This window comes from Hyperolius riggenbachi, chromosome 12 (assembly GCF_040937935.1).
Source record: "Hyperolius riggenbachi isolate aHypRig1 chromosome 12, aHypRig1.pri, whole genome shotgun sequence".
Lineage (NCBI taxonomy): Eukaryota > Metazoa > Chordata > Amphibia > Anura > Hyperoliidae > Hyperolius > Hyperolius riggenbachi.
Window position 1 is genome coordinate 32,949,877 of NC_090657.1, and position 72,089 is coordinate 33,021,965.

Here is a 72,089-nt window from a genome sequence, read left to right on the forward strand (position 1 = left end):
TACATTAAAACGGTAAATAGCGTTTTATGATAAATTTATCGGCAGAACGGCGCGCCATTTTTCTCCCTGCACCATTTTTAGATGGACGCAGTAGTGGTAGTAGTAGATAGTAGTAGTAGTAGTAGTAGTAGTAGTAGTAGTAGAACTTCAACTAACGGAGTGACAGGAGCACACACTAACTGTCTGTCTGTCACACTGTAACAGCACTGCAATTAAAGTAAGCTAACTCAGTACAAGTTTACTGTATATAACTGGTAGTAGTACGCAGTAGTAGTAGAAGTAGCAGTAGATAGTAGTAGTAGTAGTAGAACTTCAAGTCTTCAACTAATGGAGTGACAGCAGAGTAGCACTCACTGACACACTAACTGTCTGTCTATCTGTCACACACTGTAACAGCACTGCAATTAAAGTAAGCTAACTCAATACAAATGTACTGTATATAACTGGTAGTAGTACACACTAGTAGTAGTAGAGTAGTAATGCTAGTAGAACTTCAACTGACGGTGTGAGAGGAGCACACACTAACTGTCTATCTGTCACACACTGTCTGACTCTAACAGCAGCACTGCACTAACTATCTGTAGTAAATGAAGCTAACACAGTAGTAATACTCTCTCTAACAACTAACTACACAATAAGACTAGTAGTATTACAGTAATCTAATCCCTAATAACTTACAATACAAGCTATACTGTAGCTAAGGCTGGCAGCAGGCCTAGCCTGTGCACACAGCAGGCCCTAACCTAGTCTAGCAGCTGCAGCACTGAGTCTGACTGTCACACTAACAGTGTTGCTCGGACACCACTTTTCACTATCTGTAACTAATTCGGATCCAAATACCCAGTGTCAGTAATCCTGCGCTTACCATGTCAGGTTCTGCTGCCTCCACTGGCAGCGCATCTGGGACTTCTGGTGCGGCTGGCCGCAATGACAGGGATGGTGTCAGCGGCGTTCATGCGGAGATCCGGCCACATGATACTCCGACTGTAAATGAGGGTGGACGCATGCACTGTCAGCGTCGCTCCTCTTATGCTCTAAGGAAGCGTGTCAGCTGATCACCTGTCAGCTGACACGCATGGCTCCACCTCCGGTTCCTGATTGGCCAAGCGGCTTGAGGGTGTGTTTTCCTGCTTACCCGGGCTTCTTAAGCGCTGTTCTGACACTTGCTCACTGTCTGCTCTAGCTAACACTTCGTAATGAAGGCTTCAGACCTTAGTCAGTCCGTGTGTGGCTTGAACCGGCAGGAACCCGGGTATTCCATACTAGCTCAGATTATTATATATTGATTACTGTGTTTGACTTCTGCCTGTTTCTCTGACTACTATTTTGCCTGCCGACTCTGCACCTCTGCCAATCTGATCTGTTGCTGACCTCGGCCTGATTAACCACTTAAGGACCAGGGGATTTGTGGATGATCGGTGCTGCGCGGGCTCTCCAGCCCACAGCACCGATCGGGTAAAAGGCAGGGCGATCAGCCCCCCCCCCCCTGCTGGGGGAGTCTGATCACCGCCACTCCGTGTGGCCTTGCGGGGGACTCCTCAAAGCCCCCCTCCGCAGCGACATTCCTACCTCTCTGCCCTCTTCTCATGCCCCTCCTTGCTGTGGGCTGCACAGGACGGAAATCTGGCCTGCGCCGCCTAGGATAGGCTTCAACCTATCAGATGCCGGTGATCCCCGGCCAATCAGAGGCCGGGGATCGCCGATCTCCTTTACGGCGCTGCTGCGCAGCAGCGCCGTATTGATGTAAACAGCAGGGATTTCTTCCCCGCGTGCTTACATTTAGCATGCGAGCCGTGATCGGCGGCTCGCAGACTGTTCACGGAGACACCCTCCGTGAACTGACATGGAACGGCCTTTCCATGGAAACACCACTTCGACCTGCCGACGTCTATCGGTGTTAGGCGGTCGTTAAGTGGCCAGAGAAGCTTCCCCATATTGGAGCATTGGATTTGGTAAAGTCTTAAGCCAATGTGTTGACTCACCACAAAGCCCTGCACCCGGCATGTGTCTCGTATGACTGTCTATAAGTAAGCTTTAGGTTAGCAGGAATGGTTGCATGGACACCTAGCTTTTCATCCTTCCCACCCTTGCCCTGGAATCTACCAGACTTCAAAGTGCTGTCCTTTGCTGTGTGTGTGGTTGGTGGTCTAGTGGTGAGCATAGCTGCCCTCCAAGCAGTTGACCTGGGTTCGATTCCTGGCCAATGTATGTGAGCTTTCTTTTGACATACTACAAATCCCTGGAAGACGAGAGAGGGGGGTAAACAGCCGGCTGCAATACGCTGTGTGTCGCTAGCATGGCGTTTGGTTTATGGGGGCACAGCAGAGCATAGGGGGGAACTGGGAGAGAACTTTATAGCAACAGAGGCTGGGTATTATATGCAGACCCAGCCTCTGTGTGCTGATAGCATTCTTAGAACCCACCTCGGGTTATCTTTAAGTTTCATTCGTGACTGGCCTGTAACATTGTGTGATGTTGTTCATACCCGCTGGCAGGAAGAGGCGTCACTGAATGACCGTCATCAAGGGAACATCACTGGACTCTTCGGCAGTGGTGTAGCTAAGGAGCTACGGGCCCCAGAGCAAGTTTTACATTGCCCCCCTCCCCCAGTACTCTATACATAACAATTGATAGAGCGCAGCAAAACCAATCAAGGTCAGCCACAGTAGCAGAGGAGCAAAAAGGGGATGGGGAACAGTTTAATGATTGATTACTGCTATTCAAAACATCTATAGAAGTGATTATTACCAGCACAGGATTAATAAAGAGCTAATACTGAGATTGAGGGAGGTCCCCTCTGGCCCAAGGCCCCCGGGTCGGTCGCAACCGCTGCACCCCCTATTGCTACACCACTGCCCTTTGGATGGTGAGTAGGAAGCTTTAACTGAAGAGCCAAAGGTGGATTATAGCTGCTGAGCATTCTAAACACAATGCATGAGATAAGACGTGAGACCAACTATAGCATTCATACGTTGGCAAGAGAATACCTGTGTTTGCTGGTGGTGATATTACACATTTCTGCACTACTTTCACTTTTTCAATCTGTCGTTCAAACACCATCTCGCCTAGAATAAAAACATACATCAGATTATCACCGTAAAATCTTGTACATTCAAAAGCAATGTCATGAATGACCAAAGAGTATTGAATAGTAGTGATGTGACAAATAAGGCAAGATCTGCCCGACTGATGACCCACTGAATCAGCTCCTGTGAGCCATTTCACAGTAGGACCAGCTCGCCTTGTTGGGTCACTTGTAAAATATACAGTTTAAAGGATTTAAGCGTTCAAGATATTAACATGGCAATGGTCCATAGGCTCCCCCAGGTCTCCTACATCCCTCCTGCATGGTGCTGTGACCCTGACATTTAAGTCGAAGATTGCGCAGGTCCACGCTCCACTTCATATATAAGCACAGCTGTACTGCGCAATCTACTGCCTGTGCCTAGGCAGTAGCATGGGGGCACTCGTGCATGACTTTTTTCCTCCGTGCACAAGCGGCACTGTGCTACTGCGTAGGCGTGAACCGATTGGCACTTGCCCCGTGTGGCCATACTCTTACCCAGAGTGGAGTGCGGCCACGAAAATATGGAGGGTCCCAGCCAGCATCAGAGGGGTTGTGGGGAACCAAAACAAAAGATCCACTGGTATCTGCATCAAACACTTCCATTTGATTAAATGCTCATACATAGACCACTGTACCTCCCATTAACATGAGCAGCAATATGTATAGGTCACAATTTGGCATTACTCACAGCCACATACTTCTTGCATAGACACATGGGGGTGTATTCACTATAACAAATAGCGAGTGTTACCTCCTGTAACGCTCGCTACCTCCTTTTGCTCCCCTTACTGCATGCTTAGCGGGCCTTATCAGAGTTGATGTGCCTTATCAGAGTTAGCGTGCCTTATCAGAGTAGCATAGCGAGCGCTACAAACTTATGCCTGCTAATTGGCAATGATAAAAGCTCAACTCATCCTGCCTTGAGCCCCTGCAGGTCCAATTACTTTAAAGGACATTATCCTCGCACTTTGATTGGCCCAATAGCCTGCCTGTCACTTGACAGGAAACTTGACAGGCAGCCTATTGGGCCAATCAAAGACCGGGGATAATGTCCTTTAAAGTGATTGGACCTGCAGGGGCTCAAGGCAGGACAAGTGGAGCTCTCGTCATTGCCAATTAGCAGGCATACGTTTGTAGGGCTTGCTATGCTACTCTGAAAAGTAACGTTAACTCTGATAAGGCTTATTAACTCTGATAAGGCACGCAAAGCATGCAGTAAGGGGAGCAAAAGGAGATAGCGAGTGTTACAGGAGGTAATGCTCGCTATTTGTTATCGTGAATCAACCCCAATGATGCAAATATGGCAGTTCAAATTACTCCTGGGAGTTCAGGATGATTAGTCAAACCAGAGCTCCGGTGATTGGGCTCCAAGATGCAACTAGTGGTATATGCAAGAATTGCATGTATGTGGCTTTCACAGCAGCAGAACAGTGTCAGGTGGCAGAAAGTGAGGCTCGGCAAAAGTATGCCCTAGTGGGCTCTAACCACTCCTTTTGGACAAGTGTCATCTGCAGTCTCACAAGGGGAGGGTGGATTCTTATTACATCCATGGATATACTGGCTCACTCCATTCACAACCCACTTGACTGCTGGCCAGCCACGCTGCCCCTGCTGACACCCGGCTCACAGCTGTTTAGCATTGGACCTCCCAGCTTGCATGCACAGTTCCTTCCTTAAAAAAGGGAAACCGAGATGACGCACCCTCATGTATATTACCATATATATTAGTAGGAACATTAGAGAAAACACCTACCCTGCTCTCTGTTTCATTCTTCACTGCTCAGCCTGCTTGTTATCAGCCCTGATAAAATCCCAGACTGAGCCTTCAGTATGGCTTTGCTCAGGAATCATTATAGCTGAGTCTGTCTTCCCTGATGTCTTTTCAAGCCCAAGCCTCCCCCCTTCTGGCTCTGCTATAATGACTCAGCTATAAAGATTCCTGAGCAAAGCCAGACTGAATGCTCAGTTAGGGATTTTATCATGATAACAATGATAACAAGCAAGCTTTGGTTGGTACATTCTGCTAAGAATTGTTTTTTTCTAAATGCATTTTAATGGGAATAGTAAGAAAAAATGGAAAATGGAAAAAAAAATCATTATATCTCAGTTTTCGACCATTATAGCTTTAAAGTGACTCTGTAACAAAAATTACAACATTTTTTCTACCATCCTACAAGTTCCTAAACCTATTCTAATGTGTTCTGGCTCACTGCAGCACTTTGTACTATCAAGGTCTCTGTAATAAATCAATGTATCTTTCCCCTGTCAGACTTGTCGGCCTGTGTCTGGAAGGCTGCCAACTCTTCCGTGCTGGTCTGTTCCTCTATGCACACTCCAGTGTGTGTTTTATTTACATAAGCCAGCAGCTTCTCTGCTATCTTATCAGTGATAGAAGAGAGCTGGATAAAAATCCTCCTCTGTTAGGCTGTGAAAGTAGCTGGCTGACACATACTGAGGGATTACAAACACAGGCACAAGCAGAGCTGTCTGCAGGAAGCCTGTAATGTTCAGTGCATGAGAGAAGAAGGGGACAGAAGGTAAACACACAAATGATCTTTTGAGATTCAAAAGGAAAGCTGTATACAGCCTGCTTGTGTATGGATGTATTTTCTATGTGTGGACATATTGTACATCAATCTACTTCCTGTTTTGGTGGCCATTTTGTTTGTTTATAAACAAACTTTTTAAAACTGTTTTTGACTACTTTTAATGCGGCGGGGAGCGGCGAAATTGTGACAGAGGGGAATAGGAGATGTCCCCTAACACACTGGTATGTTTACTTTTGTGCGATTTTAACAATACAGATTCTCTTTAAAAAAATACATGCTACCATAATTAAAACCCAAATATTTTATTTGCCCATTTCTCCCAGGTATTACACCATTTAAATTATGTCGCTATCACAATGTCTGGCTCCAATATTTTATTTGGAAATAAAGGTGCATTTTTTTCAGTTTTACGTCCACTATTTACAAGCTAATAATTTAAAAAATAATAGTAATATACCCTCTTGACATGCATAGTAATAAAAAAAAAGTTCAGACCCTCAGGTGACTATTTCTTTTTCTTTTTTTTTCTTTTTTTTTGATTGTAATTTGTTTTTTTTTTTTCTATAAAAATATATTTGGGTATTTTTTGGAGTGTGGGAGGTAAACAGTTAATTTTAAATATAATTGATTGTGTTGATTAGAAAAAAATGTATGTAGATGTAGTTTTACTATTTGGCCACAAGATGGCATCAGTCATGTTTTTCCATCCTGTAAGCATGCGATCACGCTTACAGGAAGTGAAGGGAGGATGTGAATTTTTTTTTTGTTCAGAAAGATTGCGACTTCTCATAGAAGGGGTCGGTCTTTCTAACGGGGACTTATATCAATGAATGGGATCTCTGGGCTAATGGACTGTAGCACGGGAGCGCTCAGGCATGCGCGCTCCCGTCACCCGCGGTAGCACGCAGCAGCGCGGCAGCAGTCTTTTGGACGTAGCAGCTACATCCAAAAGGCTGAATTGATTAATCTGTGCTGTGCCTTGCTCTGTCTTTCTCTCTTTTTCTGCTGTTTCTCTCGCTGTCCCTCTCTTTTAATGGCTCCTGCCGCAGTGAGTTACCTGACTCTCTGCATTCTACTGATGAGATCTCCCTTCAGTGAGGGGCACCTCTACTTACTTAATATTGAGGTTCCTCTAGCTAACTTATATTTGGGGCACCTAATACTAGTAGGTGCCTGTGACCACCTAATCTAGGCGTGGGAGGTATGGGAGAAGTGACAGCTGGGCCAGCCAGAACACTTGCGGTGCAGTTTGGTGGGGGTTGTCTGTTCATGGAGGGTGGAGTCTAGGGTGCCAGGACATCTGCGCCTATAGGCTCCTGTGAGGTATATCAGGGCCTGCCTGTGGAACTTTTATTTTGGTCTGCGATTGCTTGGTTACCACAGTGTAGCTCCCCTACATGTAGGGTTAACACTAACACTATTATCATTGCCTGAGTGCTTGATTTTGGAATCTATTTGGGAGGTTTGGAGAAGCTTCTGGAGAATCTAGAGCCTGCCCCCTACTGACATAAGTATATAACTTTATTTATTTTTTTATTTGCAGGTTGCAGCAGGTTGAAATGCTGAGAAATAGGACTTTGTACCAGCAAAAGAAGAGCCAGAAGACCCTACAAGTGTTTATACAGGTACTTCTGCTATTTAATAATTGTCCATTCCTGTAGATGACTGTTGCAGAGATGTGTGGTTAGCATTCTGCCATCTGTGTACCATCATAAGCCTAAACTGAAGAGCCAAGGGTGGATTATAGCTGCTGAACATCCTAAACTCAATGCATGGAATCTGACCTGAGGCCAACTGTGGCACTAATACATTGGAAAAAGTTACCTTTGCCAAAAAAGGAGTTATCATGTATTGGCCCCTCTAGAGTCTTAAAATGTGGCTCCTGTGGAATCCCAATAGGTGGCTTTGGAATCCCAATAGGTGGCTTTGATGCAGGGTCAATTTCAGGCCTGAAAACAAGATGGTTATGTTTTAGAGCAGTTCTAAATACATTACTAGCTGTTCATGGGAACATTTCTGAGAGATCAGAATGCCACACTGATTGTGATGACGTCTCTGAATACATTGGCCACTTGGGTACATTTACTTCACAGAAAGGCCATCTGCAGATACGTCTTTGTCAGTAGATGACCATATTTAGGCAGATCTCTTAGAATCATGGGCAACAATTTGAGAAAGTTCCATCAAGTTTTATACCGCAGTGCCAACTGTCGATCCGCAATACTTTGTCAGCACTTCAACTACTTACAACCTCTTGGAAGTCGGCTGATGAGATATCTTTAAAGGGACACTTAAGTCAAACAAAAAAAAATAAGTTTTACTCACCTGGGGCTTCCAATAGCCCGCTGCAGCTGTATGGTGCCCTCGCCATCTCCCTCCGATCCTCCTGGCCCCGCCGGCAGCCACTTCCTGTTTCGGTGACAGGAGCTGACAGGCTGGGGACGCGAGTGATTCTTCGCGTTCCTGGTTACAATAGCGCCATCTATACTGCTATAGCATATATCATATACCATATAGCAGCATAGAGGGTGCTAATGTGTCTGGGAACGCGAAGAATCACTCGCGTCCCCAGCCTGTCAGCTCCTGTCACCGAAACAGGAAGTGGCTGCTGGCGGGGCCAAGAGGATCGAAGGGAGACAGCGAGGGCACCGGACAGCTGCAGGGGGCTATTGGAAGCCATAGGTGAGTAAAACTCATTTTTTTTGTTTGACTTAAGTGTCCCTTTAAATCAATTATTCTCAAATTTATGTGATAATTTCAAGATGTACAATATAAGAAAACAAAACAGAAAGGACTACATTTGGTACTCTACACCTAACAATTGGCTAGATCGTCTTTTCTAAATATAGTACTTTCCCCTGGTGTACAGAAAATGATACATTAAGGTAGAGATAGCAACCTTCTCGGGTGCTATAATGGCACATAATATCCGTTTGCATTGGTCTTGAATGCTATCGACCAAAGAGACAATTTTCTTTCTGTTACTTATGTCTTCTTTGGCTATCTCACATTGCTCCCACCACCTCCCCCCTGAGGGAGCGCTGTAAAAACGGCGCTGGAGATTTCGGCACAGCCGGTGCCACCGCAGGCCGTAATAGGAATTACAGCTATAGTGGCGCTCAGACATTAATTTGCGCACCATCAAAAGACGGAGCCCAAATTGCTTTAAAAACACTGTAATTAGGCCGCCAGCAATAGCTGGAAGCTGAATTGCATCTATCCACAATATCCACAGCAATTGTGCAGGAGCAGGGTAAACCATCTTTTGGCTCTACCCTGCGCCCCCAAATCTCCCGGCGGCTGAATTATAGGTATGCTCCTTGTGTGGCTTAGTCAATGTAGTGGAAGTATTTAGGTTTTTCTTGTTATTTGTTCTTGGTTTTAAGGTGCTGATACATCTAGCAATTTTGGCGGTCGATCGACTAAGAGAAAGATCTCTCTCTGATTGAATCTGATTGGAGAGAGAGCTCTGCTGGCTGCCATAAACCACAGGCCAATACCTGATCAATTTCAGCAGTAAATCTTTCAGGAATAAGCCTAGTGACACCACTTCATTTCCATGCTACCCCGGGCCTCACTCCCCATATGAATATGTACCTGCCTGTTGCCTATGCAGGAAAACTTTACCTATCAGTGTCTGCAGCTCTCTCTGTCTCTGTACAAGATCCTCACAAGTTCACGCCCCACATGGTTACCAGCGTATTGCACGTGGTTGCGTGTCTTAGAGAGACACTCAGTGCAGCATTGTGACCTATAGGTCTTGAAAGTCAAAGTGGGCCATGGTGGCTCCTGGGAGCAGCGGTTTTTGCAGCTACCTGATCTGCTCAGCCCCATGGATCAGGTAGCCTACTCTTTAAATACTTTCATCTTTTGGATGTTGCTATTACGTCCAAAAGGCTGCATCTGCACTTTTTAAATATGCATGTGAAGAGGGAATATTACTATTATTTTTTAAATTATAAGCTTGTAAATGATGCAAAACTGTAAAAATGCACCTTTATTTCCAAATAAAATATTGGCGCCAAACATTGTGATAGGGACATAATTTAAATTGTGTAATAACCGGGACAAATGGGCAAATAAAATACGTGTGTTTTAATTATGGTAACATGTTTTATTTTAAATCTATAATGGCTGAAACCTGAGAAATAATGATTTTTTCCATTTTTTTTCTTAATATTCCTGTTAAAAAACAAGATATAGATCAATTTATTGTGATAAGTAGTGATAAAGTTATTGGCAAATGAATTGTAGGTAAAAATTGCTCGGATGCATAAGGTGAAAAACGACTGAAGGCTGAAGTGGTTAATTCTCTTCTTAGATGCCCTTTAAGGTGAGGTAAATAATAAGTTAAAGGTACTTGCACATGTCCAACAAAGTGCACGACCAACTCCACGACATGAAGTACCCCATGGCAAGCCCTTTACATGGCTTGTATTTTCAGTGCACCAACCAACGGAACGGCCAAGTCATTAACATACTGTGCACGTAAGCGAAATGATGGACTGCACAACATGGCCACATTTAAAACAAGTATGTTGTTCAAACGACATTGTGCACGCACGTGGCCAACTGCATGATATCAGCTCGACAGTTATGTGAGTTGGTACGCCGGATGGATCGGGCAAACCGCCTGTTATCAGTCACTCATCTAAACATTTGCCACGCGCACACACACCTGATTGCCGTCCAACAGACCAATCAGGTGAGATTTTTTTTTCTACTGAAAAATGTGTTTAATGGGCTCCAAACTTTATTTCCATTCTTTAAATTGCTACATTTCTTAATTTCAAATGTCGATGTCAAGAAAAACTAGCCATGATAGAAAAGGCCAGTGTGGCTTAAATTCTAAAATTTCATCTTTTGCTTATGAATTTGGTGTGCATGGCTAGGGGTGTGGTGAGGGCCTGATTAGAGGTGCGGCAAGTCCATGTCTTAAAGTGAAATGAAATATAAGATGCTTAACACAGGCTTTACCACTCCACCACTAAGGGGGTTTGGACCTTTAGCAATTTTCACATTTCAGTGCTTCGCCCATTCATTCATCAATAACTTTATCGCTCCTTATCACAACAAGATGATCTATACATTGGTTGTGGGTTTTTTTGGGGGGGGGGGGGGGTTGCCATCACAAAGGCTTTCTTTGGGTGGTATTGGTATATTTGGCTAACAATTACTTTATGTTCACTTTATCTGAAATAAGAAAATTCATGGGAGTGGCCTGCGGCGAATGGAGTAAGTCGCAAGGTAAATGAGCTCCGCGCACCAGCCTATAATTCGTGGCACTAAGCAGCGTTTTACCCAGCCCGATCATCCAGAATAGAAGAGGAACAGCCCATGGACCTAGAGGCCAACCGCAAGAGGAAGAAGGGGAGCGGTAAGCCTCAGAAACTGACGTACTACTTCACCGAGCAGCCCGCGCACTCGGGAAGCAGGCAAAATGGCGCCGCCGCCCTGACACAGTCTCTGCCCAGCTCCGCACAGGATCCGAACCGAGATCCCTCTCTTCAGCCCGCTGAATCATTGCTGTCACCGGAGGACTCCTCTCTCTTTGATGACACCTCTCCTCACTGGGGCTCGCCAACATCAAGGAGCCCAGTCAAATCCAAACTAAATCTGTCTGACACCCTGCAGAGAGAACACGCAGCATGCTTTGAGGTGAGTGATGAACTCACAGCTGCAGACAATCCAATCTCCCTAGAAAACATGCCAGCCTCTGAACAGGCTAGAACACAAAGCAGCATGAGAGACATGTTACTGATGCTTAAACAATCTACTGTAAAAGATTTTGCAGCACTTTCTATATCAGTTAAAACAAATATAGCAGGCATGTGTGGCAGGATCTCTGACATAGAAGATAGAATCAGTGCCATCCCACAAGAGCATAACAAAATGGTGGATTCACTAGAAGACACTACTGATGATGTCAGCCAGATTAAGCTTAAGCTAATCGATATGGAAGACCGCAATAGGAGAGAACATTTGAAAATAAGGGGGGTGCCAGAACAGATCATGGGAGAATCAAATCAAGCAGTACCTGTTGAAATTGTTTAAATCTTTCCTACCAAACACCCCAGATCGTGAGATCATTATTGAGAGAGCAGATAGAGTGCCTAAGCCTAAACATCCACAAGCCACCTCTCCCAGAGACGTTATAGCGCGTCTGGCTCTTTATCAAACTAAAGAAGCTATTATCTTTGCAATGCAAAAACCCAATGCACTTACAGAGCAATTCAAGTACAAATTTACCCAGACTTCTCGCAGGCACCTCTCAAATTTAGGCACTCACTACAACAAGTGAAGGACACAAGTAGCACCTCCAACTACCGACCAATCTCTCTCCTTAAAGAGACTCCGAGCTCATCTAAAAAATAAAAGTTGTACTCACCCGGGGCTTTTTCCAGCCCAGTGCTGGTCGGGAGGTCCCACGACGGCGTCCTGGCTCCTCTCCTACTCCCCGCTCCGGAATGGCTGATCGGCCGCAGCCCGGGCGACACTCGCCCGAGTGTCGGGCTGCTCCTTCCGCGTATGACGCGGCTGACATCACATGCCGGCCGCCTCGCGTCATCACGGCGGCCGGCGTGGCAGTACCGCGCATGCGCGCTTAAATCGCGCATGCGCAGTACTGCCACGCCGGCCGCCGTGATGATGCGAGGCGGCCGGCGTGTGACGTCAGCCGCGTCATACGCGGAAGGAGCAGCCCGACACTCGGGCGAGTGTCGCCCGGGCTGCGGCCAGTCAGCCATTCCGGAGCGGGGAGTAGGAGAGGAGCCAGGACGCCGTCGTGAGACCTCCCGACCAGCACTGGGCTGGAAAAAGCCCCGGGTGAGTACAACTTTTATTTTTTAGATGAGCTCGCAGTCCCTTTAAAGGCGACACAAAACTTTATGCAAAGATCTTTAGAGATGGCCCGAACCAGTACTGCTTCGCGTGAACTTTCGCGAACCGCAATAGACTTCAATGGAGAGGCAAACTTGGAAAATTAGAAAAAATTATCCTGGCCACAAAAGTGATGGAAAAGATGTTTCAAGGGGACGAATACCTGGAGGGAGACATGGTTAAGTGGAATAGACATCAAAAGTCCCGGAAAAAAATCTAGATTTGACACAAAGCAGTGTTTTAAGGTCAGAAATCTCATTGAATGTTCAATTGCAGGCCTACACTGCTTTACAACATCAGGAAGTGTAATCCTCCCCCTCTCCCTTCCTCCCTGTTTCCCGGAGGGAGGAGGAGGGTCTTGTCTTCCAGGGAATTGTAGGATTTCAAAAGTCAGCTTACATACATTGGCCGGGAATCGAACCCAGGTCTAGTGCTTGGTAGGCAGCTCTCCTCACCACTATACCACCACCAACACTACATGCTAAAGCCAGCCTAGCATGTACCATTATGATATATCCAAGAGAAAAATGAGCTTGCTTAGGGATTTGTAGGATGTCAAAAGCCAACTCACATACATTGGCCAGGAATCGAACCCAGGCCTACCACATGGTAGGCTGCTATCCTAACCATTATACCACCAACACAACACACTACAATGCTACATGCTGAAGCCAGCCTAGCATGCAGGGTTGCTCTCCAAATTCGGGAATGTATTATGTAACCGAAAATTCAGGTCATTTTTCATGGTTGCCGAATTCGAACCCGAATCCGAATTCTGATGATTCGAATGTACCCGAATACTGGTTCTCAAATTCGGCTAAAAATTCATGTTTGAAAATTCAGCTATATTTTCAAAAAAAAATCTCTCTCTCTTTCTCTCTCTCTCTCTCTCTCTCTCTGTGTAGTAGGTATCTGACTTACCCCCTAGACCAGTGATGGATAACCTTGGCACTCCAGCTGTGGTGGAACTACAAGTCCCATGAGGCATTGTAATACTCTGACAGCTCTAAGCATAACTCGGGGAGGCAGAGGCATGATGGGATTTGTAGTTTTGTCACAGCTGGAGTGCCAAGGTTAGCCATCACAGCCCTAGACCACCAACCAAACTACATGCTAAAGCTGGCCTAGCATGTACCATTATGATCAATTCAATAGAAAAAGTAGCGTGATTAAGGATTTGTACTTTTTCAAAAGCCAGCTTACATACCTTGGCCAGGAATTGAACCCAGGTCTTAGTGTGCAGTAGGTATCTGACTTACCCCCTAGACCACCAACCACACTACATGCTAAAGCCAGCCTAGCATGTACCATTATGATCAATCCAATAAAAGGAGGAGGAGGAGGATTTTTTTTTTCTTTTAACTATAGACGAATTTTCGAACACGAATTTTGTGCCGAATTTTATTAATGAAATCCGAGCCGAATTCGAATTTGGAGATTGCATCCGAATTTGAATTTTTCCGAATCCGAATTTTACTTGGACCCGAATTCGAATGTACCCGAATCGAATATTGGTACATTCGAGCAACCCTGCTAGCATGTACCATTATGATATATCCAAGAGAAAAATGAGCTTGCTTAGGGATTTGTAGTATGTCAAAAGCCAACTCACATACATTGGCCAGGAATCGAACCCAGTCCTACCGCGTGGTAGGCTGCTAGGAGGGAGGGAGGAGGGAGGAGGGAGGAGGGAGGAAGGAGGAGGGAGGAAGGAGAAAGGAGAAAGGGACTAGAAATAGTTGTTATCAAACAGAAATCAGTTTGGTGGGGAAACAAATTTGAATTCCGTAAAATTCCGCAGAATTTAAACATTTTCTGCGGAATTCTGTTTTAGCCCTATAGCAATTACGTTCCGTCATATCGGAACCAGAATCACAAAATTCCGTCCGGAATCGGAATCCAGCGACCATCCCTACTCTCCAAGTCCCAAAGAAGTGGGGTGGCTTAGGAGTCGCCTGTTTCAAGTCTCTATACTTCGCCTGCAACCTAGAAATCTCTAAGGCCTGATGGACAAATTCTAACAGACCTCTAGGGGCCACTATGGAAGCCAAATTATTAAGCAGTGATCCAAAATACTTTCTCATAGCTAGCTGCACTGATTATAAGATACCTTTACCCCCATACCAAACAATACGAGCCACAGTTAAAGCTTGGAGACACTTACTTCAACTACCCTCCACATATGCAAAAAATATCCAAATCCCACTACCCTTACAATCTATTTCCATAATAATAAATAACATAAACACCAAAAAATGGGTTCAGGCGGGTATCAACACTTCACAACAACTTGTCTCTGAGACAGGAATATTACCTTTTCAACACATTAAAGAATCGTACAACATCCCAAATACTGAATTTCACACTTATCTACAACTTTGTCATTACCTATCAGATAAAAACCGCAAATCCACAATGTGGCCTAAAACCATGCTTAATTTATTTGAAAAAGATCTCTTGTCGAAGAAAGGCATTTCAATATGTTACGAAAGCCTAACCTTAAATTTCCTAACGGGCCTCAATAAAGTTATAAATAACTGGACAATGTTACTGAACGAGAACTTAAGCATTAAACAATGGCAAAAGGCCACAGAGCATTTGTCAAAATCCTCTAAATGTGCATCACACGGTGAAACGTTACACAAAATTTTATCAAACAGCTATTATACCCCTGACAAACTAAATTTTGCCCAGGGGAAAAAGGGGAATGTTGGAGAAATTGTGGGGCCTCTGGATCTCTATTCCATATTCTTTGGCAGTGCCCTAAGATACAACCTATTTGGACAAAAATGTTTTCATTAATCTCTGAGCAAATAGGAGGAATATGTCCCCCCTCATCCAAATTAGCATTACTTAATATAGATCTTCAACAAATTCCACATTGTCATAGATTAGTTACTATGCACTTTCTTTGTGCAACAAGACAGGCAATTATATCCAATTGGAAAGACAGCTCTACTCCAATACTTGGACAAATAATCAATCAAGCGTACTTAAACCTAGATATGGAATACAGACTGAGGTATAGCCATATACTGTAACTTTCTTTATCACATTGCCCATGCCCACAGTATTAAAGTGGTCTACCAGCATTCAATTTAATTAATTTAATTAACTATCCCTGAGATGTTAAACTCTGATTATTCATCCAAACTACTCTCTTAGGAGCACTGGTTCGAGTTACGTTCTTTTTTGTTTGTGTCTGTAACCCAGACGTATGTCATTTTTAAGTGGACTTATGCCTAATGAAACTTTTTACTTATAGTAGTTATAGATTATATAATCCAAGTAACAATGTCTTCTCAATAATATTACAATTTACGATGATAGTCTTCGACATCTTACTCCATATTTGCAGGCAACTGTATATCTGTGGCATATGTCCTGGTATAGTATATACTTTATATTCCTGTGATTTGTAATATGGAACATTTTCAATAAAATTGAAGTTGGGGAAAAAAAAATCACAGTTTTCAGCCATTATAGTTTTAAAATAAAACGTGCGACTACATAAAACCCACACATTTTATTTATTTATTTTATTTGAAAATAAAGGTGAAATTTTTTTTTACGGTACCCTCTCAATAATTACAAGCCTTTATTTGCAAAAATAACAGTAGCATACCATCATGGCATACATATATAAAAAAACAATAACAATGTATGTATTCTTTTTTAACCACTTCCGGATTCCGGGTGGTTTGGCTGATCTGTGCTGCGGGGGCTCTTCAGCCCGCAGCACAGATCAGAAATCGTGCAGGGCGATCAGACCTCCCCCCTTTTTTCCCCACTAGGGGGATGTCCTGCTGGGGGGGTCTGATCGCCGCCGCGCTGCTGTGCCTAGCGGGGGGGGGCTCCTCAAAGCCCCCCTCCGCAGCACTAGTCCTCCCTCTGCCTCCTTCCCTCCCTCTCCCGTCCCCTGTGTGTGGCGCAGGACGGGAAGCCGTCCTGCGCCGGATAGGATAGGCTTTAGCCTATCAGATGCCGGCGATCCCCGGCCAATCAGAGGCCGGGGATCGCCGATCTCCTCTACGGCGCTGCTGCGCAGCAGCGCCGTATATATGTAAACACCGGGGAAGATCTTCCCCGCGTGTTTACATTTACCCTGCGAGCCGCAATCGGCGACTCGCAGGGTGTTCACGGAGACACCCTCCATGAACTGACATGGAACGTTTCCATGGAAACCACTTCAGGATTCAGGGGCGTAGTTAAGCGTACGCAGAATCCTGAAGTGGTTTTAAATTCCGTCACTTATACAATTTTAAAAAATTTTTTTTTACTATGGGGGACAGGATGGGGTTAACTGTATTTTATTTATATGTGTAGGGTTTTTTTTTTACTGGAGAAATATAATAGTTTAGTGCACTATTATATTTGTTAACAAGATGGTGCCATCCTGCCTAGAAAGCTGAATCACAGCTTTCTAGGCAAAACAAAAGCAAACTTTTTTTTAACCTTTTACATTTTTTCAATGAATAACCACTGCTGTCTGTTACAGCTGAGATTATTCCAAATACGGCACTTAGGAGAAAAGCGCTATACAAATGTTAGGATTATTTTTATTACCTTGTAATAACCTCTTCCCACACAAGAAGGAAGGCATTCATGAATCCACCCTGTAAGTGCTGATGACAAGAGCGAGCACAGGTACGTGCGACGCACATCTGTTGCTGAAGACGAGTATCTACGCCCCGGGACCAGTACTCCTGCGGGTATAGCTATACTGCCGTGATCGCGTCTAGTGGTTAATCTGCATTTTTCCAGCTTGGAATGCTGACTTGCTACCTCTTAACCCTCTGGGCGATACAGTTATATCGCCCAGGAGGGGGCGCAGCACTTTTTTTAAAAAAATTTCTTTTTTAAATCATGTAGCGAGCCCTGGGCTCGCTACATGATAGCCGCTGCGCAGCGGCATCCCCCTACCCACTCCGATCGCCTTAGGCGATCAGAGTAAGCAGGAAATCCCGTTCAGAACAGGATTTCCTGCTGGGCTTCCCCGGTTGCCATGGCGACGGGGCGGGATGACGTCACCGACGTCATGGACGTCGTGACGTCAGAGGGAGTCACGATCCACCCCTCAGCGCTGCCTGGCACTGATTGGCCAGGCTGCGCAAGGGGTCTTGGGGGGGGGGTTGCGCGGCACGGCGGGTAGCGGCGGATCGGCGGCGAGCGGCGGCGATCGGAAGTTACACGCAGCTAGCAAAGTGCTAGCTGCGTGTAACAAAAAAAAATTATGCAAATCAGCCCACCAGGGCCTGAGAACTCCTCCTGCTCAACATACCCCGAGCTCAGCTCGGGATTATCGCTCAGGAGGTAAATGACAGACTATTGAGGGCCCATTCTAGTTCCATTTTACTTCTACTTAGTCATTGTACTCACATGAATGTCTTCAACAGGTCGTGGTATGTTCTAATTTCCTTCTCCAGTCTTATCTTGATGTTGAGCAGCTGTTCATACTCACGACGCTGCTGTTCCAACTTTAATCTGTGCTTCTGAATATTCGCCTCCAATTCACCGATGTCAATCTGGAGCTTGTGAATTTCTGCTCCGTAGCGCCTTTCTTCCACCACCAGTTGATCTTCAAAGTTTTTTTTCTGGTGCAGAGAAGAACTAGGTTATGGTGCTACAAATATATCCCTTATCACCATCTCCATTCCTACACTGACTGATAGTGGATGGATAGTGTACTGGTTAAGTGCTCTGCCTTTGACATGGGAGACCGGGGTTTGAATCCTGGCTAGGGTCAGTACCTATATTCAGTAAGAAGCCCTTGGGGAAGACTCCCTAACACTGCAGGGTGGCCCCTTAAGCGTGTACTTAGTGGCTGCAGCTCTTGAGCACTTTGAGTCCAACAGGAGAAAAGCGCTATACAAATGTTAGGATTATTTTTATTACCTTGTAATGATGTTCTCACTAATAGTAATAACCTCTTCCCACACAAGAAGGAAGGCCTGCCCTCAAGCTTTGGAATCCTCTCCCTTGTCACTCCCTCATACCTTTAGCACAATTTAAAAAGCTCCCAAAACCCACCTCTTCAGACTTTCCTACCCACCTTCCTTTTCTTCCAAACTATCCACCATTCCATTTCATTTTCCTTTTGTACACTAGAAAATCTTAATGGACACATTAAAGTCTTATGAAACTCAATATGTCTTAATTGCTCTAAAATATTGTTCACAGCTAAAAAGGTACCACGAGAAAAAACAAAACAAACAAACAAACAAACAACATTAGTAGCAGAACAGCATTCAAATAGTTAAACACAACACCTTCTTCTTTAGCGGGAAGCTTAGAGTCATTACCGAACTTGAGGAAGTGATTACAATAGTAGCTGATAAGAAAACAAACAAAATAATATAAACACTGCTAGCAGTGTTTGAGCTGAATACAAGCCAAAAGTGTACACAGGAGAAGACACATTTGCAATTGATACATTATGCAGCAGCTATGCAGTAATGTACAATGGCAGCTTTCAGTGCAGATTAACTGTACTTTGGGAACTCACAGGAAGTAGCATCAGACACTAGAGCGAGGGACATCCGCGGTGGAATGCAGGAAGGTATGTGTATCTGCCACTACCTGTTGCCTGCACAGAGACTGATATTGATGCTGGAGGGGAGCGCAGAGCCTGAAGTGAGGGAGGGGGGACCGTCCTCCCTGCCGATGTGTGGCCATGGCTTTCCACTCATGCTGCAACCCCTTGGGCCCCCCCAAAACGGCCCTGAGCCGGCCCTGGGGGGTCTCCCTCACCCCCCCCATGGGTGCAGGGGCTGCAGCCCCTATTGTTAAGCCCCTGTAATTGGCTGAACTTGCGGTTGGGGAGAGGGAGGAGGAGGGTCCCCCAAAGCTTCTGGGCCCCCCTGCGATGGCAGGGGTCACAGGTGTGATTGCTACGCCCATGCTGCCCATATACTGAGCCCACCGTGCCTGCCCCACTGCTGCCCCCAATGTATAAATGTGCCCCCCGTGTGTGCATTTATGCATTACTTGTCCTGTGTCAGCCTCCGTGCTGTGACCGTCACCTCCGGCCGGCTCTCCGTACATTCCACTGGCGCATAGCATCTGACGTCAGGCGCTATGCGCCAATGTTAGATGCTATGCACCAGTGGTGTGTACGGAGGCTGCCTAGACGTTACAGACACCACACGGAGCCTGACACAGGACAGGCAATGTATAAATGCACACACATGGGGGGGCACATTTACACATTACAGCTTCAATGGCGGAGATTTTGTGGCTTGTTCTGAAATCGGCCACCTTACTGCCACACACCTGATCAACCAATTTCGGCCTGACATCTGACACCAGGCGCAATCGACTAACACGACCAATTTCGGCCCAAAATTGGTTGCATTGTCGATCAAGCCTGCACTTGGCGGCACCAATTTTTAACTAATTCGATAATTATAATCGAATTGGTTGGTTTATCAGCCACCAAAGTAATACCTTCTGAGTGATGCAAGAGAAGTATGCAGATTAGGTTTGTTATCTTCATATTCCTCTTGTTTCGGGTACCTTTCAAACCCATTTACCAGCCATTTCATAAAACTAGACGTCTGCTTCCTCCACTCGTCTAAAGTAAATAAGCGTTAAAAAAAAAGGCCAGTAACTGGAATCCTGCAGTAAAGCAACCATGCCCATCTAACTTTGAGAGAGAAGGCGGCCCAAAATAGGAACAATGGGTGTAGTATCGTATAGATATATAGAAATAAAAATGGCTTACCTAAGAAGAAGGGGCAACGCCAATTTCAGAAGAAAAGTCCGCTTCCTCAGATCAAATAAAACAGTGTCTGGATCGCCAAGGTGCAGGGCTTGGAGACCCTAAAAAACTTTTTTAGGCGCTCCGAGACCTATACCTCGTCAATCCAGATATTGGGCTCTATTCACAAAACTTCTCATAAACAACTTATTTATCACCTAATTGATAAAAATAACCTTTCAGCACATTTGAAAGCAAACTAATCGCTCGATGTTCCTGATTAACTTCATTTCAATATTACTTTTCTTACGTAACTCATAATATATTTTTGCTCTTTGGAAGCTTACAAATGTAACATAGACAAGGGGAAAAGAGAGGAAAACAGGTGAAAAAGCTTTGTGAATCATGCCCATTGTTTTATTTGCTCTGAGGAAGCGGACTGTGCCCCACGAAACTATTTTTTGTGTCTGGTTATTAAACTTTTTAAAACTTTATTTCTTTATATCTATACAATATTACACCCATTGTTCCTATTTTGCTGCACCTTCTCCCTTCAATTTATAGTGTCCCCAAGCCCCCTAGTTTTTTGGGATGTTGTCAGTTGTTCCTCATATATGTGAACAACTTTTTTTTCCCATACCTTTAAATATCAAAGAACCCAAGTGGGGATGGAATTTCCACACTTGCCCTTACACTGTGGTGTTGCTGGTTGTGCAACCCACCTTTGTGAGAATGTTACTGTTCTGTGTATATCTGAACTCGAATTCCAACATACTACACCATAAGGGGCTCCTCGTGGTCTCTGTGTGTGTGTTGTTGTTTTTTCTCCATCTCCATAGGAAGTCTTTGGACTACTCTGGAAATGTAGAGTGATTCCTGGTGGTTGTAATCCGACCACCAAGGTTCTGTAATGAGAAAGACCAGGAGTCCGATGGTGCAGTATCGTTAGGTAGGATGGGAGAAACGTAGAGTAGCCTCTGTCTGTGGACAGAGGCGCTTGGCTGAATTACAGACCTGTTTGTATATGCTCCGTCCATGTTGCCTGAAGAAGCAGGGTCAATCAACGCATTGTATGATCTTGTGGGGTGTATAGATTAACTGCTTTATTGATATTACATCAATGTTATCTTGTGTCTACTTGGAGGAGGTAAGTCCACCACTGCTGCCTCTATTTTTAAACTTTTAGATACTTTTATTCTTTTGGTGCCTCTATATTCCTATAGCATTGTACAAGTCCACCCTTGGTGGAGGTTTTTTTCCCCCCATTTTCTCCTATCTACAGAGCACAGCTTCTTAAAGAGGAACTGTAACGACAAAACGGCCCCTGGGGGGTACTCACCTCGGGTGGGGGAAGCCTCAGGCTCCTAATGAGGCTTCCCACGCCGTCCTGCATCCCTCGGGGGTCTCGCTGTAGCCCTCCGTACAGCGGTGACGCAATATTTACCTTCCTGGCTCCTGCGCAGGCGCTCTGATGGCTGTCGGCGCCGAAGTAGGCGGATATACCCGATCGCCGTTGGGTCTGCTCTACTGCGCAGGCGCAAGTTTCCGGCGCCTGCGCAGTAGAGCGGACCCGACGGAGATCGGGTATTTCCGTCTATTTCCGTGCCGAAAGTCGCCACAGCGCCCCCGCTGGAGCCAGCAAAGGTAAATATTGAACTGACAGTCGGCACAGTCGCCGGCTGTTCGAAAGGCTGCGGCGATACCCCCGTGGGACAGAGGACGGCGTGGGAAGCCTCATTAGGATCCCGAGGCTTCCCCCACCCGAGGTGAGTACCCCCCAGGGGATGTTTTTCATGTTACAGAGTCTCTTTAATCCTGAGTGGGTTCAGGTCTAATCTCCCCACCTGCATTAATAGTGGTTGGCTGTGAGTTAACCCTGACTTATGAGTATATTGTATTTACATCATATCTTCCTTTACTACCAGTACATACTACACCATATTGGGCTCTTGGGGTACTTCTTTTGTTTTATCTTACAGCTAAAAAATATGTAGGAGGCGCTCAGAATATAGCATAGCTATAAATCATATGGTATAGAAGTAATAAGATCTTACCTCCATCAACGAACAAACCATTTAAGTAAAGATAATTTTAATGATTTTTATTGTGCATAATTAAGATTATCTTTACGTAAATGGTTTGTTCATTTATGGAGGTAAGATCCTCTTACTTGTATACTGTATGATTTAAAGAGGAACTCCAGTGAAAGTAATGTAGTAAAAAAAAGTGCTTCATTTTTTACCATAATTATGTATAAATGATTTAGTCAGTGTTTGCTCATTGTAAAATCTTTCCTCTCCCCGATTTACATTCTGACATTTATTACATGGTGACATTTTTACTGTGGGCAGGTCATGTAGCTGCTCCTAGCTGTTTTGGCTGTTAGAGACAGCTGTAAACAGCTAATTCCTGTCTGTGAACATTGTTACATTGTGGCAGTTTGCCCAGAGTACCGCGGTACTCAGAGCTTCTTGTGGGTAGGGTTTCAGCACAAAATCAGTCATACAGCGCCCCCTGATGGTCTGTTTGTGAAAAGCATTATATTTCTCATGTAAAAGGGGGTATCAGCTACTGATTGGGATAAAGTTCAATACTGGGTTGGAGTTTCTCTTTAAAGCTAATTCTGGGTGCCTCCTACACATTTTTTTTTTTTACTTTGGACTCTTGTGGACACCTCCTTTTGACCATTGAGAAGGGTGATGCACAGTCCCCTGTCGCCAGACATGTCACACTCCACCATGATGGTAATGCTAGGGTAATCAAATTTGTGGGTCTGGATCGTATCCATCCCACAATAAGAGGAGGCAATTTGGATCGCCTCCTGCTACGTTGTGAACCAGATGGATTTACAATTTAAGGGCATGTTCTTATCCGGGCTTGAATGAACAGCTCAATTTTGCCCATTTTTTACCAGTGTAAGTTTCTGTTGTGGCGTTCTCTGCTCTTGTGTCTGCGCGCTGTATGTCCCTCCCCCTGTGGTTTACGCGGGGGGTTCCAATTGTGACATTCTCCCTAGTCCTCTTCTTTGTTGTGGGGTGTGCAATTATTGTTTGATATGGTTATACACATTCTAAAATATATATATAGGATCCCTATAGCCTATAGTATAAGTGGACATATGTTTTGTCTCACCCTGGATCCCATATATATATATATATATATATATATATATATATATATATATATATATATATTCGGGACCAAAATTAGATTTAAACCTACTTGAGTTTATGTATTTATTTATAATCTTTTACATGTCTAGAAACAGTTACACATTTTGGATATTTTGATCAATTCCTTTCGTATATATGTATCATGTGGACAGGTATAGTCTTTGGATTAAGATATTTTTCTTGACAGTATGGGTTGGGGACGCCTGCCTAGAGCGAAGCCTGTGGGAGCAATTGGGACCTGGGTCACCAGGGACAGAGGATGCACATTTGTTTTTTCTGAGCAGTATGCTCTGTTCTGGGCGATATATATAATCGCCCAATATTTACCCGTGCAGCGTCTACCCTGTGTTGACTCTCATTATATCTGGATATTCCTGATGTGTTGCCCTGGCGCTCCCCCATTGGCTGCTCGGGACATCCCTCCCCTGGCCTGCGTGTGATTGGTGATGGTGTTTGTTTTAAGACGAGTGCGTGTTTGGAGGGAAGCCATGCCCCCTGAGGAAGCCGGAAGGCGGCAAAACTGTCGGGAGCGCTCTCCCCTCCCACATGGGACACCGCGCCGCCCGACCTTCTAGCAGCACCTTCCAACTGGCACGAACCATCTGCCAAGCGCACTGCCCAGCCTAGCTAACTGGGCATGGATGCGTGGATCTGGCTGCACACCACTCCGCTCCATTTGCACTGCACGCTCAGTGGGTAGCCGTCTACACAATCTGTGTCTGCAACACGAACTACCTGAAACTGCTTCTGGGGATATCCAAGCACCTAGCAAGGAGATGGTCTGGTGAGAACATGCCTATCATGCAATAAGCTTCTGAACTGCATATTGTGGCTGTTTGTAGCGATGGCCATTTGCTTGCTTTGACACATATTGATGCTGTGCACTGCTCTGTCGCATGAGGAATACTAACTTCTTGCATTAACCACTAACCAGACTGCATATACAGATCAATACCTTGCTGTGGAGGTGCATTTTCATGGAACTTTTGGAAGCCTTGTTTGTGGAGGCATTATTCATTGTTGAAATCTACTTATGAAGCAATTTACTCCTTTTTCCTTTTTTGTAAACATCTAGGCTTCCCTGCATATTTTTGTATGCGGCCGTTGTATGTGTGTGGATATGCTTGGAGCGAGCTGTGATTGGTCGTGACGGGGTGGCCATCCCATGTTGTTTTAAGCACCTTTTTGTACATTGAAACAATAAAGAATTTATATATTTGTCATAAGTTTTGATCCATATGTACTTATTTATTTTTATGATTATTGAATTGCAAGACTAGACTACTTATGTTCCACAAGTAGTGACCACTTTCACATAGCAATTGTCCTTTTAACCATGGCCATCGAAGAGGACAGCTAGGCTCTTTCCACCTTCCAAGTGCATAGCATTCTAAGACATGGTTCTCTCACCAAGCCAAACCCACTCCATAAGCCAACAAGTGTAGAAAAGTGAGATCCCAGCCATGCCCCTTCCTGGAAGGCCCTACAGAAGTGCCATGCTCTCCATTATAGGAGATAGGGAGAGTGACTGTCAGTCCTTCCAGAAATGTGGCTTTATTACATTCCTTATATGCTTTCCAACCTACCTCTGCCAGCTGAGACTGCAGGTTAATCTGCAGTGTTTGCAGGGAACTTCTAAGCTCACCGATTTTCAATTTGCCTGTGCTTATTCCTTCGTCTTTGATGACGATCGTACTGTTCAGGTGTTTCATCTGAAAGAGGGAAGAAGAGATAACACTCTTTGGTGAAAAGAAACCAGACATTATGTGCTGCAATTTGGTCCTAAGCCTACAGAGCGAACGCTGGCAAGAGCGTGCAGCGCAGACTGCGCCTGTGCAGGCCGATCTCGCCGACATGAAAGAATACAAGGATGGGCGTGCCCAGGGCCGCGTAGGTGCAGTGGCTGCTGACCAGCAGTCGGCCGAAAACAAATCTAATCCGCGGCGAGGAACAGGGGATCGTTAAGGACTGGCGCGGGCAAAGGACAGTTGCAGAGGGCTGGTAGAAGCGCGTACGTTAAAAAGGGGCGCTGGGAAAAAAGGGCGCGGGGTTTTAAACGATAAGCATGGATAACGTTTAAAAATGTATTGTACTGTATTTCGTTTAAAATTAATGTTTTATAAAGTTATAAATCATTAAATAATGTGCATTAAATCGGCAATTGTAAAAACGTTAATCTTTCGTTTAAATAGTGAAACGTATAATAACGTTTATAAAAATTACTAAGTAACCCTCCCTGTACCTACCCCTAACCCCTAGACCCCCCTGTTGATGCCTAAACCTAAGACCCCCCCTGTTGGTGCCTAAGTAACCCTCCCTGTACCTAACCCCTAGACCCCCCTGTTAGTGCCTAAACCTAAGACCTCCCTGTTGGTGCCTAAACCTAAGACCCCCCTCTTGGTGCCTAAACCTAAGACCCCCTGTTGGTGCCTAAACCTAAGACCCCCCTGTGATAAGCAGTAATAACGTTTCAAAAACATATTGTGCGGTTTTTTCGTTTAAAAATAATGTAAAAAAAAAATTGTACTGTTTTTCGTTTAAAAACAATGTTTGAAAAAAATATTGTACTGTTTTTCGTTTAAAAATAATATTAAAAAATGTATAAATCATTAAATAATGTGTAATCATGAGAAGCAGTAATAAAACATTAAGTCTCCGGGCGCCGCTTTTAAAACGTTATTTTTCTCCGGCGCCCTTTTTTCCTATCGGGCGCCCATTAAACGATATTTATTATGGGAGTGAATGGCGGCGCCCGATTTGTCCACTAGCCTCCTGCGCCCTTTTTTACTGTTACCGGTAGAAGCCCCAGGTAAGTGAATCTCTTTTTCATTACTTCTGTTAAGGTTCACTGTAAGTTAAGTAAATGAAGAAAAGTTAAGTAAATCCCAAATCCAAAAACGATTGTGTTCCTAGTCTAGTGTAGGCACTTAGCGGTTGATACATTAAAGTGAACTCAAGGTGAAAATAAACTGATGATAAACAATTATATGTATCCTCTTACTCCTAAATAAAAGACTTAAAGAAAACCTGTAATGGGAAAAAACCCCTTTGGGAGATACTTACCTTGGGAGGGGGAAGCCTCTGGATCCTAACGAGACTTCCCCCGTCCTCCTCCATCCCTCAGTTCCAGCGCCGGGACCCCCCGAACTGCAGCAAGGTAAATATTTACCTACCGTGATGCTGTGCAGGCGCACTAGCCGCTGTTCATTCGAGTTAAGGCGGAAATAGTCAAACTCGATTGATCCGCACTTCTGCACAGGCGCGAGTCATTTTGCGTCTGCGCAGTAGAGCGGATACCATCGGGTTCGGCTATTTCTACTTAGCCGAATGAAGAGCCGCTGCTGCGCCTGCGCTGGATACTGGAAAGGTAAATATATCATCCTTTGTCAAGCTTGTCGGGGGAGCATTGGGGGAGTATTCGGGGGAGCCAGTGCTGGATTCCCTGCAGCTACAGGGGAGGGGGAAGCCTCATTTAGGACCCTGAGGCTCCCCCCTCCCAAGATAAGTATCTCCCAGAGGGGAGTTTTTAATTACAGAGTCTCTTGCCATGTTTGTTTTTTGTTTTTTTATGTTTAAACATTTACAAAGTGTATTACGGTCTGTAATCAGTAGCAGTCTCTTAAGCGTCCCAGAGTAAAAATACACAAACTATTTACCTTGTCCTACCTTTCACCTGTCCTTAGAATATGTATTCTAGTCCAGCCTGGGAATTTACACACAAATTGTTGGATTATAACAGTCAGCACATGTGCCATGCAGGACACATGTGTCAATTTGCCCAAACTCAAAACCGCCAAGAGATTGCTTCCGTTGTCACATACCACGTTGCCAATCTCCAGTTGGTGTGGGGTCAGGCACTGATACACCTGTTTGTTCAGAGCAGCCAGGAGAGCCAGGATGTCCAAGATGGTGTGACACCATCGTACCTGGCATGCGGAATAGGCCCTGGGGAGCTGGGGGTGTGTAGTTTGAGAGGAGAGTGCAGCAGTAGAGTAGGATTCAGCAGAGGAGGAGGATGACAGCGAAGAGGATATAGGAAGAGGAGAAGGAGGAGAAGAAGAGGAGGTGGCAGCAAGCCTGCCTGCAAGCCGTGGTAGTGTCACCAAATCCGCTGCACAGCCAGCTACTCCATGCTTGCCAGTAGTCAGCAGGTTTACCCAATGTGCCGTATAAGTAATATACCTGCCCTGACTGTGCTAGCGGACTACAAGAAGGGCCAGCTGCATGATCTGTGTGCTGTATGCAGTGTGTCACCCACACAGAGAGCTATGCTACAGTAAGTGCAATCACAGTTGAAAGATATGCACTGGTAATAGAGTGTGCTGGCGGACTACAACAAGTCTGGTCTGGCTGGAAGTTAGCAATTGTGTTTGTTGCAGTTGGACTACAGCAAGGGCCAGCTGCGTGGATTGTGGGCTGTAGGCATTGTGTCCAAAGAAACCAGATCGATGGATAGTGTGTGATCCAATTGTCTGCAGGTAAACGGGAGGGCAGCAGTGTAAGGTATGATCACTCTCCTCACCAATTTGTCAGAAGCGTATATATCCTGCAGTTCCAGACACAACCAGTTCTTAGAACTTTTAACAATACAAATATCATGGTATAACATGTATAAATTAATGAATATCAAAATGTATTAATGAAAAATCGGGATAAAAATAGGGTGAATTTAAAAACAGGGAACAAATTGCAGAGCCTGATAATGGTACGTGTGGCCGACCAGTGATCCATTCATACATGCCCAGTCAAAGTCCCACTCCACTTGTTAAGTGCTGCAAAAGTGTAATAGTAAGCAGTGCAAACAGCACAATTCTTTGGCTTAATTCAGCAGAGTCTGTCTAAGGCAGGGACATAGTAAGCTTGTAGTGTAACTGTGGATTAGATCTCACCCGCATCTTTGCCGGCAGTTATGCACCATTTGGAGTCAGCAGACCGATTGTCTAGGAGTGTTGGGGCCCTTTTGATCTGCAGTGGCTGCGTAACACAAAGACTGTGGAGCGATCCAGGCTTGTAGCCGACTGGCATCCCAGCACAGCGAGCTGCTCTCTCGGCAGGCCCACAGCACGCACACCAACTGCGCTGCTCGATCGGCTCCACGGAGCTCAGACTGGACGTGCTGGTCAGACGCACACAGGCTCTGCCCACCTTCGGGTTTCACAGCATGGGCGTTTCTTCAGGGTTTTAGCACACTCCCCCTGTGTCATCTCCTAAGTACCCAGGCAACGGCATTTCCTCCCATGACATCACCATGTTTGTCAGTCAAACCAACTCCCTGTGATCGGAGGCAGATTTACCACATAATACTGTAGTGGAAGTATTATTATTGCATATATATATCCCATCACTTCTCTCTGTGCGGCAAGTTATATACAAGGTTTGGCAGTCTTTTTTACTTCTCTCTTTGCTTTTCAGTACAAACGCTGTTATTGTCTACTTATTGTTTTTTCATATATTGTAAACATGTCGGAACAAAAGGACATATATATATATATATATATATATATATATATATATATATATATATATGTGTGTGTGGACTAGGTCTATAAAGGCAGCGGACCCCTCTACCTGAACTAAGGCCATGTAAACTGCAATCAAGCATATGCGTCCAAACGCAGAAAGGCTCACAAATCAAACTCTCTATTGAGACCATGTAGGCATTGTGTCACCCACACAGAGAGCTATGTTACAGTAAGTTCAATCACAAATACAGTTGAAAGATATGCACTGGTAATAGATTGTGCTGGCGGATTACAAAAAGGGCCAGCTGCATGGACTGTGTGCTGTATGCAGTGTGTCACCCACACAGAGAGCTATGCTAGAGTAAGTGCAATCATAAATACAGTTGAAAGATATGCATTGGTAATAGAGTGCACTGTCGGACTACAAGGGCCAGCTGGGACTGTGGGTTGTATGCATTGTGCCACCCACACAGAGAGCTATGCTATATTAAGTGCAATCACAAAAACAGTTGAAAGATATGCACTGGTAATAGAGTGGGCTGGTGGACTACAAGGGCCATCTGGGACTGTGGGCTGTATGCAGTGTGTCACAGAGAAAAAAAAATCACATCAGAAAAATACTAGCCCTCAAAAGGGCTTTTTTGGGGTGCTTTCAGCAATAAATAATTGCGAAGAGCTAACAACAGCCTAACTAAAGCTTTCCCTATATCCAGCAATGTCTCTCCCTTCCTCTCACTAAAGCAGCAGCCAGAGACTGAGAACATGGCCAGCGCTGCTGCATTTTTATAGGGGGGCAGGGGTCCGTGGGGGAGTGTAGCCTGATTGGCTGCCATGTGTCTGCTGGCTGTGATGTAGAGGGTCAAAGTTTAGCCCAATGACAAGGTGTAGGGGGCTGGTCAAACACGCTATGTGTTCACATCCCGCCACTGACGCAAACAGCTGAATTTCACCGGGAACTGTCCACCGGCGAACCATTTGGGCCATCTCTACATTTGTGTTCTGCAAGCCTCAGGTATGTATAATTCTTTAATTACCCCCCCCCCCTCCCATATCTCTCAGGTACACTTTAAGTGTAGCACAGTTTGTTAGCACATTGGCTGCAGTAGCCGGCTACTTCGCATACTGACCGCCAAGATCCTTTGGGCTCTGGACATAACCTATGAAATTTGTCGTACCTCAACAAATTTAGCACAAGTGCAGTTGCACAAAAAATGCAGCAGGCAGAGTGTTTACGGACAAACTGCCTCATGAATGTGACAATCGATTGCTGCATTTTGTATTTTCTTACCAATATCCTTGCAATTGGCAAGCCCTTTCAGTGAAAAACAGACTACAATAACAATCTCCAATAACCATACTGAGTACAAGGCTGAAATTCTATATCTCTGGTAGAGATGTAGCGAACGGTTCCATGCGAACTTTGGAGGTTCGCGTTCGCCTGCACCAGGCGAACTTTTGCGGAAGTTCGATTCGCCCCATAATGCACTATGAGGGTCAACTTTGACCATCTGCATCACAGTCAGCAGGCACATTGTAGCCATTCAGGCTACACTAAGCCCTGGAGCCCCACCCCCCCTTATATAAGGCAGGCTCCGCCAGCCATTACACTCACTCGTGTGCCTGCTAGAGACAGACTAGGGACAGGTGCTGCAGACTTGTTCTCCTAGGGGCAGATTAGTTAGGTTCTTGGCTGCTTAGCTTGCTCCTGGCTGATTATTATTGCTTTTATAGCACCCCTCAACCGCTCTTTTCAGAGTTAATCCTGTACTTTTTTTTTTTCTGTGTGTCAAACTGACACTTTTGTTGCATGCACAGGCTTGCTAATTCATAGTGTGTGTGCCACTGCCAGCAGCCCAGCACATTCAGTGACTACCTGTGTGTGTGACAGGGAGCTGCACATTGTACTACCCAGTTCTGCATATACCCAGTACCTGTTGTGTTTACTTAAACCACCTCATCACTGCATATACCTAGCTTTGTGTTGAGTGAACCCAGCTCACTGCATTTAACTACCTGTTGTGTTCTGTGAACCCACCTCACTGCATATACTTAGCTGTTGTGTTGAGTGAACCCACCTCACTGCAAATAACCACCTTTAATGTTCAGTGAACCCAGCTCACTGCATCTAACTACCTGTTGTGTTGAGTGAACCCAGCTCACTGCATCTAACTACCTGTTGTGTTGAGTGAACCCAGCTCACTGCATCTAACTACCTGTTGTGTTCAGTGAACCCACCTCACTGCATATACCTAGCTGTTGTGTTGAGTGAACCCACCTCACTGCATATAACTACCTTTACCGTTGAGTGAACCCACCTCACTGAATCTAACTACGTGTTGTGTTCAGTGAACCCAGCTCACTGCATCTAACTACCTTTACTGTTCAGAGAACCCAGGCCACTGCATCTAACTGCCTGTTGTGTTCAGTGAACCCAGCTCACTGCATCTAAGTACCTGTACTGTTCAGTGAACCCACCTCACTGCATCTAACTACCTTTACTGTTCAGTGAACCCACCTCACTGCATATAACTACCTGTTGTGTTGAGTGAACCCAGCTCACTGCATATACCTAGCATCCCCCCGAGATGGACAAAATGGACAAAACAGGTAGAGGAAGAGGTAGAGGCAGACCCAGAGGAAGGCCACCAGGCATCGGCAGGTCTGTGCGAGGTGGTGTTGCTGTGATTTCATGCGGACCTGGCCCAAAATACAGTGCTCAGAAGAAGGCACGTGCCATCACTTCCCAAAATTGTAAGGACGTGGTTGAGTATTTAACACAGAACACCTCATCTCCCGCAGCCACCAGCGCTACAACAAGCATCACATCCGCTGCATTTGACACTTCGCAGGAGTTATTTGGTGGTGGTCAAATCACGGATTCACAGCCACTACTGCAACAACAAGAAGAAGGCGCAGGTACACCACCTCCTACGTCTGAGTTAGATAGTATGGACGTAACCAGTGCAGTTTCTAGGCTAAAATGCACCCAGGGCGAGGGTGTAAAAATTGCGCCCCCCCCCCCCGAGCAAGGTATGGGTGTCCGCAGTATAGGTTAGCCAGGTCTAGTTGGACTTAGTATAGGTCCCTCCAGTATAGGTAGCCAAGAATAGGTACCCCAGTATAGGTAGCCAGGCATAGGTGAGCCAGTATAGTTGCCCCCGCTATAGGTTAGCCAGGTAGGTGCCTCCAGTATAGGTAGCCAGTATAGTTGCCCCCAGTATAGGTTAGATAGGCAGGCGCCCCCGGTATAAGTTAGATAGGTAGGTGCCCCAGTACAGGTTAGCTAGGTGGGTGCCTCTAATATAGGTAGCCAGAATAGTTGCCCCCAGCATAGGTTAGATAGGTAGGTGCCCCCAGTATAGGTTATTTAGGTAGGTGCCTGCAATATAGGTAGCCAGTATAGTTGCCACCTGTATAGGCTAGCTAGGTAGGTGCCCCAAATACAGGTTAGATAAGTGCCCCCAGCGTAGGTCAGATCGGTAGCTGCCCCTCAGTGTAGGTTAGATTAGGTAGCTGCCCCCCAGTGTAGGTTAGATAGGTAGCTGCCCCCCAGTGTAGGTTAGATAGGTAGCTGCCCCCCAGTGTAGGTTAGATAGGTAGCTGCCCCCCAGTGTAGGTTAGATTAGGTAGGTGCCCCCCAGTACAGGTAAGATTAGGTAGGTGCCCCCCAGTACAGGTTAGATTAGGTAGGTGCCCCCCAGTACAGGTTAGATAGGTAGCTTCCCCCCAGCATAGGTTAGATTAGGTAGCTGCCCCCCAGTGTAGGTTAGATAGGTAGCTGCCCCCCAGTGTAGGTTAGATAGGTAGCTGCCCCCCAGCGTAGGTTAGATTAGGTAGCTGCCCCCCAGCGTAGGTTAGATTAGGTAGGTGCCCCCCAGCGTAGTTTAGATTAGGTAGCTGCCCCCCAGTATAGGTTAGATAGGTAGGTGCCCCCCAGCGTAGGTTAGATTAGGTAGGTGCCCCCCAGTCTAGGTTAGATTAGGTAGGTGCCCCCCAGCGTAGGTTAGATAGGTAGCTACCCCCCAAGCGTAGGTTAGATTAGGTAGGTGCCCCCCAGCGTAGGTTAGATTAGGTAGGTACCCCCCAGGGTAGGTTAGATAGGTAGGTGCCCCCCAGCATAGGTTAGACAGGTAGGTGCCCCCCAGCATAGGTTAGATAGGTAGGTGCCCCCCAGCATAGGTTAGACCAGGTAGGTGCCCCCCAGCGTAGATTAGATAGGTAGGTGCCCCCCAGCGTAGGTTAGATTAGGTAGGTGCCCCCCAGTGTAGGTTAGATTAGGTAGGTGCCCCCCAGCGTAGGTTAGATAGGTAGGTGCCCCCCAGCCTAGGTTAGATTAGGTAGGTGCCCCCCAGTGTAGGTTAGATTAGGTAGGTGCCCCCCAGCGTAGGTTAGATAGGTAGGTGCCCCCCAGCCTAGGTTAGATTAGGTAGGTGCCCCCCAGCGTAGATTAGATTAGGTAGGTGCCCACCAGCGTAGGTTAGATTAGGTAGGTGCCCCCCAGCGTAGGTTAGATAGGTAGCTGCCCCCCAGCGTAGGTTAGATTAGGTAGCTGCCCCCCAGCGTAGGTTAGATAGGTAGCTGTCCCCCTCCCTAGGCTCCCAGAGTCCTGGCATCGGGAAAGTCAGGTGGGTGACAGCGCAGCGCAGCAGGTCACTTACTGTCTCTCTGCCTGTGACCACCTGCTGAAGAGGCGCTCGCTGATCCAGGGCCAGGGTGAAAAGCACGCATCGCCGCCCGTGAAGACAGCCTCCTCCCGCTCTGCCTGCAGCCTTACAGCGGCGCTAGACGTCAAGTGTCACCACGCGCGGCGCCAGCGGTGACGTCAGAGCAGAAGAAGACTGCCACAGGACGCCCAGGAGGAGTGTGGGTAGGATGGTGATGATCGCGCAGGCGTACTTTCGTTCGCCTGTACCGCGCATCACCTGTCCTGCTCAGTGCTCACTCCCCGGCTCCTGCAGACAGACGCGCACAGTCAGTGTCTTCTTGCCGGCGCCCCCCTTCCTGACCTGTCACTCTGCGCTCCGTGCGGTCACCCGGCCCGCACGGTGCAAGAAACGGCCCTGGACGTAACGTGTGAGGAGGGGGATGATGAACCGCCTGAAGTTGGTGCAGTTGAGGAGGTGTCTGAGGAAAGCGAAGCTGGGCAGGAGATGACTAGGGGGACAGTTCAGAGGGGGAGTCAGAGAGGAGTAGGAGGAGACGACTCCTTGATAGAAGCAGAGGGAGCTCATCCTCAGAAACAGCTGGGGGCAGTGTCCGGTGCCATGTATCGCCAGCTATGGCCAGCCAGCCAACATGCCCTTCAACGTCAGCTGCTGATGCCACCGTAGCGCCATCACCCCAGGGGTCTCAGCGATTCGGAAATTTTTTAACGTGTGTCTCAGATCGGAGCAAAGCCACGCGAGGCGGCCGGCGTGTGACGTAATCCGCGTCATATGCGGAAGGAGCAGCCCGACACTCGGGAGAGTGTCGCCCGGGCTGCGGCCTGTCAGCCATTCCGAAACGGGGAGTAGGAGAGGAGCCAGGATGCCGGCGTGGGACCTCCCGACCAGCACTGGGCTGGAGAAAGCCCCTGGTGACTACAACTTTTATTTTTTAGATGAGCTCAGGGTCCCTTTAAGAAGATCGTAAGATTAGAGGATATTAGCGTGGGACCTTTTCAGAGGATATTGGTGTCGGAACATTTTTTTTAAAGGTACAGGTAAGTATTTCTGGTTAATTTAGAATATTGAAGGACTTTTTTCGTTGAGTTTTTATTTCACTTAACCCTTTATGGAAATGGGCAAGGAGTACTCCTACACTCATTTCTCCTGGGAGGGGGGTGGGCATCTGGGGGCCCCCTTCTTAAAGGTGACTCCCAGATGCCACCATAAACCCCCCCTGGGAGTCATCGCCCCACTTCCTCCTGGGAGGTGGGGAAGCGCCCCTTGTCCATGGATTGGACAAGGGCTCCAGGGGAGAGGGGAAGGCTTGGCCGCCCCTCACCCCTGGAGCCACCCCGTACCATGGACCATGCGGGCTGGTATAGCTCATTGTGCAAAACCCCAGTCGGCCGGGGCTCCGCATTCTGGCTATCCCAGCCTGCATGGGGGACAAGGGGTTACATTTGCTGGGTAGGGGGGACTCCACGTCATTTTTTTTAAATTTCCCACCATCTGAACATAAAAAAAAGTTAAAAAAAATAGGAAAATATTATTTTTTTCCCCACTATCTTTTTAACATATCCTGCAAATTTGGTGTTTCTAGGATTAAAGTCAGCAGGTTTTGCTTCATTAACTAACTGTTATTTACCGCATTTAAATGTAACTTTTTTCCTTTGAAATTTTAAAATCAATTTTCTCAAAACTATAAGGTCTTTTTGATTTTTTTTTCTCTTGTTCCCATTGTTATTCTTAACATATCTGGCAAAGTTGGGGTATCTACCATGTAAGGGGGCTTTGCTATTAACCGCTAAAGTCGGCAGGTTTTGGCGGGCTTTTAATCGTGAATCACGGCCTGTGATTCCGGATTTTAGAGGCAATCACACGTAAAATCCGGGCCGAATTCGTAAGGCCATTTCAAATCCGGATCAAAATCCCAAGCTACTGCTTAAGTTGCCTGGTGGATAATCCGGCCCTGTCTGGGGGTATCAGAGTATCACTGTTTGTTAGTAAAATATTGGTAAATATTACTGATATTTTAGTACAGCTAAAGTTAACCCTACTCTTCACCCACCAATGCTTAACCCTAATCTCACCTCCCCTCAGAAACACCAACCCTTAAAACCCCCCTTCCTGATGCTTAACTATAACCGACCCCCCACGCAAACCCCTTTCCTGATGCCTAATCTTAACCACACCCCACTGTCAACCAGCGTCCTGATGCCTCACTTTAACTGCCCCCCCCCTCCACAAACTCTCTTCCTGATGCCTAACCTTAACCACCCAACAGGCACAAACCCCCTTCCTGACAACTAACTTTAACCCCCCCCCCCACCACCATTGTAAACTCCCTTCCTGATACCTAACCTTAACACCCCCCCCATTGTAAACCCCCTTCCTGACACCTAACTTTAACACATCCCCACCATTGTAAACCCCCTTCCTGACACCTAACCTTAACACCCCCCCATTGTAAACCCCCTTTCTGACTCCAAACCTTAACCAACCCCTCCACCCCCCACCCCACCCTGCTGCAAATCCACAGAAAAAAACTGAAAATACTGGAGGTACCGCAGAAGTGTGGGTGCTTCCATTGATGTCTACACAAAATACTGTTTATGGGTGGAAATTTGGGCACTGGAGGTGCCCTATTGTGGGTGCTCGGGCCGCCCACTACTGTGTCCCCATTTCCTGTTTTCAACTTGTGTTGATTACTACATAAACAATAAATTATAATATTAATAATTTTACCAGGCTCTCAAATTTCTGCTTGGGCGCCTGGTTGCCGCTAATTGCCAATGGTGGCGCCCAAATTGTCAATGTACCTCAAGTGCCCACATTTCCTGTTTCCATTGTAAATGGGCGTGCTCTTCAGTGTATAATTTTCATTTGAAAGCATCTTACCAATTTTATATACCATTCTTCTACTTCATAACGATTCTTTTTCACCAAAAGTTCATACTCTTCTCTCACTTTATCCAGGGTCTTATGGAGATCCACTCCTAGAGAAGAGTCCACCTCTGTCGTGATGTTAAAATCATTTTCCATTTCTTTAATTTCCTAAATAATAACAATAATAATAAAGAATTATAACCCTGGTCCCCGTAAACAAAGAAAATATTGTATGCTATATTTCATTTTTATACCACTTATCACTCAGCAAGAAATCTTCCAAAAAAAAAAAGAAAAAAATTCTTCTCACATCCAGATTTCCTACTGACTTGGAAAAGAAAAAAAAGCGAGATATTGAGCCAGTTGAAGCCGAACTGCCTATCAGTTAGCTGGACGTTTGCAAAGGACCACTATCACAAAAAAGTTTTGAAAATGTAAAATACCTATGCACATACGAAGCAGATGTAGATTTGTCCCAGAGTTAAAGAGGAACTTTAACCAAGGATTGAACTTCTCCCCAATCAGTGGATGATACCCCCTTTCCCGGGGCAAACCCAGGATTTTCAAGGTGGGGATTCCTGAAAGGTCTCCCTCAGCCACGCACAATGCAGTATAATAATTTGGTAGGACACCATGCTGGGTACGCATAATGCAATGTCCCATCCGACTGAAAGGATCTGACAATTATTTGTAGCATGTCCGATCAGGAGCAGATTGGATACAGATAATGAGGACAGCCAACATTGCTAATGAAGGGGAAAGTGAAGCAGTACAACAGCAGGGCACAGGGCTGTGCTCATACCTGACTGTTAAACACTTCACAACTGTGGGGGTTTTACCCCTTGAGCACCAGAGCAATTTTCACCTTTCAGTGCGCCTTAGATTAATTCGGCAATCAATTTTTCACTACTTATCACAATGAAATGAACTATATCTTGTTTTTTTTCACCACCAATTAGGCTTTCTTTGGATGGTACATTATGGCAAGAATTATTTTATTCTAAATGTTTTTTAACAGAAAAATAAGAAAAAAATTGGAAAAGAATCATTATTTTTCAGTTTTCAACCATTATAGTTTTTAAATAATGCATGCTACCGTAATTAAAATCCACATAATGTATTTGCCCATTTTCACCGGTTATTACACTGTTTAAATTATGTCCCTGTCACAATATACCTTGACATACTGTACATATTAAAAAAAAAGTCATTATAAAAAAAAATGTTTGGGTACCTTGGGAAGAGTGTGGGAGAGAAATTGTTATTTTTAAATGTAAAAAAAATGCTTTTAATGGGAAACAAAAAGTTTGTTGATATAATTTTACTGTTTGGCCACAAGATGGCCTCAGTCATTTCTTTAATCCCTTCTTATGAGGGATTTTAGCCCAAGCCTCTTTCCAGATCCTCTCCAAGACAGTAAAGGCCCATACACACGTCGGATTTTAGCGAACGACCCGTCGTTTGAACGTTCCGTCGTTCGGACATTTTCGTGTCAAATCCGACGTGTGTACAGACTATCGTTCGGGTGATAAGACTGGTTACCAGCAATCCGCCCGGCGGATCGTTGGTAACCAGTCTTATCACCCGAACGATAGTCTGTACACACGTCGGATTTGACGCGAAAACGTCCGAACGACGGAACGTTCAAACGACGAGTGGTTCACTAAAATCCGATGTGTGTATGGGCCTTAAGGTTTCAAGGCTGATGTTCGGTAACTCGTAAACCTTCAGCTCCCTAGACAGATTTTCTATTGGATAACGTACCGGAGACTGGCTAGACCACTCCAGGATCTTCATGTGCTTCTTCTTTTGTCACTCCTTTCTTGCCTTAGGTATGTGTTTTGAGTCATTGTCATGATGGAATACCCATCCACAACCCATTGTGAATGCACTGGCTGAGGGAAGAGGTACTCACCCTAAATTTGACGGTATATGATCCTGTCCATTGTCCTTTTGTTGTGCTGAAGGTGTCCTTCAGCACAACACAATAAAAACCCAAACCATACTGTAATGTGTACACCTTCTTATTTGATGGTGGGGATGATGTTCTTGTGGTCATAGGCAGCAGTCTTCCTACTCCAAACACTAAGAGTTGAGTTGATGCCACAAATCTCAATTGTCTCAACTGACCACAACAGCTTCACCCAGTTCTCCTCTGGATCATTCAGACGTGCATTGGCAAACTGCAGATGGGCCTGTACATGTGCTGTCATGAGCAGGGATGATTGCTGGCTCTGCAACATTTGAATCCTTCATGATGGTAGTGTGTTACTATTTTATTTATTTTTTTTCTTGGCAACTATGGCCCCAGATGCCTTGAGATCATTGACAAGTTCCCCCTGTGTAGTTCTGGGCTGCTTTGTCACCATGCTTATGATCGTTGCAACTCCACAAGGTAAGATCTTACATGGAGCCCCAGACCAAGGGACATTGACAGTTAACTTGTGTTTTTTTTCATTGGCGAGTTGTCCCACCAACTGTTTTTATCTTCCCACCAAACTGCTTGGCAATAGTCTTGTAGCCAACTCTAGCCTTGCACAGGTCTACAATCTTGTCCCTGGCATCCTAGGACAGCTCTTTGGTCTAGGCCAGGCATGGGCAAACTTGGCCCTTCAGCTGTTATGGAACTACAAGTCCCACAATGCATTTGCCTTTGAGTCATGACTGTGGCTGTCAGACTCCTGCAATGCATTGTGGGACTTGTAGGCCATGATGATTTGTGGGGTTTCTGATTTATTGCTTATGTGGACAGGTGTCTTTTATACAGGTCCTGTAACAAGCTGGGATTAGGAACACTAGTCCCTAAGAGCCAGTTCATATGGCCATTTTCACAGCTTTCACAGAAATTGTTTTTTTTTCTTTAAAGGTTATTATCAGGGGTCGAGTGGTGCGTGGACGCGGTTGAAAGGCGTCCACTTACTATTTCCAGAGAGTGGACGCCGTTCACCCTGCCATGTTCGGAGGGGAGCAGCGCAGTGGAAGGAGAGCTGGGAGCAGCGGTGGAGAAGGGGGGCCATCTCCCCCCCCCCTTCCCTCACCTTAGGGTGCTCTCCTTCCCTCGCTCTCCCCTCCTGAAGTAACGTGCGGGCAGCCGGCAGCGGGTGGGACTTACCTCTCCTCGTTCCGGCGCCGGATCTGCATGCCGCTACTCTGGTCTGGACCAGACCAGACTTGTGGCACGCAAATCCGGTGTTCCGACGGTGAGGAGAGGTAAGTCCTGCCCGCTGCCGACTGCCCGCACATTACTTCAGGAGGGGAGAGCGAGGGAAGGAGAGCACCCTAAGGTGAGGGGGGAGATGGCCCCCCTTCTCCACCGCTGCTCCCAGCTCTCCTTCCACTGCACTGCTCCCCTCCTGCTGGGGGACACCTGACTACCTATTCTGGGGACATATACCCCCTGGCTACATATACTGGGACATATACCCCTGGCTACATATACCCCTGGCTACATATACCCCTGGCTACATATACTTTGCACATATAACCTTGGCTACATATATACTGGGCACATATACCCCCTGACTACATATACTGGGCACATATACCCCCTGACTACATATACTGGGCACATATACCCTCTGGCTACATATACTTTGCACATATACCCCTGGCTACATATATACTGGGCACATATACACCCTGACTACATATACTGGGCACATATACCCCTGACTACATATACTGGGCACATATACCCCTGCCTACATATACTGGACACATATACCCCTGACTACATATACTGGGCACATATACCCCCTGACTACATATACTGGGCACATTTACCCCCTGACTACATATACTGGACACATATATCCCCTGGCTACATATACTTTGCACATATACCCCTGGCTACATATATACTGGGCACATATACCCCTGGCTACATATATACTGGGCACATATACCCCCTGACTACATATACTGGGCACATATACCCCCTGACTACATATACTGGGCACATATACACCTGCCTACATATAACCCTGCCTACATATACTGGGACATATACCCCTGCCTACATATACTGGGCACATATACCCCTGACTACATATATTGGGCACATATACCTCTGGCTACATATACTGGGCTCATATACCCCTGGCTACATATATACTGGGCACATATACCCCCTGACTACATATACTGGGCACATATACCCCCTGACTACATATACTGGGCACATATACCCCTGGCTACATATACTGGGCACATATACCCCTGGCTACATATATACTGGGCACATATACCCCTGGCTACATATATACTGGGCACATATACCCCTGGCTACATATATACTGGGCACATATACCCCCTGACTACATATACTGGGAACATATACCCCCTGACTACATATACTGGGCACATATACCCCCTGGCTACATATACTGGTCACATATACCCCTGGCTAAATATATACTGGTCCCATATACCCCCTGACTACATATACTGGGCACATATACCCCTGGCTACATATACTGGGCACATATACCCCTGGCTACATATATACTGGGCACATATACCCCCTGACTACATATACTGGGCACATATACCGCCTGACTACATATACTGGGCACATATACCCCCTGACTACATATACTGGGCACATATACCCCTGGCTACATATACTGGGCACATATACCCCTGGCTACATATACTGGGCACATATACCCCTGGCTACATATACTGGGCACATATACCCCTGGCTACATATACTGGGGACATATACCCTACCCCTGGCTACATATACTAGGCACATATACCTCTGGCTACATATACTGGGGACTACTATACTCATGGCTACTTATACTGGGGACACCTATAGACCTGGCTACCTATGCTGGGGGTACCTATTTTGGGGGAACTGCTGTCAGATTATCTGCATTTTTGTGGAACCGCTGTTTTGTATTTTGGGGAACAGCTGCCAGATTATGTGTATGTTAGGGGAACGGCTGCTGCCAGATTACGTGTATTTTGGGTAACAGCTGCCAGATTATGTGTATGTTAGGGGAACGCCTGCTGCCAGATTACATGTATTTTGGGGAACAGCTGCCAGATTATGTGTATGTTAGGGAAACGGCTGCTGCCAGATTATGCGTATTTTGGGGAACTGCTGCCAGATTGTGTATGTTTGGGGGACCACTGCTGCCAGATTATATGTATTTTGGGTGTTGCGTGTATTTTGGGTGATCCGCTGCCAGGTTTCGCGTATTTTGGGGAACTGCTTCCAAATTATGTGTATGTTGGGGGAACTGCTGCTGCCACATTATCTATTTTGGGGGAACCACTGCCATATTATCTGTATTTTGGAGAAACTTCTACCAGATTATGTGTCTTTTTGGTGAAATGCTGTCAGATGTCATCTATTTTGGGGGGATACACTACGGCAGAGCTCAAACTTCCACGGCAGACCTTTTACATCACTGCTAAGGTCATGTATATTTGGCCCCACCCATGACCACGCACACATTATGCTTGACCACGCCCATTTTTGGGCGCGCCGTGCGGGTTTCTCGTGTGAGTCCACTCACCTCTTTTCCCAGGACTAGACCCCTGGTTAATATGCTGTTGCTTATCTTTTAGAGCAAAGAGGAATTTCTGAGTTCAGGTCCGATTTAGCTGCTAAATGTGAGTGCAGCAAGAAGTTAGCTCATTTGATTTATTAGGGTGAAAACTTGGCCCATGGGTAAGGTGTATAATAGAAGCATGGAGTAAAAAAAAAAAAAAATAAAAAAAAAAATAAACAAAAATAAATAAATTAAATTATTAACTTACCTCCTTATATTCCTTATGAATTGAGTCAAGCTCTCCGGAGAGCATTTTATACTCCTTCTGCAGATTTTCTATGGACGTGTTTGCGACTTCTTGCTTTCTCTCGAGGCCAGCAATATAATTTTGAATAGTCCGGTTAAGACTTAGCTCAGTCTCATACCTGCAGAGTAAATACTGGGTCATAATAAAGGGTAATAAAATGAGCAATATTTTCTTAAAGGGTCCCTGAGCAGTGCCGAAAATTAAAAGATTACATTTACCTGGGGCTGTATTCAGCTCACCGTAGGCGGCGAGGTCCCCCGGCGTCCTCCTGGCTCCTCTCCAAGTGCTTCCGACGGCCTCCATTACCGGCAACACCCGGGCCTCGCATGCGCAGACCTGTCACGCCGGCCACCGTGGTGACGCGAAGCGGCCGGCGTGGTGACGACAAGTGTCAGGAACCAGGAAGAGCCGGCCCGACACCCGGCCTGGGTGTCGCCGGAAATGGGGGCCGGCGGAGGCACATGGAGAGGAGCCAGGAGGACGCCGGGGGTCCTCGCCGCCTACGGTCTGCTGAAAACAGCTCCAGGTAAGTGTAATCTTTTAATTTTGGGCACTGCTCAAGGTCAATTTAAGCCCATCTAAACTCAAATTAAGACAAAGCAAGACCTCAAACCAGTCTTATTGATTAGTGTATAATATTAGTATCTCCTTTGGAACTGATATTTTAAAGAGAATCTGTACTCTAATATTCTTACAATAAAAAGCATACCATTCTATTCATTATTTTCTCCTGGGCCCCGCTGTGCTGTTTCTGCCACTCTCTGCTGCAATCCTGGCTTGTAATTAACAGTTTTAGGCAGTGTTTACAAACAAACTAACCAGCTTCTAATAGGCTCAGCTAAGCATAGTGTGTGAGTCATTCAAAGTATGCAGGGGGCCTGCAGAGGGTGTGTATCGCTTCTACCAATCACAAGCAGCCCTGCACATTCCACACAATCAAGCTTTAGCCCGACAAACAGGACAGAGGAAAGATACATTGATTTATTACAGAGACAGTGCAGTTAGGAAAGACTGCAGTAAGCCAGAGCAGATTAGAACAGGCATAGGAACTTATAGGATAGAAGAACTAAGGCTGAAAAATTTGTTACAGAGTCTCTTTAAAGGGATACTGTAGGGGGGTCGGGGGAAAATGAGCTGAACTTACCTGGGGCTTCTAATGGTCCCCCGCAGACATCCTGTGCCCGCGCAGCCGCTCATGGATGCTCCGGCCCCGCCTCCGGTTCACTTCTGGAATTTCTGACTTTAAAGTCAGAAAACCACTGCGCCTGCGTTGCCGTGTCCTCGATCCCGCTGATGTCATCAAGAGCGCACAGCGCAGGCCCAGTATGGTCTGTGTCTGCGCAGTACACTCCTGGTGACATCAGCGGGAGCGAGGACACGGCAACGCAGGCGCAGTGGTTTTCTGACTTTAAAGTCAGAAATTCCAGAAGAGAAACCGGAAGCGGGGCCGGAGCATTGGGGAGTGGCTGCGCCAACACAGGATGTCTGCGGGGGACCATTAGAAGCCCCGGGTAAGTTCAGCTCATTTTCCCCCGACCCCCCTACAGTATCCCTTTAAGCTCAAGAGGCCATTGTGTAGATGTGCTTGACGCCATCTAGTGGGTGGGCGGACAATATAACAACAGGACACGACGCCCTCTTATTCACTTCTGAAGAAGTGGCGTGGGGTCCTTGGGGTGCGGCGTGCCCTCTATACCACGATGAACATTGGGTAAAAATCCTTAATTCACTTTGAACTGCATCAAGTTGTTGCAACTTTTATCAGTATCAGCTCATATTATACGGGACCACCTCTATTCCAGTGTGTGTATGTGTGTGTGTGTGTATATATATATATATATATATATATATATATATATATATATATATATACACACACACTTACAGTAATTAGGGGTATGTATGCTCATTCACAATTCTGTCTGCTGATGAGTCACCCCAATTGCATTTGTGATATCTAATTTGTGGTTGTAGTGTAAACCCCCCCCCCCCCCCCCCCTGGGCATTTTATCATGTTTTTATAGCTTTGTTTGGTATACATTCCCTCAAAAAATGTTGATATTTGGACTTATTCAAGTCAACACTTCATATTTCTGCCAAGATGGATACTTTCTCTTTTTGGTTTGACCATCTGGGTACCTATCTAAACAGACTTATGATTCCCACTGCCTTTTTTTTTGTGGGGGGGGGGGGGGAACCAAAAGACTTAGTTGTCCGTAATAAGTTTGAAAAAAAACAAACAAACAAAAAACCCCTTTATTTATCCAAAGTGAATAGAATTAGATACACCAGAAATGAACCTCCCAAGTATTAATATTGCACCTTCCCACAATCCCATAAAGCGTCATTTCTGTTGGTGATAGGGATGACACTAGTGTTGGCAGTATCAACAGAATTACTTTAAACTGCAGTGTAGTAAAACAACCACAGGATGGCACTGTGTATGTAAAGTGTTGCAATGATCTCTATGGTATTGTGTTTTCCTGCAATTTCCTCTCTGTTCTAAGCAAGCTGCATTTCCTATTAATCTCGTTATGATAAACTTGGGTATGGTAAACATTCTAGTATAGTAAACTACAGTACATCTCCTGATATAATAAACAATCTGGTATAGTCAACTAGTATTTTGGCACCTACACAGCGATGACTCTGGGTATAGTGAAAAGTGGGTGGTGCATGCCTCAGTGTGAAACCAATGATCTTGGCTGCTCTCTTCACACTGGCAGGTGAGCTGATGCCTGAATGGGGTGCAATGAATGGCGTTGCTGGTACTCTTTAGCAAGGATGCACATTTGGTGTACGGACTACAAGGTCTGCAATACCTTAGGGCTGCATTGCCAAGCAACAGGAACCCCAGGCTGGAGAAATCGCAGCATGCATCCTGTAACTGGGGAAGAAATTTCCTGGTCACACTTGGGCCAATCATGCAGCCTCTCTCCAAAATGCAGCCAATCATCATGCAGTCCAACCCGTGCTAAGTGATATGCAGTCCAACCCGTGCTAAGTGATATGCAGTCCAACCCGTGCTAAGTGATATGCAGTCCAACCCGTGCTAAGTGATATGGGGCAGCACGGTGGCATAGTGGTTGGCGCTCTCGCCTTGCAGCGATGGGTCCCCCGGTTCGAATCCCAGCCAGGTCAACATCTGCAAAGAGTTTGTATGTTCTCCCCGTGTCTGTGTGGGTTTCCTCTGGGCACTCCGGTTTCCTCCCACATCCCAAAAAACATAAAGATAAGTTAATTGGCTTCCCCCCTAAAAATTGGCCCTAGACTACAATACATACACAACACAATAGACATATGACTATGGTAAGGACTAGATTGTGAGCTCCTTCGAGGGACAGTTAGTGACAAGACTGCGGAAAATGTTGGCGCTATATAAATACTAAATAATAATGATAATAATAATATGCCTCTGAGCACAGGAAGTTTGGTCTTACCCAGTTACAGGATGCATGCTGCAACTGTGAGTTGTCCAGCCGTGGACTCGTGTTGCCTGGCTATTCAAGCCAAGTATAGTAGACCTTGTAGTCCATCCACCATATGTGCAATCTAAACAGTAAGAGTGGTGCTATCCGCTGTTGTATGCCACAGGTATTTTACATCTAATGAAGGCAATGGGGGCCCCCTTTGCTAGCCAAAATTGTCCAACAGCGGGCCAACAGCAGTAGCTGCTGGATGCTCTGGCCGGCCTGTGCCTTTGTGTGAGGTCTGACTGACTCCGCGCTGCCAATCACTTGTGGTACATTTTTGCCATTAAAAAGTTTACTATAACGAGATTCTATTCTACTGTAGTTTTTTTGTTGTTGGACTGGTAAGAGCATATGTGTACATAACATTACATTCATACATTACATTCATAGTTACTGCTTACTGAAGAGAATTGTACTTTTAGCCACAAGATACAATTCAGCTTACTTAATTAAGAAGTCTTCAGATTCCAGCCTGGTGTCTTCAACTTGTAGTTTAAGTGTCAATCTTTGTGAAGAGGCATCAAATAACTGAAATTTGGAGTTACACAGGATTAGGACAACGCAACTGTTTAGGACTCTTTCACACTAGGCACTTCACCGTGCGTTTTGACGTATCACTCCTAGGATGTGGTTAGAAAGGTGACATCAAAGTCTATTTGACTTACATGTTAAAGTGGTCTTAAAGAGACACTGAAGTGAAATTTTTTTTTATGATATTATGATTTGTATGTGTAGTACAGCTAAGAAATAAAACATTAAGGTCAGATACATCACTCTAATTGTTTCCAGTACAGGAAGAGTTAGGAAACTCCAGTTGTTATCTCTATGCAAAAAAAGCAATTAAGCTCTGCGGCTTTCAAAGTCGTGGAGAGGGCTGTTATCTGACTTTTATTATCTCAAGTGTTCTTGAACTATTTACTGTTTCTCTGCCAGAGGAGAGGTCATTAGTTCACAGACTGCTTTGAAAGAATCATTTTGAATGCTGAGTGTTGTGTAATCTGCACATATTATAGAATGATGCAATGTTAGAAAAAACACGATATACCTGAAAATAAAAATATGAGAATATTTTCTTTGCTGCTAAACTTCTAGTAATTATTCATAGTACACAACCAATTCATTATATCATATATTTTTTTTTCGCTTCAGTGTCTCTTTAAAGCCAGCATTTCTACTTTGTTCTAAAAAATTCTTCACAGCTTGAAAGCTACTATCCAAGAAAACATTCTAGCAGAACATCACTTAAATGGTTAAACAAAGCACTTTCTCTTCATATCCCATCCAAACTGGAGATAACAGTATCTTTTTTTTTACTTGTTAAACACAAATGTATCAACACTGGAATGTAAACAAACACTCTCTGAGAAACTGTCTCTGCTTCCGGCACACACAGTGTTCAGAATAGCTCATTGGAAGATTTTAATATATAACAAAAAGCAGTTATAATAGAAAAATAATAAAATGCAATGGCAGCTTTCAGGGGAAGAAAAACTACACTTTGGAAACTTGTAATTTGTAACCAGACAATATTACGTGTGCACAAAAGCAAATATGATAACTATATGAGTAATACAAAGTAGGAAAACACATTTTTATAGAATGTTATGTCAGAGTTTCAGACCACTTTAACTTTCACATTAGACAAAGCATTCCAGAGAGTTATGCTTTATCGCATCTGGGAGCTTTGTAACATCTAGCACTTGCGATTTCCCGTCAGGTGAATTAGAACTACCTCTAGTGATCAGCGTCTCTCCGCAACTTCCCAACGTCAAGTCATAGTGCGTAATCGGGTTCATGTACGCGTTATCTACAGTGACCAGATTTTTCTGGGTTCAACCTGGGATGGGTGGAGAGGGCAGGGTGTGTGTTTGCGGCGCGCGTAGCCTGCTGCACAGAAAAATGGGCGTGGCCATGACATTGTATGGGCGGAGCGTAATCGTAACCCCAGAGCAGCAAATATAGCCAACTATGACCATTAAATAATTAATGCAGCAACAGTTACCCCAGACACCAGAAAATAAACGCAATCTGGGCAGCATTTCACCAGAAAATAAACACAATGTGGGTAACATTTCACCAGAAAAAAACGCAATGTGGGCAACATTTCACCAGAAAAAAACACAATTTGGGCAACATTTCAGCAGAAAAGAAACGCAATTTGGGCAGCATTTCAGCAGAAAACAAATGCAATTTGGGCAACATTTCACCTGCAAAAAAAAGGAATTTACTCACCTGACAGAAGTCTCCTCTCCCGCCGGCCTCTGGCACGCAGCTCCCCCGGAGATATTGCTCCTGCAATCTCCCACGCTGAATGGAATACCAGGGCTACGAGAAGATGGCGCCCCAAGCCCTGTATAGGAGACACAAATAGTCTCCAGTACAGGGCATCTTCCCGTAGCCCTGCTCTGCCTACCGGAAGACTATGCAGGCTGGAGCGGGGCTGCGGGTTATGAACTGGCCAGTTAATGCAATCGGACGGTGGCCAGAGTCCCGAGGCCAGGACGTCCCGCGGCTAAAAGCGGGACGTTTCCCGGGACATAGCGCAGCCTGGGACAGGGGACCCCGAATCTGGGATGCGTCCCAGCTAGAGCGGGACGTCTGGTCACCGTAGAATTATCTAATGTGAAACAGGCCTTAGTACTGGCAGCCAGCAGAGGTGTAAGTATTATTATTATTATTACTAGTCTACCTAAGTGCATTTAAAAACAGGCTCCTCTAGGTAGTGATTTCGCCGCCGCCACCACCGCTCCATGTTAGTGCGCATGCGCGCATCCGAACACCCGATGTACGCACGCACTCGACCGCCCAGTGCACATGCGCACCTGCCGCCAGCCACGCCCAGCTCCATGGCCCATCCTCCTGTCTGAACGGTTGACTGTACTGTGCACATGCGTAGTACAGAAAACCACAGACACACAGACAGGGAAGGATGATGACGCAGGGACAGTTAGGTTTTATTATAGAGGATTGCATACTTTTGTATGTTTGCAATGTAAATTCCAAGCAGGGAAAAGTACAGGAGCCCTTTCGCCGTCATAGTCATTTATTATAAGCCGCGATTAACAGTAGGAAAATCTGGGCACATGGGGGTGGAAGCTATTGGGCGCTGAAATGTACTTTCTTTTCTACAAATTGCGGCTTTTATAATGGCCGCGACATGCGGAAAACAAGGTTAAATTATGTTGCCCGATTAGCAGTAATGATAAGTAGGTACATTTCGGCACCCGGAGGTGCACACAATTACCGACATTCATTTTAAATATTGGCGCCAACACAGGATGTCTGCGGGGGACCGTTAGAAGCCCCGGGTAAGTTCAACTCATTTTCCCCCGACCCCCCCTACAGTATCCCTTTAAGCACTGTGTTGTGATAATGGGTTGTTATGAGGGAATGGAGACTTAGCGTAATATTCTATGCAGCAGTGCCCAGAGGGCCCTCACCCCCTCCCACGGCTGTAAACTGCCTCCAGATAATGTGAGTCCATGCCATCAGCTAGGTAGTCACAGTAGTACGCTGTCTCCTCTCAACCTCATTCCCCGCCAGTCTATTCAGCGTCCGCATTGTCCGGATCAGTGTTCCGTGATGTGGATGACGTCACCCCAGGCTCACTTTCGTAACTAGCATCACCCGCCCTTCGGGCTTCGTCAGACGGTCACTGGTGAGATGGATATGGAACTGCCATATTTTTTTCCTTTGAAACAATACCAGTTGCCTGGCATCTTGCTGATCTTACTGCTTCAGTGCAGGGGCGTAACAATAGACTCTGCAAGGGATGCAGCCGCAGGGGGGCCCAGAAGCCACAGGGGCCCCGTGTGGTGGGAAGTTTATTTTTCCCTGTCCTGAGAGACTGACAACTAGGGGTGTGCAGAGAAAAAGCTTTCTGCTCTCTGCACATCTGTTCTAATGACTGCATCTGCTCAGCCACTGATAAGGAATCATGCAAAGTTTTGTAGACACCGATTTGTAGACCGTCCCGATTTAGTGTGGAGAAGGGTCATGTGTACAGCTTCAAAACCCCAAACTCTCTACCCCTCCCCAAGTGCTCTGTACTGTAGTGATGCTGGAGAAGTCTGCAGAGCAAGTTCTGCTCCATCAGAGGTGGACAAGAGTGAATGTAATAAGACAAGACAAGTCAAGACAAATAACATTTATATTGCGCTTTTCTCCTTGCGGACTCAAAGCACCAGAGCAGAGCAGCAGCCACTAGGGCGCGCTCTATTGGCAGTAGCAGTGTAAGGGAGACTTGCCAAAGGTCTCCTACTGAATTAGTGCTGGCTTACTGAACAGGCAGAGCCGAGATTCGAACCCTGGTTTCCTGTGATAGAGGCAGAGCCCTTAACCATTACACCATCAGCCAACTGCTGATAATAAGCTGAGGCTGGAAGCAGAAAAATGCTAGTGACTATCTCTAGCTTTTTGCCACAGTGTTTTTTTTTTCCACGATTATTGCATTTTTTTACTGTACATTTTCATGATTTTTGAGCAATTGCAATTTGCATTTTAAAAACATTGCAATCTTGATCGGTCTAAAATCACAAAAAAATGCTGCATGTTTGCATTTACCGCGAACTGACGGCGATCGCGGCAGTGGGATCACTGCCATATTGTTTACATTACACTAGCACTTTATAAAGCGCTAGTGATTCCCAGCGATTGCGGTAAACGGCGCCTCATCGCCACAATGTTAATGGACCCTTAGTGTTGCCCCATCAAACTTAAAACAAAGTCGTACCTTCTTCTTTTCCTCCTTTATGATGACAAAGTAGCTGCCGTAGTCTTCGGTTTCTGGGTCAACAATACCCACCGCTTGCTTCTGAGACCACTCAGAGATTTTGTTCTCAAGGTCACATTTGGCTTCCTCAAGTTTTCTCACTTTTTCCAGGTAGACGGCCAGACGGCCATTAAGACCTTGCATGATCTTCTGATCATTTGCACCAAAGTAAGAAGGAAGCAAACCCATCTGTGGATTGGGCGAGTAGAACTCCATGGTGGATTTGCTGATGAAGTCACTCTCTGTCCGACAAATGGGAGGAAGGGAGAAACGGTGGAGTGAATGTGGACGATCACTGGTTTCAACTATTTATATATATAATCAGAATTGACGTGGGCGTTTTAAAGTAAAAAAAAAATTGTTGAGAGAAGCGGTGTACCCACTTGTGGGGCCTAAGTCAAAATAAGCAGTTCTTGCTTATGGCAAGTTATGTTTTCCTTAGGCTTATTCTACAGAAATGGGGAAGGGTAGCATTCTTCTTTTCATTTTTATGCTTTATTCTAAAAAATGTGTTGTATCTGTTGCTTTACCCTTGGCTTCCTTATATGCTGCAGATAGTATGACTGCCTCCTCCAGGCACTCTAGGCAATATATCACAAAAAGCCTTGGTTTGACATGCATGTTAGAGCATTGCATGTGCAGGTGACCACAGAGCATCAGAAGAGTGACAGCCAGGGCTGTTTTTCAGCAGCTGTAATGTGGATGTTTTTGACAAGTAATTTAGAAACCGTTTCGCTCTGGGCTTTCGAGTGTTTCTTGCTTGCCAAAACCGGATTTATTGTTTAGAAAAAGCTCAGCAATGTGTGACTGCAGCAAATAGCACACATTTTAGGCAGAAATTATGGGAAGGGCTTTGGACTAGAGTTGGGCCGAACCTCCGATTTTAGGTTCGCGAACTTCCGCGGAAGGTTCGGTTCGCGTTAAAGTTCACGAACCGCAATAGACTTCAATGGGGATGCGAACTTTGAAAAAAAAAAAAATTATGCTGGCCACAAAAGTGATGGAAAAGATGTTTCAAGGGGTCTAACACCTGGAGGGGGGTATGGCGGAGTGGGATACACGCCAAAAGTCCCCGGGAAAAATCTGGATTTGACGTTTTAAGGGCAGAAATCATATTGAATGCTAAATGACAGGCCTAAAGTGCTTTAAAACATCTTGCATGTGTATACATCAATCAGGTAGTGTAATTAAGGTACTGCTTCACACTGACACACCAAACTGTTCACTGAACAGAACAGGTATGCAGTGGCGGGTTCACTGAACAGAACAGGTATGCAGTGGCAGGTTCACTGAACAGAACAGGTATGCAGTGGTGGGTTCACTGAACAGAACAGGTATACAGTGGCGGGTTCACTGAACAGTACAGGTATGCAGTGGCGGGTTCACTGAACAGAACAGGTATACAGTGGCGGGTTCACTGAACAGTACAGGTATGCAGTGGTGGGTTCACAGTACAGGTATGCAGTGGTGGGTTCACAGAACAGGTATGCAGTGGTGGGTTCACTGAACAGGTATGCAGTGGTGGGTTCACTGAACAGGTATGCAGTGGTGGGTTCACAGTACAGGTATGCAGTGGTGGGTTCACAGAACAGGTATGCAGTGGTAGGTTCACAGAACAGGTATGCAGTGGTGTGTTCACAGTACAGGTATGCAGTGGTGGGTTCACAGGACAGGTATGCAGTGGTGGGTTCACAGAACAGGTATGCAGTGGTGGGTTCACAGAACAGGTATGCAGTGGCGGGTTCACAGAACAGGTATGCAGTGGTGGGTTCACAGAACAGGTATGCAGTAGGGGGTTCACTGAACAGGTATGCAGTGGTGGGTTCACAGAACAGGTATGCAGTGTTGGGTTCACAGAACAGGTATGCAGTGGTGGGTTCACAGAACAGGTATGCAGCCAGGGACAAGCTAAGCCTAACTAATCTTTCCCTATGAGAGAGAGTGTGCAGCAGCTCGCCCTACTCTCACTAATGCAGGCACACGAGTGACCGTAATGGTCGCCGCTGCCTGCCTTTTAGTAGGGGGGAGTGGCTCCAGGGGCTAGTGTAGCCTAATTGGCTACACTGTGCCTGCTGACTGTGATGTAGAGGGTCAAAGTTGACCCTCCATGGTGCATTATGGGGCGAACCGAACTTCCGCAAAGGTTCGCCTGCGGGAGGCGAACGCGAACCACGGAAGTTCGCATGGAACCGTTCGCAGGCGAACCGTTCGGCCCAACTCTACTTTGGACGAGAAAAGTCTATTTCTTACCCACTTGAATGAGGACCACAGTGTTAAACCCCCCAAAAGACCAGCCTGTTTTTTCTCTAATTGGCCACTGCAGCTTTAAGGCCAAGCTGCAGGACCGCACAACACAACACACGAGTGATCCCCCCCCCCCTTTTCCCCCCACCAACAGAGCTCTCTGTTGGTGGGGTTTGATCGCTCCACATTTGTTTATTTTTTTTAATATAAATATTTATTACCTTTGTTAAAAAATAAAAATGCCTTTTTTTTTAATTTGTTCTACCCTGCTCCCTCCCTCCCTCCGCCAGCAAATCAGGGTGATCAGCTGTCATAGGCTTCAGCCTATGACAGCCGATCACTGTGCAGCCTCAGGAGGGGACAGCCTGCTGCCGATCGCAGTGCTGTAGCATGTAAATAGACGGTGATCACGCCGTCTAACAGTCTCCCGAGCGGCAATTGCCGCTCGGAGGCTGAAGAGGGGGCGGAGCTCCTCCCTGAGCAGGAGGTGTGTGCGCAGCGTGCGCGCGATCTCAAGCAAAGTAGAGTCTCAGGACTTGACGCCAATTGGCGTTAGGCGGTCCAAGGGCTGCCGCCGCGTCCACGCCCATTGGCGGGGGGGCGGTCTTTAGGTAGTTAAATAGATCTATTTTTATTTCCAAATGTTAATAAGACGGAAAACTAATGATGTTAGGAAGGACCAGTTTTAATGATAAAAACCACTTCTTTTGTTTAAAAATTCTTAATGGTATGTGTGACTAGGGGTGAAATTACGTGCATACCGCCCAGTGAGGGGATGTCATACCCACTCCTGGCGGTGCGGCAATGTCCAGGTCCTGCTTGCCCAAGTTCCTACCGTTTATTTAAAGCAGCCTCTGCAAACATCTTGAAGGCACACAAGGCTATTCCTGCCTCTTTGATAAGTAAGTTCTTTTCACCTTCTTATGGTGAGGACTCTAGCTCATTTTAGTTTATGGTGAAACATGCAGTCAGTCTACACTACCATTTTTTACCAATACATTATGCATGCATATACCATGTGGCTCAGCCCACCACTAGAGATGTAGGCGTACAGCTCGCAAGCTGCTCACTGCGAACTGCTGGCCCTGTACTACTTCCGGGTCGCAATGTCTCGGAGTAGTACGCATGCCCGGGCCTGGTGTTAGTACGCATGCCCTGGCCCGTCCTTGATTGCGTGTCTGTGGCCGGGTACACTTCGTGGAAATCCGGGACACACATCATCGGGCTACGGCATGCGTACTGTTCGCCAATATCTCTACCCACCACATATAGTTAATACACTTTCTGCAGTCCTGCACTCCTGATTACTGAGGCCCTGTCATTTGGATATTTTTGATATTTGCAAAACTTATTTTAAAACTTAGAAAAAATAATGAGGAGCGTCAGGAGGGACAGAGTGATTGTGTAGAGGCTTGGTGTTCCTCTTTAACCTCTTATGTGTCCGGCGCCAGTATATCTCTTTTTTTAGTTCGGTTTACAAACTCAGCACCCATTTATAACAGGGTGACTTCACAGCTCTGTTTTTTGTAAAAGGTGTGCGGACCTCTTTTGTAAAAAAAATCCAGTATCCAGTATCTATGCCCCTGAGACTTCATCTAAGCTCCCGGGGTCGAAGACATACATTGCCATGATCATTCTCGTTGCCGCCTGTTGGTACACGGATCCATGAATGGGATGTAATGATCTGGGGGCGATTTCCACAGTCAGCGCACACCAAGTGCGCTGAAGCAGATGGAAATCCCCACAATCACAGAAGCAGAGTACCCAGTATATATTTGTAGAGAGGAATTCCAACCAGCAGGTGGAGCAGAAGAGTACAGAGGAACAAGTCATCTGTACATCCACAGATGCCAGATTAAAATTGCACGATGAAGCAACACAGGGCAATATAAACAAGGTAGCAACTAAAAAGAGAATAAGAACAGAGACAGACTATATGAAGGTCTACCAATCTAGTCGCCACCCGGCGACGGTAGACATATCACAATAGAGCAGACCAGCAGGCCCGGCCCGCCCATGAGGCGGGGTGAAACTTTTGCCTCAGGCGGCACTTCTGGGGGGGGGGGGGGCGGCACCCACCCGTCCGTGGGTATGGGGGGCCGCCCGAGTTGGAGGGGATAGCGGGCAGGAAGGGGGTATTGGGCCTAGCGGCGGGGAGGGGGGACGGACCCCCCCTTCCTCGCCTGGGTCCCCCGTCCTCCGCTCCCCTCCAGCTTTAAAAAGTTACGTTGCTGCAGCTATTGTAAGAGGCACGGGCGGGGATCACTCACCTTTTCCGCGTTCCAACGTGCGCTTTACTGACGTCACTTCCTGCTACGCCGTCCACTCACAATACAGCGGGCGGCGTAGCAGGAAGTGACGTCAGTGGAGCGCACGCTGGAATGAGGAAGAGGTGAGTGATCCCCGCCCGTGCCTCTTACAATAGCTGCAGCAACGTAATTTTTTAAAGCTGGAGGGGAGCGGAGGATGGGAGACCCAGACGAGGGAGGGGGGGTCCGACCCCCTCCCCGCCGCTAGGCCCAATACCCCCTTCCTGCCTGCTATCCCCTCCAGCTCGGCGGCCCCTTACACACACGGCTTGGGGGGGGGGAGATTTCTGGGTAATGAAAGACACAGCAAACAACCACAATCCGAACGCCAAGGAAAATAAAACCACAACCACAATCTGGAAAAAACAACGATTCCTCAGTATCAGGTTCACACAACCAAAGTTCTGTATCACCCTTTAACTCGGCTAACAATGTCGAATCAGGGGAGACAGAACGCAAAATTTGCGGATCCCACATCGCCTTCGGTTGTGGAGCTGAAGCTTCAAAAGAGCTGGATTCCGAAATCTGTGCACCAAATTGTGGAATGTCAAGGAAAGAAAAATTGGAACAATTTTCATCTGGCAGTGTGTTTTCACAGGTGTCCACAGAGTGAGGCATAGGTTTCTTTGCAGAAGAAGTTGAGACAGAAACACGAGGAAATTTATTTGGCACATTAACATTGTTCTTAAAGTTGCATCATTTAGGAATTTTCCCCATAGCAAGTTCATAAATGGAAGATCTTAAAAGAGTACTCGGGGGGGGGGGGGGGGGGTAAGATCTGTTTTTATTTGACGAGGGGACCCATATATCTTTGGTAAAAATAACACATTAATTTTGATCATAATTTGCAGGAACACCTGAGATAAAGGCATCAGATTGCACAGATTCAAACTCCACACAAGCAGTTGCCATGGGAAACAGACTTTCAGAATTCACACATTCTTGTAATGATCTGCTCTGCTGTCTGTACAGGCAGGCAGCTTTTTGACCATTTTTCAGGTCTGTATGCTGCAGGTCCCTGGAAAGAAGACCTGTCTTCACTCTGCAAGTTTCAGACTTGCTGTTCTGGTGAGGGATTTGCATTCACTTATCTGGCTATTGATAGCTCTGCCTCTCTTGAAGGCTTGCAGTATAAATACCATTTCCTCCCAGAATTCCCTGCTGCTCATAAAGGTTTGGTTCTGCTGGACTTACCTTGAGTTTCAGCCCCTCTGCTGATTGTTTGCTAATATTGTTTTAGAGTAGTTATCCTTGGGAGTGCACTAGCATTCCTTGTAGTGCAGTCAGATTGTTTATTATTTGTATGTTCTGTCTTGTCTTATCTGTTGCGATTGCACTTTCTCCAACAGCGGCTGATAGTGAATCGCTCTGTCTGTTTGGATCGCATTCGCCCTAGCGGTAGAGGCGGTGGATCCTTCTAACCTATGTTCCTGGAGTGTGGGCCTGAGCTTTTGTCTGGTGTGAACGCTTGCTGTTGTCTGGTGTTAGGCAACCGATTAGCAAAGCGTTCTCGCCATCTGTTTGTCTTTTTGTTCTATGTTCAATAGTTAGTTAGGGTTGGTACGCTTTGTCGCTGTTGCGCTTAACGTCCGGCGACCGTGCCTTGAACGCGCTTTGTCGCTATTATGCTTAACGTGTGGTGACCACGTTTAGCTAGTCCTGTCAGTTCCTTCATGTTGGATTGCAGTTTGCTAATGGTTCTGTCTTTATTCATTGTATGTTCTGTCTTTACTCCGTCTTGTGTCTCTGCTAGCAATCGCCATTCTTGCGATTGCTTTCTCACTTTAGTCTTCACTGTTGTATGTCAACCGTCGCTGGGTGGTGACTAGATTGGTGGACATACATACATCCTGTTTCGGTGCTCACTCTCTCTTGAGAGGCTATCTTGCCTTGTATCGCTTCACTTCATACAATTTCTATCTGGCATCTTTGGTTGTGCAGAGGGTTTATTCCTCTTCACTCCACAGCACCATCTGCCGGTTGAAATTCCTCTCTACAGGTGCATTTGCACCAAAGCTGGGTTTCCTTATCTAAACGCTTGTGGAGGGTTTCCGCAGTGTCGGCGCACATGTTGTGCGCTGACCACGGAGATAATTCCACATTCGTTACAATTCTGTTGCTTTGGGGAATGAAACACACTCAAAAGTTGCTTCAGGGAAATTGGAACAATCGCCCGCTGACGATGTGTTTTTACAGGAGTTAACTGATTGGTGTGTATGTAGTTCAGACAATATCGTTTGCCACACACAAATCACCGGATTCACCAAATGCTCCTCAAACTCACCAGATTCAATCAAGGTGTGCATAGAGTCAATACAGGCATTCAAACACAGCTCATCTTTTCCAAAATAGAAATCACAAAACGACTTCCAATCAGTGTCAAACTCTTCAATCAGAGCCCCGATTTCCCAGGAAGCAAATGGAGGTTCCCACAAACTTGTATCCACAAAACACTCATACGGATTAGGGTCAGGAACATAAAGAGAATTTTTTACACCTTTAATATAGCAAATGACACTGCATATATTACATTAACCTTCCTGGCGGTAACACACTGATCGCCGCCGCCCCGCGCCCGATTGCCGCTATCCGTTGCGGCGCGCGCCCCCCCCCCAGACCCCGTGCACTGCCTGGCCAATCAGTGCCAGGCAGCGCCGAGGGGTGGATCGGGACTCCCAATGACGTCACGACGTTGCTGACGTCGGAGACGTCATCCCGCCCCGTCGCCATGGCGACAGGGGAAGCCCTCCAGGAAATCCCGTTCTCTGAAAGGGATTTCCTGATCGGAGATCGCCGAAGGCGATCAAAGAGGGCGGGGGGATGCCGCTGAGCAGTGGCTATCATGTAGCGAGCCCTGGGCTCGCTACATGATTTAAAAAAAAGAAAAAAAAACCCGCGCTGCCTCCTGGCCGAATTTTTCATACCGCCAGGAGGGTTAAGATGTGTTGGTAAATTCCATCAGATTTTACTGGAGCAAACTTTTCACTTGTAACAGCTACAGGAAGCGTCTCTTTCAGGTGAGTACGTTTCTTAGACTTTTTCTTTTTACTCTTTACAGCTTTAGATTGCTGCTGGCCAGATGAAAAATAACCTTTGGAACTTTCTCTTGCAAACTGAATAGTTTTGCAGGAAATTACTGGATCAACAGATTGAGCCATTAACTCATTGGAATATGGTAATGACTGAGTGGTGCTGCATGAACCAATTGAATCAGCAGTTTGCACTGTAGGAAAAAACTCATTGAAATAGCGTGGCATTGGAATTTCAAGCTTACAAGAAAATAAATGAGCAAGAAATCTGCGAGGGTTATGTATCAGATTCCAGTGTTTAGTCCATTTATCAGCCCACACAAACAGATCCCCTTGTAGAAGATTTTAAGCAATCTGAGCACCCCAAGTGGAGATTTTAGTAGCCTGAAATTCAGGATTCGCCAGAAATCTCGAACACTCTGCTATAAAATTGTCTCTGGTTTCAGAGTTCAGCGTCTTAAATCTTTTAAAGACACAAGAACCATAATGTACAAAATCGTACAATTCAGAGATTCCCTCTACACTGGGAATTTTGGTTTGGCTCGTCATAATGTAATAATCTGTGGGCGATTTCCACAGTCAGCGCACACCAAGTGCGCTGAAGCAGATGGAAATCCCCACAATCACAGAAGCAGAGTACCCAGTATATATTTGTAGAGGGGAATTCCAACCAGCAGATGGAGCTGTGAAGTACAGAGGAACAAGTCCTCTGTACATCCACAGATGCCAGATTGAAATTGCACGATGAAGCAACACATGGCAATATAAACAAGGTAGCAACTAAAAAGAGAATAAGAACAGAGACAGACTATGTGAATGTCTACCAATCTAGTCGCCACCCGGCGACAGTAGACATATCACAATAGAACAGACCAGAGTGAGAAAGCCAATCGCAACAGAGGCGATTGCTATCAGCAACACAAGACAGAGAAAAGACAGAGCATGAATAAGTAATGAAAGACACAGCAAACAACCACAATCCGAATGCCAAGGAAAATAACAAATGAACTAACTAAATGCGGTCAGTGCAAGTTATGCGCAACAGTGACAAGCGTGTTATTACCACGGTCACCACACGTTAAGCGCAACGGTGACAAAATGTACCAACCCTAACTAACAAATGAACATGGAGAACAAAGACAAAGAGATAGCGGGAATGCTTGCTAATCGGTTGTCTAACACCAGACAACAGCAAGCGTTCGTTCCAGACCAAACAGACTGAAGGAGCAACCAGTAGCAACCGCTGCCAAGGTTATACTCCAAGACACAGACAGGAAAGATCCACCACCTCTAGGGCTAGGGCGAATGCGATCTAGGAACAGGACTGAACGATTCACTTTCAGCCACCGCAGGACAAGCAGATTGCAAGATAAGTGGATGCAAATCAGTCACTACAGCAGCAAGCCTCCCGAATCTTGCAAACTGACAAAAAGGCCTCTTTTCCCTGGACTGAACTATGTAACCTGCATAGGAAAGCAACAAACTGTCCAGGGAATCAAGGCCAGCGGAGCGGATTCTGACATGGGAACACATGTTCCCATTCACCGATCAAAGTGCCTGTGATCAATGATCAATGATCACCAGCATCAGTGAGATGCCGGTGGTCAGTAGTGAAAGTAAAAACATGCACACAACACTTCCTGTGTACTGGAATAAAGACCCCTACATACTTTAAATTAAAGTAAAAAAATAAAAAAATAAAAAGTAGATACCCCATTAATTAACTCCATAGTTACCAAAATAAAAGTCTGTAAAAAAGAAAGTGACATAAAAAATACATAGTTACCTTAGGGACACAACTTTTTTATATGTATATCATGGGGTATATTACTGTTATTTTGGCTAATAAGGGCTTGCAATTAGTGTTATAGTGTACACGAACAACTGAAAATATACGCCTTTATTTCCCCGAAAAATATCATCACCATACATTGTACTAGCAATATAATTTACACTTTGTAATAGCTGGGACAAATGGGCAAATAAAATGTGTGGGTTATATCCACAGTAGCATGGTTTATTTTAAAACTATAATGGCTAAAAACACAAATATTTTAAAACACGAATGGCTAAAAAAAGAAATAATATTACCCCCCCCCCCCTTACTCCCATTAAAATGCAATTAGAATAAAATAATTCTTATCAAAAAGTACCACCCAAAGAAAACCTAATTGGTGGTGAAAAAAAACTATATCTATATATATATATATATATATATATATATATATATATGTGTGTGTATATATATAATTTTGGTGTGATAAGTAGTGGTAAAGTTATTAGCAAATGAATGGGAGGAACATTGAAAGGTAATCTATCTTAAAACAAATCACACAAATGGAACCCATCATGATAGGTCTAGCAGCCAGGACAAGCTCTCTTAGTTGACATGATTGGCTTTTATCATCATTAGTAGTGTCCGCATTACATGCTGTCTCATTCCATATCGTGCAACAGTCTTTTAATTCAATGTGAACACAAGGAGATCACCATAAATAGCATGACACCCTTCAGGCTGTATTATGCTCTTCACATCAGTGTCACTTCTTAATTAAACCTAACCCTATGTGTCCCCTATGATTAACTTTTTAACCTCTAACTAGAGATGCTCATTCGGATTCAGCGGAATTGAAATTTCCGAATTTCCGATTGGAAATCCAAATTTCCGATCAGAACTCTGAAATCGGATTTCTGCAGAAATACTGCATGACCGCAATTCAGTAATTTTTAGCCCAATTAGAGAACTCGAAATCAATGGACCAATCAGAGAATGCAGAAATAACTAGGAAGTATTTGGCTAATCATAGATTGCAAAAAATGACCAAAAAAAAAACCTATTCGGAAATCAGAAATCCGAACTCGGAAATCGGATTTCTATAGAAATACTGCATTACCACAACTCGGAACTCGGAAGTATTTGGCCAATCAGAGAACGCAAAAAAATGACCCAAAACAACACTACTCGGGAATCCGAACTCGAAAAACCGGAAATCTGTGGAATCGGTAATTGTCATTGGCGGAAATCAGAATTTCTGCGGAATCGGAAATTGACATTTGACCATCCCTAGTAGCAATTTAGGAAAGTTAGAAGAGTGTAGCGCGGTAAGGGGGAAACAATCTTTACAACTGTAATGGAATCCCTGTGGCTCTTATCACTATAGATTCCAGGCCAGTGACCGTAAAGGCTCACTGACTATGAGCACGACTTTCCCATAAACGTAATTTTGCATAGTCATTCGCAATCAAGATGTGAAATTGTAGTTGCAAAATTTGGGGGAAAATTGTAAATAATTTTGTTTCAAACCGTAATCAGGAGCTGTGATTTTGCGTAATTTTTGCATAATTTTGTGCCGATGTTAGCTGTAATAGCAAAGCCCCCATACATGCTATCGTTCAAGAAAACCTGTAATGAAAAAAACTCTGCTGGGGGGTACTCACCTCGGGTGGGGGAAGCCTCCGGATCCTATTGAGGCTTCCCCCATCCTCCTCGGTCCCACGGCAGCGGAGAAAATCCTCCCGGAGCGGCGGTGTAACGATCGGTGTAACACAGAGAGGATCTGATTACCGGTGATCTGCAGTATCACCGAGAATACAGATATATACCCGATTATTGATGATCTGCAGTATCACCGATAATGAGATATATCTCTAACCTCTGGACACCTGAGTAATATGAGTGTTTGGTGCAACAGTAATACTTTGAGGAGGGTCCCCGTAAAGGGGATAGAAGGACAGGCTCCTTCCTCGGCCTGAGGCTCCAAAAAGGGGGGGAGTCAGGCTGAGTGAAGGAAGGACCAGAGTGTGAGTGACACCAAGGGTGGGGTGTCACTGACAGATCTGTGAACTATCTCTAAACAGAGGAGATAGTTCTCGAGGTCGGACAGACAGACAGATAAGGTACAAAGACAGAAGACTGATTCGGTATCCAAGACAGGCAGGATTTGGCAACGTGATATCAGATATGCGTGGTACCGAATCAGAAAGCAGAGGGATGGTCAGGAAAGCAGAAGGTCATAACAGATAATATACAATGCCTAGTCTCGTTGTGAGCTCCGTGATCATCAACACCCTGGAACTAGTCTGAACGGGCCGGCTGATTCCGCGTCCAACGCGGCGGTTTGCACGCATAGGCCTACATCCAGTAAGATGGCCGAACGCGGAGGAACCGCCGCATGCCGCATGCCGCGTCCAGCACGGCAGGTGATTTGCAACACATGTCTGGTGTGGCTGGGACTGATAGTCCACACAGGTTTAGAAAGACGCGCGAAAGGAACTAGTCTGAAGTATAACCGAGATATAACACAAGTTCCTAATCTGGGTGTGAGGTCCGTGATCATCAACACCCTGGAACTAGTCTGAAGTATAACAGAGATATAACACAAGATCTGACAAAAGGCCTGAGTGCTTCCACGTAGTGATCGCAACGAGACAACCAGAGAATGACCAGCACCCAGTATATATAGCAAAGCGCTCTCCAGCGCCTCCCCTAAGTGCTGGACCAATGAGAAGTGGTAGTGCCGTCAGCTGACCGGCTTGGTCAGCTGACTCCCTTCTGGCTGTCATATAAGTTCTGCCTCTCTGCGCGCGCCTTTCTGAACCTGTGTGGACTATCAGTCCAGCCACACCAGACATGTGTTGCAAATCACCTGCTGTGCTGGACGTGGAATCCGCCGCACCGCTATCAGGGCATGCGGCGGTTCCTCCACGTTCGGCCATCTTACTGGATGTAGGCCTATGTGTGCAAACCGCCGCATTGGACGCGGAATCAGCCGCCCCGTTCTGAGTACACGCAGCGGCTTTTCCGCGTTTCCTCACAGGCGGCGATGTAAATATTTACCTCTTGGCTCCAGCGCAGGCGCAGTATCCGCTCTTCCCATGGAGATAGGCGGAAATAGCCGGCTCCGTCGGGCCGCTTTACTGCGCAGGTGCAAGTCTCCTGCACCTGCGCAGTAGAGCGGACCCAACGGGGATCGGCTATTTCCACCTATCTCCGTCAGAAGAGCCGCAACAGCGCCGCCGCTGGAGCCAGAAAAGGTAAATATTGCACAGCGCGACAAATTGTCGCCTGTGCGTTCCGGGGGCTGCCGTGACCGCCGTGGGACACAGGAGGATGGGGAAGCCTCGATTGGGTCCAGAGGCTTCCCCCTACTGAGATGAGTACCCCCCAGGGGAACTTTTTTTCAGTACAGGTTTTCTTTAAAGCACACCCGAAGTGAAAATAAACTAATGAAATAAATGATTGTATCTATCTTCCTTCGCCTAAAAATGACTTTTTAAGATATTCCACAGTTTAATTTTATGTTTAAATCTACTTTTTAAGTTTTAACTGTTTTATTGTTTTTGCTCAATGACATATTCATTGAAGTATGCCAGAGCTAAAAAAAGCTATGAACTATTGATCCTTTTTATCTCTTTCCTGCTCTCAGAAGCCATTTTCTGCTAGGAAAGTATTTTATAGTTGGAATTTCTTATAAGTGAGGGTCACACTGTAGTCACTTCCTGTCAGGACTGAGTCAACCACTTACATACCTGATATTTAACTCTTTCAGGCAGAGAAAGAAAAAAAGGAACTCAGAATAGTTATTAGCGTGCTTGGCACTGTACAAGCCCATGTCTATTTCATCATGTCACATGTCACTTCAGGTATCCTTTAAGGGCAATAATGGAAACAAGTTAAAAAAAAAAAGTATTTTTCATTAAGCCCATGTAGTTTCTGAGAAAATAGATTTAATTTTTAATGTATTTTTTTTATTTAATGCAAAGGGAAAATGCTTTGTAAAATGTTTGTGAGAAAAAAATTAACTTACTTGGGGTTTCTTGCAGCCCCCTGCAGTCATTGTGTGCCTGCGTCGGGGAACAGCCATTCAAATCAACATTTGGGTCATAAAATGTGATATTAACTCAGGCCACTATACTACACTGAACATCATGGAGTTGATTTACGGTACTTAAAGTGAACCTCCGGACTAAAAATCTACTCAGCAGAACTGAAAAGGCTTGGTGTTTCTTTAACAGTTTCACGGCATCAGAACTTTGTTTTTCTTACCAAAGCATCATTTTTAGCTGCATTTTTACCTAAGCTCCACCCATCAATGCTGTGCAGAGCATGATGGGATTTCCTATGTTGTTATTCATGTTGCCTAGCAACTGGGAGAGGTGCTCAGGACACAGGACATTTGGAACTGTGTCTCATACTCCCTGTCACCTCCTTTTAACCAAAAAGATGGCTGCCATCATGAAATCAAACATTTTCCTGTTCTTTTAAAACAGAGTGGGTAAGAGATTATATTACCTATCTGTTTTAATTAACATAACTCATGTAACTTAATGACAGTATGTTTGTTTAGGCTGAAGTTCCTCTTTAAAGTGAAACTTAAAGGGGAACTGTAGGGAAAATAACACAATGAACAAAATTGCTTAATTTTTTTTTCAATATTCATTTATAAATTGTTTAGTCAGTGTTTGCCCATTGTAAAATCTTTTCTCTCTCTGGTTTACATTCTGAAATGTATCACTGGTGGTGACATCTTTAGTTCTGCCAGATGATCTGTACGGAATGTTCGTTACTGAGAGTTCTATGCACAGAGAGAGATATTGCTTGCTTGGCAGTTTGGAAAAAGCTGTTATTTCCCACAATGCAACAAGGTTCACAGACAGAAAACTGTCAGGACCAAGGCCATGACATCACACTGTGGGAGGGGTTTCACCACACTATCAGCCATACAGAACCTCCTTGTGATCTATTCGAGAAAAGTAATGTAAACAGTAAACAGAAAAAGAGTAGAACTTGACTAAAATTGTTAAAATTATAGAGAGAGATATAGAGAGAAGTACTGTCGGTTTTGACAATCACAGAAATTTTATTGACATACTCCAAAAACTGTGCAACACGTTTCACAGGTGTGACCCTGCTTCATCAGGCAATACAAAATGAGTATATAACTGTAGGGTAAGAGACAGTAGGCTATATGAGTTATAAAATGACCATATTCGAGAAAAGATAAAGATTTCTCATGGGAAAAAGGGGTATCAGTTACTGATTAGAATGAAGTTCAATCCTCGGTTACAGTTCCTCTTTCAATGAAAATATATTGATGAGATAAACAATTGAATCTCTTTTCCTACTTCAGCCAAATAGACCACCATAGCTGCCAGGCAACTGGTACTGTATAAAAGTAAATAAATATGGCAGCCTCCATATCCCTCTCACTTCAGTTTCCTTTTAAGCATTGTGCTAGCTAGAGTAACAACCAAAGCTTGTCAAGATGTCAGAATACTATAAGCAAATTAAGACTTGATATATCGCCATCTGGAGACTCCCCACCTGTTAATAATCAAATTGTAGTGGGTTTCTAAATTGCTAATCATTAGTTGAGCCCTGTCTCTATACCATATATTGGTTGATTTATTTCAGAAACAAGGTCCTAGCCTGTATTGGTAAAGATCCTTAGCTTCATAACAGATTTCTGTATTAGGAAGAAGTACTTACCAATGGTATTTACAATAGTTTAATCAAGCATTATTTTTCCTCCACCCTGGTGATGTTGTAGGTCATTTTTGTTGTTGTTTTTGTGTTAATTTTTTGTAGTGTACCAGTCATTGTATAAAGTCCTTTACACATGCTCAACCAATCTGCTTGATTGTCGTCTGATTTTGTTCTGCTGGACAAACCATCAGACATATGTATATGTGTCAAATAGCTAGACCAGTGACTGATAACAGGCGGTTTGCCCGATCCATGCGGTGGAACAACTCACACGACTGGTGGGCTGATATTGTGCAGTTGGAGGAGTGTGTACAAATTTGTTTGAACGACATACTTGTTTTGAATGCAGCCATGTTGTGCAGTCCACTGTTTCACTTTTGTGTGCAATATGTAAATAAGTTGGTCTTTTAGTTGGATGGTGAGTGGAAAATACAACTTGTGTAAACAGTCTGTTGTGGTGTCGGTCATGTCGTGTTGTTGGTCGTGCACTTTGATGGATGTGGGTACAAGCTTTAGGGCCCGTTCAGACTATCTGCGTATGAAGAATGCGTTTAAAATCAAAGAAACGCAAGTTGAAAAACGCATGCGTTTTTCTTGCGTTCTAATGCGTATTCTATTGCGTTTTGCACACACACGTGACCCAGGGGAAAAAAAAAAGAATTATGGGAACCGCAGAGGAAAACGGACGCTAAAAACGCAATAGTACGCGTTTTTGATACGCGTCCATAGACTTTCATTGCGTCCGTTTCTATGCGTGACGCACAGAACTGCGTGCAGCAATGCGGATGAGAAACGTATGCGTCTCATACGCATACATGTGAACTAGCCCATTCAAAAGCATTAGGAGCCATTCCTATGCGTTTTTGGTACCCGTACGTGTTCCCTGAAAACGTCTAGGAACGTGCATAGTCTGAACAGGCCCTTAACCTCCTTGGTGATAATCCCGAGCTAGGGTCGGGGCGGAAAACCGCAGCTAAGAGCGGTAATCCCGACCTCTGCTCGGGTTACCCGCCAAAGGCTCTATGCAGAGCAATACGCGCAGCGGGAGCGTTTCTACATACCTCCCGGGGATCCCAATGTCGGCTGGCATTCTTCCGCTCCTCCGAGGCTCTGCTTCCTGCTGGCTCTGCTTTTACTTTAGAGTTGCAGCGCTACCCGGAGGATGGAGGGATAACTGCAGCGCTGGAGCCACGGAGGTGAGTGATTACTGGGCTGCTGCAGATCTCCCTGGCAGCATGATATTTTTTCCAGGTTTTAGGGTCTGAAAGGGTGCAAAAAATTGCACCACTTTTAGACCCTAAAATCCGGAAAGAATCATAACGCCAAGGGGGATAATAAAGACTTGTTTATTGACTATGCACAACTGTGATGCAGCCCTTTCTTAGGGACTGCTTCTTGGTCTGCTTGCAAGTGTCTCCCCTTCTCCGTGCACTTTGCACACCAGATTACTTGCAGAACTCCCACTGGTTTGTCATTAACCTCTTGAGGACTGCAGGGCTAAACCCCGCTAGTAACCAGGCAATTTTTAGTAAAAAAGGCCACTGCAGCTTTAAGGCCAACATAGCACACAAGTGATACCCCCCCCCCCTTTCTCCCCACCAACAGAGCTCTCTGTTAGTGGGGTCTGATCGCTCCCCCCCCATGTTTATTTTTTTTAATCAATATTTTTGTTTGTGTTTTTAAAAAAAAAATAAACTGTTGCTTTAAACCCCTTCCCTCCCTCCCTCCCTCCCTCCAGCTAGCCAGCCAGCCAATCATGGTGATCAGCTCTCATAGGCTTCACTCTATGAGAGCCGGTCGCTCTCTTGTCCCCCAGGGGGACAGCCGTGTGACACGGCTGTCCCCAGTGCAGCGCTGCTGCTGATCGCAGCGCTGCACAGTGTAAATAGACGGCGTGATCGCCGTTTAACAGTCTCGCAAGCGGCAAAAGCCGCTCGGAGACTGAAGGCGGGGCGGAGCTCCGCCCCCCAAGCAGGAGATGCGCGCGCAGCCTGCACGCGATCTCCTGCAAAACAGAGCCCCAGGACTTTACCCAAATTGACGTCAGGCTGTCCTGGGGCTGCCGCCGCGGTCACGCCCATCGGCGTGATGCGGTCGGCAAGAGGTTAAAGATCACCTGAACTGATAAATGTAATAGAAGTTACAAGCTTTCCTTAGAAGAGGGAATAGACCCTCTTGGGCAGCACGGTGGCGTAGTGGTTAGTGCTCTCGCCTTGCAGTGCTGGGTCCCCGGTTCGCATCCCAGCCAGATCAACATCTGCAAGGAGTTTGTATGTTCTCCCCGTGTTTGTGTGGGTTTCCTCCAGGCACATCCCAAAAACATACAGATAAATTGGTTCCCCCTCCTAAAAATTGGCCCTAGACTACAATACATACACTACACAATACATACACTACAATACATACACTACATATGACTATGGTAGGGACTAGATTGTAAACTAAGGGCAGCACGGTGGCGTAGTGGTTAGCTCTCTTGCCTTGCAGCGCTGGGTCCCTGGTTCGAATCCCAGCCAGGGCACTATCTGCAAAGAGTTTGTATGCTCTCTCCGTGTCTGCGTGGGTTTCCTCCAGGTACTCCGGTTTCCTCCCACATTCCAAAAACATACGGATAAGTTAATTGGCTCCCCCTAAAATTGGCCCTAGACTACAGTATTTACACTACATAACATAGACATATGGCAATGGTAGGGATTAGATTGTGAGCTCCTTTGAGGGACAGTTAGTGACAAGACAATATATATATACATACACTGTACAGCACTGCGTAATATGTCGGCGCTATATAAATACTAAATAATAATAATAATAAACTCCTTTGAGGGACAATTAGTGACAAGACCATATATACTCTGTACAGCACTGTGGGAGATGTCAGGCTATATAAATACTAAATAATAATAATAGTCCATAGTCCTCCCCTATCCTCCTTGAACCCACCGGTCCAGTGCTGGAACACTCCAAACATAATTCGACAAGGGCTTGTCAAATATGTAAAGAAATGACACCAAGAGCCCAATATAGTGTACGAGGTGCTGGAAATATGGAAAATGTAAAGAGTTTCAAGATTATATACTTACAAACTAGCAGTGGCGTAGCTAGGGAGCTGTGGGCCCTGATGCAAGTTTTCCATTGGGGCCCCCCAAGCACTCTATACATAACAATTGATACGGCGCACCAAAATCTGCCAATGGCAACTACAGTGTCAGAGGTGCAAGAAGGGGATGAGGAACAGTTTGTTAATGATTACCACTATACAAAGCATTTATAGAAGTGATTATTATGAGCACAGGAACAATAGAGAGCTAATTCTGTGTTTGGGGGGTGGGCCCCCCGGGGCCCCTCTGGTCCAAGGGCCCCGATGCGGTCGCAACCTCTGCAACCTCTATTGCTACGCCCCTGCAAACTAGGGTTACCTCCAAGGCAACCACTGTGTAGGCAGGTGGGGAGATTATCCTGTTCCCACTCAGGGTTAAGAAGCCGCTCTTTGTAGATAGGAAAAAAGGGGGGATCCCCCCTCCACTCAGGGTGGATGCAAAATCAAGATGAAGACAGGCTTTAAAATTGTTAAAATTGCTTGGGAGGCAGTGGTGGACTTACCTCCTATAAACAGACATTAGAAGCTGTCAATTAATGAAACAAATGATTTATTGGCATACTCCACAATAGGTTGCAACGCGTTTTGCAGGTAATCTCCTGCTTCCTAAGGCACGGTTCACATAAGCGTTTTTTTCGCGGAGCCAGTCGTACTGATCCGGCCATCAGGATCAGGAAAAACTGTCAGTTTTTACAGCCAGTGTGTGTCAGAGGAACGGACCACGGAACCGTACAGCCGATTCCTTTGGCAAATGCAGATGTAAACCGGGCCTAATGCAATTAAAAGTAGGGGAGCATACAACTGTGAACAGAGGCATAACGGGGGTGGGTGGGAGGGGGGGAGGGGGGATGGGGGGGGGCATATGCATCAGATCCATATAATGTGCAACATAACTGATACTTCATTTTTCAAAATCTTCACAACCAGCTGATTAAAAGTTAAATATACATATATGTATAATTGTTACTGTGTCCATGGTAAGGGGTGTGGGGTGGAAATGTAAGATAGGCACCTCTACTAATAGGTATGGCCCAGTGTTAATAAATGACGTGTGTGCTGAGAGGGGGGGGGGGGGGAGGACTGGGGAAACTACCTAGTGCGCACTATAAGTGTGCATGGTAAGTGAGATGGTAGCAACTTATAGGTATTATAACAATTGTAGGTGCTCATAAATTGACATAGTGTAAACCAATACATCACGTAGTTTGTGCAATAAGTATATATACAAAAATAGGAGTAACATGAAATATTGCTGGGCTCAAAGAACCAAATGCAACAGCTGAGGGCACAAATGAAGAGGGAATGTATTAAACTGTCCATGTTTTGATTTCAGTGAATTCTATATAGTAATTAAAGAAAAACCTGTTCCAGGCATTTTCCATCTTTACTGCCTCTGACTGAAGCCAATCCTTAAGTCATTTCCTCCCTTACTCTTTTTTTCCTCCTAGATACTGCACTGTCATATCTAGCTTGCTTTGTAAACACATGTAAACTTAGCATAGATCGTATTTCAACAGCTTCTGCAGAGGAGTGAGGTGTATTTCGCATTTCAGCCCCCTGTCACACTAAAGTGCCCTCAGCCAGTCAGTGGGGAGCAGGAATGCGAGAGGGGAAATAACAAGCTTCCGTCTCCTCAGCAATGTACCCAATGGAGCCAGGCTGACTGAGATAAGATGTATTACAGCAAAAACATTTATGATTGTATTGGAATGCTTGCAATGCAGGGTCAGGTTGTAGACTGCATAATGAACACAGAACAGTGGGTAAATGGAATTAGATTTTATGGCTGACAATACAGCTTTAACACATAGTAATAATAATAAACACACTGGATACAAAGGAGCTAAGGCGAAGCAATGCTTTATTGAGAGAGATGAACACAGGTACAGGTGACAGGCCAACCCACATTTCCTCAAACCCCCCTAAGGATGTATATTTCCCTTCTTGCAGCTTATTTCTGATTATCACATAATATATGGCAGGATTAAGTAGAAAGCACAGTCGTTATGTGTATACAGCTTAAAGCGGAATATAACCCAGCATTTTAACTTTGCTCTAAAACATTATTTACAGCATATTATATGCAACCAGCATTTTTTTTACTAGACCAGCATTGGAAGGGTTACACACAGAGCTTTAAAGTTCCGTGGAGAGAAATGCAGATGCATCGGAAATTTAGATAGATAAATTTAAGTAAACACAATGTAGCAAGTGGTGAATTTGACTCACTCTCTGACTGTGCAGGAGCTTCCTGACACTGAGAGAGAGTGAGTCACATTCCTCACTTGTTACATTGTGTTTACTTAAATGTATCTATCTAAACTTCCGATGCGTCGGCATTTCTCTCCATGGAACTTTAAAGCTCTGTGTGTAACCCTTCCAATGCTGGTCTAGTAAAAAAAAATGCTGGTTGCATATAATATGCTGTAAATAATGTTTTAGAGCAAAGTTAAAATGCTGGGTTATATTCCGCTTTAATATAACATTGCACAATATTTATGATTATATTATAAGTCATATAGTTGTATGCTTAGTTACAGCTGGCTTTTCTTACATATTTGCACTGTACATTCCATCCATTTAATGACCTCAATTCCCTAAGCTTATCCCCTGTCTTTAATAACGTTTCTAGAGTTATCACCATGGTGATAAGGCATGTAGTATTCAGAAAACATTTTACCTCAGGCAAACCTAAAGTTAACTCTTCTGTCTTTAAGTTAACTCTTCAATCCTTAAAATAACTCTAGAATTCTAAAGTTAAAGACAGGCTGTTAATTAACTGAGCGTGAAAATAACTACAGAGGAGGTAACTTAACTACAGAGGAGGTAACTTAACTACAGAGGAGGTAACTTAAGGAATGGAGAGATAAGATAACTCTCTCACTACGTGGTGGCAAGTTTACTTTTGCCTTTATTATCTCCAGCATGATCTTAGTGAATTGAGGCCAATGTTGTTAACCCCTGCACGCACAATATCTATTTTATGTAAGTTACAGCCCGATGTTCTTGTGTTATCACTGCTGCATACTTCAATTCATCTTCTCTTCAAATTCATTTGTCTCGCTGGAGACTTTTTTGCCATCCACGTAATCTTCAATGATGGTCTTCACCTTTCTGGTCTTGGTGGGATCTAAAATACGTAAAGAGATAGAACTGTGAAGGAACGGTCAACGTCTGTTTCTAACAGTTATTTGCAATACACATGTCGCTTGCATTAAAAAAGGACACCGTGAAAAAACGGGCCCGGCTGGATAATGAAATGGCGCCGGTGGATAACGAAATCTGATGACGATAAACATCGTTGTCAAACTTGGTTAACAATAAATAAACGTTAAAACATACAGGAAATAATAACAAAAATATATTAACGTTAAAAATCGTTACGTAATTCAACAATACAGCTTAGCCCACCCTTACCTTCACACAGAACCCTCCACTGGTGGTACCTAAAACGAACCACTCCCCTGGTGGCACCTAACCTTAACCACCCCATGGTGGTGCCTAACCC

The 72,089-nt window shown here is 45.4% G+C and overlaps 1 protein-coding gene across 1 annotated transcript in view; it reads right to left on the reverse strand.

Annotated features, from left to right (window-relative positions):
* Positions 1-71,012: 71,012 nt before the first annotated feature.
* The window catches only part of LOC137540777 (keratin, type I cytoskeletal 12-like), a 174,687-nt gene continuing 173,610 nt past the window's right edge, over positions 71,013-72,089 (reverse strand). The window contains exon 7 of the mRNA XM_068261929.1: positions 71,013-71,711. Within this exon, the coding sequence (XP_068118030.1) occupies positions 71,611-71,711 (101 nt within the window). The 3' untranslated portion in view covers positions 71,013-71,610. The remainder of the gene's footprint in view (positions 71,712-72,089) is intronic.